Source organism: Ipomoea nil, unplaced genomic scaffold (genome assembly GCF_001879475.1).
Source record: "Ipomoea nil cultivar Tokyo-kokei standard unplaced genomic scaffold, Asagao_1.1 scaffold2921, whole genome shotgun sequence".
NCBI lineage: Eukaryota > Viridiplantae > Streptophyta > Magnoliopsida > Solanales > Convolvulaceae > Ipomoea > Ipomoea nil.
In genome coordinates this window covers 3975296-4046706 of record NW_017619349.1, presented here as the reverse complement: position 1 = coordinate 4046706, position 71411 = coordinate 3975296, and the positions used below count along the sequence as shown (strand labels likewise).

The 71411-nt window shown below is 32.0% G+C and overlaps 4 protein-coding genes and 5 long non-coding RNA genes across 10 annotated transcripts; 4 read left to right on the top strand and 5 right to left on the bottom strand.

Annotated features, from left to right (window-relative positions):
* The first annotated feature begins 18804 nt into the window (after positions 1-18804).
* LOC109161129 (protein WVD2-like 7) lies at positions 18805-22528 on the top strand. Of its 2 annotated transcripts, XR_002050883.1 has the most exons (10): positions 18805-18972; positions 19203-19279; positions 19756-20568; positions 20657-20688; positions 20787-20837; positions 20918-21014; positions 21103-21174; positions 21288-21395; positions 21771-22295; positions 22331-22528. XR_002050883.1 is itself a non-coding variant. In XM_019309480.1 (9 exons), exons 2-9 carry the CDS (start codon positions 19238-19240, stop codon positions 22188-22190), a joined length of 1635 nt encoding a protein of 544 aa, XP_019165025.1. In that variant the 5' UTR covers positions 18805-18972; positions 19203-19237; the 3' UTR covers positions 22191-22528. The 2 variants fall into 2 exon arrangements, 1 of the variants encoding a protein (XP_019165025.1); XM_019309480.1 differs by having other exon boundaries at positions 21771-22528.
* A 1575-nt stretch (positions 22529-24103) lies between these two features.
* LOC109161130 (leucine-rich repeat extensin-like protein 3) lies at positions 24104-24985 on the bottom strand. The gene is made up of 2 exons (XM_019309481.1): positions 24259-24985; positions 24104-24223 (listed from the first exon to the last, which is right to left on the bottom strand). The coding sequence occupies exons 1-2, from the start codon at positions 24825-24827 to the stop codon at positions 24181-24183; spliced, it is 612 nt and encodes a 203-aa protein (XP_019165026.1). The 5' UTR covers positions 24828-24985; the 3' UTR covers positions 24104-24180.
* A 3371-nt stretch (positions 24986-28356) lies between these two features.
* Positions 28357-29926, top strand: LOC109161131. Its single transcript, XR_002050884.1, has 2 exons — positions 28357-28454; positions 29615-29926. It is a non-coding gene; the product is annotated as an uncharacterized LOC109161131 (long non-coding RNA).
* Positions 29927-31581: 1655 nt separating this feature from the next.
* LOC109160837 lies at positions 31582-33381 on the bottom strand. The gene is made up of 7 exons (XM_019309080.1): positions 33197-33381; positions 33026-33127; positions 32623-32707; positions 32327-32461; positions 32137-32208; positions 31795-31919; positions 31582-31693 (listed from the first exon to the last, which is right to left on the bottom strand). The coding sequence occupies exons 3-7, from the start codon at positions 32689-32691 to the stop codon at positions 31582-31584; spliced, it is 513 nt and encodes a 170-aa protein (XP_019164625.1). The 5' UTR covers positions 32692-32707; positions 33026-33127; positions 33197-33381.
* Positions 33382-33400: 19 nt separating this feature from the next.
* On the bottom strand, positions 33401-35577 carry LOC109161135. Its single transcript, XR_002050888.1, has 5 exons — positions 35459-35577; positions 34932-35027; positions 34314-34414; positions 34007-34068; positions 33401-33491 (listed from the first exon to the last, which is right to left on the bottom strand). It is a non-coding gene; the product is annotated as an uncharacterized LOC109161135 (long non-coding RNA).
* Positions 35578-36069: 492 nt separating this feature from the next.
* On the top strand, positions 36070-37481 carry LOC109161132. The gene is made up of 2 exons (XR_002050885.1): positions 36070-36156; positions 37359-37481. It is a non-coding gene; the product is annotated as an uncharacterized LOC109161132 (long non-coding RNA).
* A 3527-nt stretch (positions 37482-41008) lies between these two features.
* On the top strand, positions 41009-42668 carry LOC109161133. Its single transcript, XR_002050886.1, has 2 exons — positions 41009-41103; positions 42159-42668. It is a non-coding gene; the product is annotated as an uncharacterized LOC109161133 (long non-coding RNA).
* A 3966-nt stretch (positions 42669-46634) lies between these two features.
* On the bottom strand, positions 46635-47574 carry LOC109161134. Its single transcript, XR_002050887.1, has 2 exons — positions 47437-47574; positions 46635-47065 (listed from the first exon to the last, which is right to left on the bottom strand). It is a non-coding gene; the product is annotated as an uncharacterized LOC109161134 (long non-coding RNA).
* Positions 47575-63699: 16125 nt separating this feature from the next.
* On the bottom strand, positions 63700-66106 carry LOC109160836 (zinc finger BED domain-containing protein RICESLEEPER 2-like). Its single transcript, XM_019309079.1, has 4 exons — positions 64529-66106; positions 64021-64471; positions 63890-63936; positions 63700-63795 (listed from the first exon to the last, which is right to left on the bottom strand). The coding sequence occupies exons 1-4, from the start codon at positions 66104-66106 to the stop codon at positions 63700-63702; spliced, it is 2172 nt and encodes a 723-aa protein (XP_019164624.1).
* Positions 66107-71411: the final 5305 nt, after the last annotated feature.

Genomic DNA, 71411 nt, shown 5'->3' with positions numbered 1-71411 from the left:
AGTGGCTTGGTGGGTTAAGGAGTGTGTGGCCTTGTGAAGTCACGGGTTTGATATCCCTAATAGCACCTCCTTTAATATTTTAATCCACCACTGAAACCATGCATGTATGTGGTGTGTAATTGCATTCACCAGCTCCGTCGGTAGGGCACTGGCTGTACGACTGATCTGGCACCACCCTCACCAGCCACGCCCCGCCATCAGTATTCCGACAAGGTCCCACGTCGTCGGTGGTTTCGCCCCGATGACTTTTTTGGGCTATCATACTTCTTTCTTCATCTCCTTGAGCCAAAACTTATCTAATAAAATTCCTAAGTGGAAAATTATACCATAAATCACGATTTATCTTGCATTGTAGATTATATCCAAAATAACATTCAAATTATGTGCATGCAGATAACATATTATACGTATGTAGTTAATAAATTACGCTAACCACATGTACATAATTTATTAATTAATGCACATAATATGTTATTATAATAAAACATAATTTATTAACTAAAAATATATAATATATTAACTGTAAATACATCATTTGAATATCAAGTTTCGATCAGAGTTCATAATCTAAGATGGATCTTGGTCATGATATATACAATGGTTCCCAAGTCGGCCAACAAGCTTAGATTTGGGCTCTTGAAAATGGACCTATATTCATTCACCTAATGATGCACAATTTCCAATGATGGAATATGAATAACTCTTTGTTGTTAATATAATGTTTTAAATAAAAATAGACATTTATGTGACACCCTTTAAGAAAAGGGACACAGAGAATATCACTACTGGAAATTATGAAATTTTCGATCACCTGAAAGTGATCTTAAATCAAGTCGAAAGTCTTGTTCCGACCACTTTTGGTATCCGGAAAAATCTTTGTTGCTATTTCTGATCACTTTTTGGTTTCAATTTGATTTAAGATCACTTTCAAGTGGTCGGAAACTCCATAATTTTCAGTAGTATATTGTTCCATACTTGTTAAGTGATCATTACAATAAAATAAAGCACATCATTTATTTAGAAAATTGATTTAATTTGTCATATGATCATGGATCACTCAATACATTGTTGATGAAACTCTTAGCTGTCTGCAATTCTATATAATTTCAATGGTTATTTCACAGGATATATGTTTGCTCCAATCTGAAGAATTGTCACAAGAACTGTGACTTAATTTGTCAGTGTTCATGTGACATCCCAACTAAACTTAAACAAATCTACAAAATTAATAAATGGGAAATTCAACAACTTTGTACTGCTGTAAAAGAAAATATGAGGTACAAAATAGATACTTTATTTCTTGCCTTACCAGCTGTATTTATTACTACTTTTCTTTTGTACTATCTTTATCCCCGCAATATTAGTCTGTTCGAGTCCAAAGAGTAGGGGTGTCAATTCAATGTTACATGTACATTGTTCCATAACTAAAATCTTATCACAAAAAGTTATAGTTTTAACAAAAATAATGACGAAAAATGCTCTATTAATAGAGTCAATACCACCTCCTCCATTGAGAATCAAACTCATAACCTCTCATTTAAAAAAAATGACTTTGTACCACTAAACCACACAGTTATTGACATTTTTTTCATTATTATATTTGTACTACTTTGGATTCGAAACCGTACCGTCATACTTTAAACACAATTAGCGACGAGTTATTGTTTCTTGTTTAACCACATATATATATATATATATATATATATATATATATATATATATATATATATATATATATATATATATATATATATATATATATATATATATATATATGTTTCTGTTAGTAAATATGATGACAAATTTAATTATATTCCATCACAAAATATTTGGGAATAGTCACAAATTTTTGCTATTAATTAGTGAAATTTTCACATGTATTTTGGATTTTTGTGATAAGTGCAAAATATAGAAAGTAAGACTCAATATACCGGATGTCTTGTGTTTGGAACTTGTGAAGAAAAGAGCAGATGGAATCTGCACATTTCATCTTTAGGACTTTAATAATCATCTCTCTTTTGTTCTTTTCCTTTTTCTTTATTATTATTATTATTATTATTATTATTATTATTATTATTATTATTATTATTATTATTATTATTATTATTATTATTATTATTATTATTATTATTATTACGCCTTCGGTCCCATTTTACATATCCTGTTTACTATTCATTGGTTAAATCAACTCTTTCTTCATTACTTATTTTTTTAGTAATTTTTAGTTATTTTTTAATTTGATTTTGGATAGTAGTTTTAATGTAGTTTCTAAATATATAAATTTTATATACTAATACTAAATTTAATATTATGAAAAATTGAATTAAAAATAATTTTTATTAAGCCTCGTTAATCGAATTAGACAAACAAAATGAAAGCGAGGGTGTATTATTTTATGGGCTTTGTTCAGTTCAGAGGTACGTTAGTACAAAAGCTAGTAAATAAAATAAGTTAAGGGTACACATGCTGCACATGAATGTGAAATCCTTATTTTATTAAGCCTCCTTTCACATGGCGTACCAATGTGACATCAACTATGTATGCTAATTAAATGGCATCTTATTGTAGCAATCTATACTAGGATGTCCATATATATATATATATATATATATATATATATATATATATATATGATATATCATTATTCAGGTGAGTTTACTATTTTTCATGAGTTCGTGTGAACAGATATGAACAATTAAAAGCTAGAAATCAATGACATAAATTTTATCAACTATGCAAACTGTGCAACTGTGGACTCATTTGCAGTGGACATGCCACGTCCCGGGCTCTAAGGTGGGCTATTAAAGCCACATAAATGGTTAAGCATCTTGTTGGGTGCTATGTGATAGTGCACTAGACAACTATCGGTGACCAATGACTAGATGTCTCGTAAGTCTAAGTTGACAAATTTACTAGTCACCTGACCTAATTTGCTCGAGCCTACGAAGTTTAAAAAAATTTTAATTATAAATTAAGACAAATTATATCGAATTAAAATAAAATCTCAAATAAAATTAAAATCTTCATCCACATATATTAAAATAAACAAAATTTTATTTCTCATCATATCCTTGGACATTAGTGGGGAGATGCATCACATGGGGTAGGGGTCTACTTTAGTGGGCAGCATTTCTATTGTTGTGCTAAGGTTATGTACATGTCAATTGCTTTGTTCCTTCCTTACTATTTTTCCTTTATGTCATAGTTAAACTTATCCACTTAATTAGAAAAAAAAAAAAAGTGTACAAAATACAGTCCAAGCAGAGTAGTTAGAAAGTCATTGCAATCAACAGTCTATAAGATTCCCAAAATCCTATTGCCTTGAAGAGTATATATAGATTATATGATTTTTCATAGGTATGCATGTGTTTGTGTCCCTTTGCTTCCTATCCTTTGGACCCTTGAAATGTATGTGTTATGACAGTTGATAATAGATCAAATTTGATGCATATTTATATTTCTCATTGAACTTATGTTTGTATAGTATAATATAATGCAAGTGTTTATAGAAAACTTTTACCATGTTTTATCTTCTTCTTTTTTTTTTTTTTTTAAAAAAAAAATCACACATGAAATTAAAGTCACATCGACATAAGTTATAATTGCAGGTAATTTATAGGTAAAAAATTTTAATTGTACTTTTTCTTTTAAGAATTCAATGACCAATAATCCAATATAAAACTTTTTGTAGTTCAATAGTGCACTTGACATTTTCTAAATAATTCAGGGGTTTTTTTTTTGAAAACATTCTGGAGCTTATTTAATTTGACTCTTATATATTATATTTTCTTTATTAATATGAGAATGACATTTTAGTAATATTAATTGGGTATTGAAAACAAGAAAATTGTAAAATTACTAAAATACCCTTCTCGTTTAAAAAATTGTAAAAATGTAATTTTGGTCATTGAATTACTATATGTCCTTTATGAAATTTGATCATTATCTTTCAATTTCAAAAAGGACAATGTCACATACCCTTTACCAGTCATAAATCGCCACTTGTTGATGTTTAGAATGTTGTTAATTTAATCCTATATAGTATTGGACTCCTAAATTCGGTCAATATTCAACTTTATATTTATATATAATATATAATATATAATAAAACCCAAATCTAAAAATTTGTATACTAAGGGAATTTGAAAGTATTATATTGTAAATAATGGAATTATTAACAACACTATAGTAATAATTAATAATAGTTTGGTTATCTATCAATTTCAAACACCTAAAATGTATCTAAGGGGGTGTATTCAATCATGACTTTTGTAGAGTTTTAAAGACTTTTAAAATGATAGATTTTAATAAACTTTGATTGACTTTCATAGAATCGTTCAAAACTTTTTAAAACTTTATAAGACTCTATAAAAGTCTATATAAAAAACATTCATAGACTTTTATCAACTTTTTATTTTAAAAAGTCTACAAAAGTCATTGAAATTCTAAATTGAATACATCCTTACAAACTTTCAATAATTTTGATTCTTATCATTTATATAATTTTCTTACAAAACATTTATAATATATCATAAAATTTTCTTATTATATAGTTCTTCACCCACATCAACATTATTATTTATCTCCATAGTATGTAGGTTGAGACTTATATGCTAATTACTTATATATATTATTAATAAACATAAAAAAATTTATTTCATTAGAAATTCATAACAATATTGAATAATAAAAGTTATAATAAAAGAATTGATCAAATAAAATATTTAAAAATATAATTACAAGTTGCATAAAATAAAAAAGTTAATATATATATATATATATTTATACTTGATATTTTGCTAGGCATCACGCAAAGAACTATTATTTGCAATAAGAGACTCCGAACAACAAGAAGGTTCTACTGTTTGCAACCCTAAATTGTTGTTGCGAACAGTAGTTCGGTATTCGTAGTAACTTGTTAAAAATAGGAAAAATATATATTACAAATATAAACATAAAAAGAATAAAAATCAAAATATATAAGTATTTATATGAATATTATGAAACATATACTAAAATTTGATGATGAAAAATTTGCTTTGTTCATGTATTTAGGGAGAATTAGAGAAAGTTATGGATAAAAAATTAATTGAAAAAATAAAAATCAATATAAACAAGCAATAATGAAGTAAAAATAATATTATTTCGAATTTTTAGTGGAAGATTGTAAAGTTTAGGAGAGAGAAAAAAATTGGTAGAGTTTTAGGTATGAGGAAAATATGGGATAATGAAGAAAAAATTAATTTTATTAAATTTAGATAGGTTTATAAAGTTTAAATAGGGAGAAAAGTGGAGTTTGAATAGAGGGAGAAAACATTCAAAGTTGTTAGAAAGAAAATTTTGAAATCTTGGGGTTGATGGTTGGATTTCAACTATTTATATTTGAGAAGGAAAAGTCTACAAAAGTCTTAAAATTAAAAAGTCTACAAAAATTCATAACTTTTTGAATACCACATGACTTTTAAAGACTCTCTAAAAGTCTTAATCGAATACCACACGACTTTTAAAGACTCTTTAAAAATCTTGATTGAATACCGCCTGACTTTTAAAGACTCTCTAAAAGTTTGAATTGAATACCCCCAAACTTTTAAAGTTCATAAAAGTCTTTAAAACTCTATGAAAGTCATGATTGAATACACCCCCCTAAATGTGTGGTCAATCCTATGTTCCAATAAATGAGAAGAGATACCATATATGTACCCGAGTACAACTAATATTAACATTTAAGCATGTACGCGTTAGTAAGAAATGTTGCAATATCCTAAAACAAGAAGTCCTAATAAAAAAATCCACAAATAAATGATATTTTTGATACTATATATATGTGTGTATATATATATATATATATATATATATATATATATATATATATATATATATATATATATAGTGGCGGAGCCACAATGGGGGCAGTGGGGGCCACTGCCCCCCCCCCCCCCCCCTATCGATCCTCTTTTATAATGGCCAATGGCCTATTCTGTTGATGGACACCCATGCAGTTGCTCGTCAAACAAAACAGACATTCATGACCAGATTTTGGAACCTCTCAATGAAAGAGGCCATGGTTTCATAACTATCTTTTTGAAGGTAGTCATAATGTTCTGAATTCAATTCTCAGTGTTGGTGGCTTGTATTAGTCTTTTTAGTTTGAATCAGTCACTTATGGATAATCTAGATTATTTTTTCTTGTGGTCCTTTGTAAGCTAGAGTCACAAGGTGAAATTCACTCAATGTACACCTTCAAATACTGGCTACGCGATTCCTTTGTTTAAAAAATAAAAAAATAAAAACTATATCCAACAAATAGTACTCCAATATCCATAGAATACATACTTGGTTGAAACACTTAACTTTTGGTCAATATCTCTTTCTTAACAGAGTTCATTGGCCCAATGCCCCATTTGACATGAACCTAAGATCATGCCCCTAAAATTCTACATGCATACATGTCGGCTCTAGTGAGACACATACATGTTCCTTGTACAAAGATACAAAACCTTGTCTTTGGCTAATTTTTTTTTTTTTTTTTTTTTTAAATTCAAGTTGTTTGCTATCTCTTCTTACTTGTTTCACTCACATTCATATCCTTCATGTTTCATTGTTTTCTCCTCTTTTCCTTTCTTGTTCTTTGTCATGGGATACCCTCTCAATTATTGTGCTTTGGAAAGGTCAACACAATCTTTAGATCTAAAAGCATATAATAATAAATATATAAGAACTAACTTGGTCAAATGCATGTACCTTTCAAATGTGAACTAAGAGGTGATTTATATTAGTACTTAGCTTTATGATCAATTGAATTATGGAAAAAATGTATTTGCTAAATATAATTTTGTTGAGAAAATTAATAAACATGTTGGTGTTACTGTAGAAATATAATAATAATTAAATTTCTTGAAAAGTTATTTTTTTCAAAAGTTTAATTCGTTTAAAAATTTTGATGAATTTTTTTTTTTTTTTGATATACCCATGTTAGTATTTTTTTTTTTGAAAGGAAAGACGAAATTCTTATTAAATCAAATGATCAATACACGAGGGAATAGTAGAAATCAAACTAGAACTACTAAAACTAATTAATTAATTTTGAAATCAAAGATCAAAAGGCAAAGGGATCCTTTCAAAAAAAAAAAAAAAATGGCTAAGGGATAAACCCAATAATCAAAGAACTATAAACTAGTTTCGAAAGGGGTGGTCAAGTGGATGATGCATCATGATTCTCATACTTGAAAATTAAGAGTTCGATTCTTACCAATAGTCTCTTGGTTGAGCCTATCCTCCATCTCTCTCTCTCGCACACACACAAATAGAACTATAAACTATGGACTCTTATTTGTGAGACAAGTTAGGTCATAATGGAAATGTAAATACTTATGTTAAAAAATTAGAGAATTATAATACTTTTAAATCAAAATATAATATTTAGGTTGAATACTTACTTATAATTAAAAAATGTAATACTAATCATGGATATATAAATTGCTTAATTGTTACTTATGTGAATAAATGTAATATTTAATTTATAACAAAAAATGTGATACTTTTGATGAAAAATGTAATAATTTTAAATAAAAATATAATATTAAGAGTTAAAAGAATTACTTATAATAAAAATTGTAATAAAAAATTGTCTCATAGATCTTCCATAGGAGAATTTGCCAACTTTTTTTATGATACATATTTTTTAGTGCTAGGTACTTTTCCAATAGATGATTTGAGTATATCTATAATATACTTGCGCACATTTTAATGAAATTATGTAATCCGTATGAAAATACTATATGTATTCACATTCTCTACTCTCTACTTTTACTTCGCATTTAAAATTTTGATGTATAAACACATTAGTGGCCCAAATGAAGAAAATCTAGGCTATCAATGTCCGCCACATCAGTGAGTAAATTTGAGGGAATAAGATTTAGGAGTACATGTACTAAAACTCATACTCCGTATAAAATAGTAGGAGTAAATACCAATTTTGGTCCCACGAGTATTACTAAAATGACAGTTTTGGTTCACATGTTTTAATTCCTACCAATTTTCATCCACGACTATTATTTTAGTACCAATTTTCATCCACGACTATTGTTTTAGTACTAAAATTCATCACGCCAGTCACCCATTCGTTTAAGACATGTCAAAGTCTAAAAATTTTAAGGGTATTTTCGTCCATTTCAACTTAAGATCCAATTTAAACATGAATAAGAAGTTTAAACCCTAAGATCGATCCTAATTCACATTTCTCCTAGTCATCCTACCTTACAGCATTGGAATTTATCAAAAAATAAGGACAATTTTTTTATCTGTATATTTAAAACATAATAACCAAACATTTGACAATTTGACATTGATCATCTAAATAGGACAAGAATCTTGTCAATGGAGACTTAAATGATAAGTTATTTAAGATTGATTGAGACTACTAGGTGAAAGACAAAACCTTTGTATCGTTGCATGGTAAGGATTTACTCTCAAGTCTCAACCCTTAAAAAAAAAAAACAGAAAAAAAAAAAAAAGAAGAAGAGAAAACACCCCAATCAAACATTTAACTACTGTAAATAGCAATCCTTCTGGTCAAAGGGACACCAATCCTATCATTGGAAAAGGAAAAAATTATAATTTATGTCCCTTTATAATATATCAATTATCAATGTCACTTCTGAATTATTATTATTATTATTATTATTATTATTATTATTATTATTATTATTATTATTATTATTATTATTTTTGAGAAGACACTCCTGAATTATTAATAAGGTAAATGTTGTTCCTCAATTTTTAAAATGGCACATGTAGTACCATTCCGTAGTGTAAATGTTGTCTCTCATTATTTTCAAAATGGTACATATATTGCACCCCCCCGGGTACTATACGGGAGGGGCAATATATGTACCATTTTGAAAAATGAGGGACAACATTTACACCACTAATAATTCAGAGATGATATTGATAATTGACATATTATGAAGAGGCATAAATTACAATTTTCCTTTAAAAAAAAATGTCTCGCAACTCTCATTTTAAAAGTACTGTATTTAGAGTGTTAAAGTAGGCCAAAACCTGCGTGTCAGCCTAAATCGTCCCGCTGTGAGACGGGTTAGTGCCTAAAAGTTTTGGCCCTAAAACACTAAAATATTAAAATATTTTAATTTTTAAAAAATCTAATATTATTTAGATTAAATTATTAAAATACAAAATAATATTATAAAATTTTGTTTTAATTCTTGAAGTTGGCCTTCGGGGCTTGTGAACCAGCAAATTATTGTATGGACCATGGTCCACACAATGTTATGTGCACCATAACAAAAAGTACATTTTTATTATACTAAATGTACATTATTTTTGTACTGAATGTACATTATACAATATAATGTACACTCAGAACAAAAATAATGTACATCCCCTAAATACAATGTACATTATTTTTGTATTGAATGTACATTATTGTTGTATTAAATGTACATTATTTTACAGTAGACAAAATATGATCTACACAACTTGTGTAGACCATGGTCCATACAATAATGATTGTTGTGAACCAGCATGAGGTGGATTAAGCTTGAAGAATTTTAACCTGCGGGCTAATTACAACCCACTATGGGACAGACCAGTCCACGTTGATATTCCTAATTGTATTTATTATTTTAATACATATATTTTAAAAGAGTATATTTCATGTATTAATTAATGATTTACGTACATTTTTGGGTGGAAGCCGGTGAAGGGTCAACTGGTCAAGTCCAATAGCAGGTCATTACGCCGGGGGATTGTTGGGGTTATTTTGTGTAAGTTTTTATCCATATTTTGAAGGGTATATATTTTGCTAATAAAGTTATAAATATTGTTTTATTTACAGGAATTTATAATCTTTTTATTTATTTATTTATTTATTTATTTATTTATTTTGTAAGGAGAACAATTTTTTTACAAACAGAAGAAGCAAGCAAGAGGCTAATAGCTAAAATATAAAAATAAAAATTAATGTTAATATTCTTTTAACCCTATTTTTCCTTGTCTAGCTTAATTAGTTAGCATTTTAGTCTCACTTAGCTTTGTTTAAAACTTTAATACAAAGAGTACTACTTGTGGTTTTTTTTTTTTTTTTTTTTTTTTTTTTTTGGTGTGTTCGAAATTTTTAGATTTTAAGTTTTGAAATAAATATTATTTTTCATATATTATTATAATATCTAATAATTCTTATTTTCAAATATGTACTTCTCAATATCAAAACATAATTCAAAATCTAGTGAAACTATATTTATTATAGTAAGGATAAAGAACATATAACATTATAGCATGCGACAAAAGGATATCAATTATTTGGAAAATACTATTTACACAATTTTTTTTTCAAGTACTTTCTTCCCTGCAGTAACATGTGATAAGTATCACAATAAAATTATATTCATTGAGTATTTTTTTTTTAAATCAAAATCGAGCTTTTATTTAAGGCTTGTAGCCCGGTGGGTCGCAAAACCCCGAAGGTCATACAAGAGAGCCAGCTTTACATTTAGAGGCAAAGAGCTAATGGAGCAATAAATAGAAGCTGAGCGAGAGTTAAGACCGGCTGTCGCAAGGGCATCAGCAACCTGATTTGCCTCCCTATAAACATGCCGAACCGAAGAGCCGCACGACGAGAGGCAAGCACGTGTGCAGAGGATGGCGTCCCTAAACTTCCATAGAATTGCCGTCGTTGAAGAGGATGCCAGATGGACTAGAGCAAGAGAATCCACCTCCACGAGAGCAGGAATCATCACCATAGTGTCGCACCATTGAAGAGCAAAGTGCAAAGCCAAAGCCTCAGCTTCAAGGGCGGAAGAAGCCGATAGATTAAATGAGAGTCCGGCTACCATGTGACCACGATAGTCCCTCACGCATGCCCCGCCTGCCGCACCTCCAGGCGAAAAGAGGGCATCCGTGTTGAACTTCAACCTCCCTGATGGCGGCGCTAGCCATTTAACCCAAACAGACAATCTTCTCGAAGGTGCATCAAATTTAGCAACCAGACCTGCAAGAAGGAAGCTGGCCGACGCACCATGAATGCGAAATGAACGAGTGAGGGAGATTAGCAGCGACTCGTGCTTTATTCGTTTGATTAGCCCCGTCGGCGAGAAAGGAGATCCCTTATAGATGCTTTCATTGTATGCTAGCTAGCCATAGGAACCAAGTGAAAAAAGTCCATATCATTCTTGAGCTCTAATTTTTTAAATTATTATAGTAAATATTACTTTAATTTGTGTTTTCAACATAATAGAATTTTTCATATTGGAACTAAGTACAATATAATATTCCAAACAAAAAGTGACTAATTATCCCCTAATCCCCTATACATATCCAACCAAAACTTATATATCCTTCCTTAATAATTGATAATTATTTGATATGTTGTTTCCCTCCTTTAATAATGTTAAAATATAAAATCAGATTGCTAAAAGGACATCCCACCTCTTTTAGCAGAATTTCTTTATTACAATATGATTATCCAAAAATCATTATCAACTTTTTTTTTGTTATGATGGTTTAATATCAATTTTTTAAATCAAGTATGGTGTCATTTCCAATATTAAAAAGATGACTTTAAAATTTTTTTTTATTTAAAGCTTCATTGGTATAAGGTTATGTCCAACATTGTGGCTCCACCAAATAGTTATAGGGCCACTAATCACCAATTCATTCATTTATTCATCACTTCACACCCAAAACTTTAATCAAATTCACCAATCGCCACACTTAAATATTTTATATTCTATTTTATTTTAAAATTTCGATTTAAACTTTCCTCTTAATTAGTTTATATTGTGTGTATTTTTTTTTTCTTTTTAACGAGAAACATCAACATACGAACTCGATAAGAAGAATGTAAACAATAATTATACTTTTGATAATTTAAATACAAAAATCATACTCTACGTACTCACTCGCTCCCTTTTTTTGGGGTGGATTATTGCTTTTTATATTGATATGTAATGTGTAAGTTGACCAACCTTATTACAATTCAAGTAGATATATTTATATTATTTAGAATACTTCCTTTGTCTTGTCCCTTAAAAATTATTACATATTATATTAGGATGCCCAACAAAATCATTTCATTCAATGCATTTATAATTTTATTACCCAAAATTTTCTTGAAACAGAATTTTAAAATAATTAAATATTAAATGTTTATACATTTTTTTTAGTAACTACTATACAGTCGAACCCTATCTATAATATCTGATCAACATGATTATATCGCAATATTCTTGATAACAGTAATGCCATCAGACCACAACTCCACAAGGTACTTGGTATTGTAGTAATGATGGGAGTGGTAGAAAAAATTTCAATTAGAGGGATGAAAAGTCCTTCGACTATTTTAATTGTATTGTTATTGTTTTAAACGCTCTAACTTTTTTTTTTTTGGGTGCTCTAATACCATCAAGTATTGATTGTACTTGGTATAATAAGCACTAGTGCCGACCCAACAAGAAAAACTTGAGAAAAAATAGTGAAAATCAGTAAAAAATTATTCTTAAATACATGTTGGTGATAATGAACCACAATCGATTTAATATCGTAAAATAATATTTATATATACACAGACGAAGTATATAAAATATTATTCGATATATATATATATATATATATATATATATATATATATATATATATATATATATATATATATATATATATATATAATAAGAATCATATAGGAACCATTCAATAGGTAGGAACTTAAGAACGAATCTAAACCCTTTATTTTATTAAATCTAGGGTGCATGTTTAATATGATGTAATTAATATTGTAACGGTGGTTGAGTTTTATTTTTGGGCGTCCAGGGGTATTTTAGTAACTCAAAGCAGTGCATACGTGAAAGGGTAGGATTTGTCGCTCATTCTTCGCATTCTGGCTTGAGTTGTTCACCATAGCTTTGACTGTGTCGTAGACTCCATCCTCCTCACGCTTGTTGTCTCTCGCTTCTCCATTCTTTACGCCAGTAATCACTTCATCGTCTGTGCTTGAGTTTCCATCTGAGATGACCGGCGGTGATGATCAGAACCTTAAGCGCCTCCGTCCGGCGACGACCTCGTCCGCTGCTTAAGGTGGGTTTGCTTTTTTTTTTTTTTTTTTTTGTTTTTGTTTTTTAAGGTTTGAATTGCTGCACGATTTATGTGCATATTTAATCTTATATTAGTTGTAGATTTGTTGGGTTTCTTTTTAACTTTTTTTGTTATTAGACATAGCTAATCCTTAAACTGGACGGATCTTGAATTGCTATGAATTCTTTTGGTGATATTTTCTAGCCTGGGTTGCACTGCATATTATCTAGAAAGCTACTGTTGTATATATATGCTTACAGAATTTTGGGAGTTGAACCAATTTTGCTATGCCCTTCTGTGGACAAGTTTGAGACTTGGGTGTTTCTTGAAATGCTTAATTAACTAATTTTTATCCACTTCACTGCTATAAAGATTCGATTTTAATGGTATCCTCAATCTAATTATAGGTCTTGAGTTTTGGTTAGTGTTATATGCCTTGCATTTCCATATGTTCTTTGCAAGTTTAGTGTAGTGAGAACTCAATTTTCCAGGTCGTGTGTACCGCAAATAATTAATTTGGTGTTCTTCTACGTTGTTTATTTATCAGTGGTATCTAATTTCTTATGTTGTGTGCATTTTTGTTGGATTGTCTGTGCAGTTATATATGCTCTATTTTTTCTTTTGTATTTTTGTGGATTCTTGGGGTTTGATGGGAGTATCATTTGTTATGTTTTTTTGTTTATGTTAGTAGTTTTGATGCTTGATATTTTTCTGTGTTTGAATCTGGAACTGTGTTTTCATTTTTCATACACAAATTAATTATGCACGTTATGGCACACACAGAGTAACATATGTGTACACCCTAGTTTATCACATCAACCTGGCTTTCGTCTATTCTTTCAAACAGTATTGTTACACATTATGGAACACACAGTTCTACCTAAGTACACACACAATTGATTTACGTCTGTTTATACACATATACTTTTCCTTTATGTTTGATTTTGTTGGTCATTCGATTTCTAATATTTTCTATCGTTGTACGCCCTTTGTTAGAAAGATTTGACGTCTATGTTCCTTGATGATGTGGTTGATGAATGGTATGGGGTTGTTGTACCCGGAGGATTATCCCTAGAAGGATGCAGATGCGTTGGCGTGATGCACATAACAAAGTGGATTGCAGAGTCTTTGCGATGTGGCACATGTAGACCTTTTTGGGGCAATCAGTGAATGCAGGAGATTGTGTGTTGCACAAGGGTGATAGTAGGTGCCTTGATTTGTTGAGGGCGAGTTATATGTGTCAAATTTTGCTTGCTGAGTTAAACATACACCATTCCAAGAACATTCGAATCGCGGTAGAATACCGTGACACCGGGGTCAAAGACAAATACGATTAATCATTTGTAGCTAGTTCATCAGTATTTTAATTTTGTTCATTTGGGTACAGACTTGTATTCTTATTATGATATTACGTACCTAATCTTTTGTTTGATTTGGCACATTTTGTCTTAATCAATAGTGCTTGTGGTCATCCATCAATGGTGCTGGAGGGTGTGGTTGAGTGGAAGGGACTCATCCATCCTCAACCAAAGGTTAAAGGTTCGATCCTTGACTTTGGGAATGGAGCAGCCTAAAATCTCCAGGCCAGTTGTCCCACCCAAAAGATGTGCCTACAATTTAGCGAGGGGATTAGTCACTGTGTCCGACGGTGAAAACCTTGGGTATACCCAAAAAAAAAAATGGTGCTTGTGGTCGTTTGGTGGAAGGTTTTGGCCTATATGCTTACTCAGATGTTATATATATATATATAATTAAACGTGCACACACACCAATAATTACGTGCTCACGCTGATGTCAGCCGTCTTTGGCACGCTCAGATCACCCAGGTGCACAATGCGCTGTACTATATCTTCTGGAAAAACTCAATCTCCAGAAGTTTGTTTTTCTAGAATTGGCCCCAACCCGTATGTGGCTATGTTAAATCATGTTGTTAGTCTATATTCATACTCGAATAGAATAATAAATAATTTTTTTAAAACTAGTGTAGTAACACTGTCATGCACACACTATTGTTCACAAGTGCACAATGGCAGCCAATGCATTCTGTATGTCCCCACGCGAAAATCATACATTGCGGCACACTCAGATTCCCACAGGTGCACACTCCCATCTTCTATATCTTCTAGAAACACATAATCTCTAGAAGTTTGTTTTCCAACAATTCACCTCAACATGTATCTGTCTCCGTAAGTCGATTATTCATACATAACTATAATAATAAAGAATGTGTAAAAAACTGTAGTGCAGTAACTCTGTCAGGCACACACTATTGTTCTCAGGTGCACAATTGCAGCACATGGGTTCATTCAATTAGTCACGCTTTTCGGCGTGTGGGTTTTTGTTTTTGGACGAAGTAGCCAATGACGGCTATCATGGTGTCTGTATAGTATATGACTTTGTTAAATCAAGTTGTTTGAGATTGTGTGTTTCAAGAAGATATAGTACAACGCCTAGGAGAGATATTCATCAAACACCCTGTTGAACTCCCTATTGAGACGTCTTCACCTGTGGAGCGTTGAGAAATTATTAGTTCAATATGTAGTTAACCAGTATGGCACTAAGATTATAACCGATGTGCAGTCGCACTGTGTTACGCAAGCCTGTTTGGCACATTCATCAACGCGTAGGTGCACACATGCTCATCACGGCTACGGATATTAGGGTTTGTAAAAGGTCCCAGGTATGCTCCACTATTGTGATTCAGTATGTGCACTTACGTTCGGATGTCTGTGCACACGTGGTTTCCGTAGGTGCACTCTCATTTATTTGTGACAGATAACCTGGCGTGTCTGTGCACTTCAACGTCAGAGAGGGTGCCATAACCGCAAAATTTGCCTGTGTTAATCAAGATGGCAGACCCAGTTGGCATGCACACAACTGGGGATATGTACATTAAAATTTGCACCAGATATGTACTTTAAAATTTGCCTGCACACAACTGGGGATGCCAAGTTCTGTCTGTGCACTTTAGTGCGAGAGGGTGTGCCGTTGCCCACCATTACATTGTGCGACACAGGTGAAGGCAAAGTCATCATGTTCCGTATGCAATTGCAAACAACATGGGTTTTAATATTCTTCTTGGTTGCATGACAGAACCCAGCATTCCAAATTCAATTGAATTCTAAAATCGAATGACAAACACGGTCGGACATTGGTTCAGTGGACTTACTTTCGTGGTTTTTGGTTGCCGTCATTCTCTCCGGGGAGTTTCTTGTTCGTTTCACGAAGTTTGCGGTTGCCGGATGCACGCAACTGTCATAATTCGCAGGCGTTGTTCGAGGAGAGCCTTGGAGCGGATTTGGCGATCTTAGAATTGGAGTCCTTCTTGTTTTCCTAAATTCTAGGGATGAAATCTAATTTATTATTTAATTAGTAATTATTGGGGGCTAAAATTACCCTAATATCCTTTTTAATTTTTTTATATTAATAATTAATTGACTTAGATCCAAAGGTTGGGATGGGTTCTTATGTTCTGACCTATTGAGTGGTTCCTACTTGAAGGCCACCCTATATATATATATATATATATATATATATCAAACCACCAAGGTTATATGCATGAATATCTACAGAAAAAGATATATACATATCAACCAAAAGGAATTTATAATTCACAAATTATAATTCCAACAAAACTAAATCAGAAAAGGAGGATTTTTGCTTAGAAGCATAATCCAAAACCGAAAGAAGGAAAAGATGGCTCGTGTATGGGTATAGGGTTTTTAGCATGAGTCAAGAGACCACTCTTTCCTTAAAACCTTATTTGCCACCTCCCACAAGTGCTAGGAGCGCCGTGGCCTAGGTTTCCCAGGATAAAACGCGCTACGGTTCGACGTTTGAGCACCCAAACGAACGAACCCGGCGAACTAGAGCAACAGCCTTGAACACAGTTAGGCTTAAGAAGGGAGTAGAAGCAGAAGTGTTTTGAAGCTTGAAAACAAAATTTCGTGTAGAGCTCTTGCTCATCAATTTCGGTCGGGCTGACCGAAACCAAGTGGCCCAAGCCTTTCTGAAGTCATCTCTAGTTGATGAGGAATTTGATTTGCACCCCCACCCCCTCGCAGGAGAGCCTCTATGCTATATAATTCTACAAGCTCTAAAAAAGCTCTTGTATAAAAGGGGGGTCAAATCCTCTTTCCAAACCAATGTGGGACAAAAGCTCACTTTTTCCCTTCATTTTTCCAACTCAATGGGTCTACTTTGAGAATCAATATCTCATTCACCCATTATCCTTTTTGAGCGTACAATATATCAATCTCTTCGTCTTACTACGAAGAACCCGAATCCACTTTGACCCGACCCAAATCGAAAGTGGACCCCACCAATAATTGTACCACAAAATAGCCACTTAAACTGCCATTTTTCCAACAATACATTGCGTTAATAAATGTTTAAAAAAAAAAGGAGTGATGCTTTAAGAACCAAATTTTCTTTTTTTTTTTTTTATTACAATCTTTCCCTATTGACAATATAAGTATATTCCTATTTTAAAATTTACTAAATTGATCAAATTCATATTTCATAGTAACTAATAAATAAAAATGTTTTTACTATATGTACTCTCAAATTCTACTTCATCATCACTTTTGCTTTATAATTGTGGCAAATAATGATTAGATATTTTCATCATGTGAGTCCCATGAAAAGTATTATTTACATCAAGAATTTGTGAGAAGGAGTAGAAGTTAGAGAAAAATTATTTAGTGGACTCGGGTAACAAAATACACAATTTATATATTGAATGTTCACAATTTACATACTAAATGTTCACAATTTACATACTGAATGTTCACAATTTACATATTAAATGTTCACAATTTTATATACTAAATGTTCACAATTTACATATTGAATGTTCATAATTTGATTCGGATCCACCTTGCAAGATGGACCTGAGTCCATGTCATAACTAGGGGTGTAAACGAGTCAAGACGAGCTCGAGCCTGGGTTGGCTAGAGCTTGAGCTTGACAATTTTCGAACAGCTCGAGCTCGGCTCGATTTTGAGCTCGATGGGAATCTGTGTAGCTTCGTCCGTTCGTCGGCACCAGCTTCGTCCGGTCTCGATTAGTCGACTATCGGGCAGCACTGCAGCAACTTCGTCAGTTCGTCATCGGCAAAGGTGGAGACCGGAGACAAGGGTTGATCGGCAGTCTTCCGATGTCTCTGTATCTCGTCTTCGTGTCGTCGTCATCGACAATCTTCCAGACTCCAGAGTTAGGGCTTGGGGGAACGGGGGCGGGGTGCGGGACTGCGAGAGTACTGGAGTAGGGTAAGCCTTAGAAGGGAGTAAATTTTTAATTTTTAATAATAATAATAATAATAATAATAATAATAATAATAATAATAATAATAATAATAATAATAAGGTTTGCGAGCGGCTCGTCGAGCCACGAAAATAGGATATGTGAGCTCGATAAGTAAACGAGCTGTTTGAGTTCAGCTCTAGCTCGATTTTGACCGAGTTCGAGCCGAGATTTAACCGAGCCGTTCATTTACACCTCCTAGTCATAACTATTAGGAGTAGAAAATGGGAGTTTATATAATATTTTCCTAAATAGAAAGAGGGTTTATTGTCACTTCTCATTTTAACTGTGTTTTACATCTTGTTTAAGGAAAGTATAACACTGCGAAACTGCAAGGTGGATTGCAAGCCGCCAAGCTGGGTAAAATTATTCTCTTTGTATATATAATTTTTGGTCATTTTCATTCATACATTTCCCAGAAGGAGCCACTCTCACAGGTCACCATGAGTCCCTCTCAGTCCTCCACTCCTCCTTCACTTTCTTCTTAAAATCTCTTTGAAAAAAAGGTCTCAATCTTCAAAGCATACAGCTTACTCTCTTGATATCTGCCTTTTGTCTATCTCACCCAATGTCTTCAACCATGTAATTCTCTCTCTCTCTCTCTCTCTCTCTCTCTCTCTGTTGTTTTATATAGTCCATTTAAGTTGATGGTTTTCATCTTTTTTTCCGATTGTTTGCTCACACATTTTTGGCAGTGGATTTCTTCTTTGGATATTGTGTGTGCTTGTAATTTATTTATTTAATTTTAAAAAATTTAGTATCTATAATTTGTGGGTTGAGTTTTAATTATTGTCGGTTACTGAAAAATGCAGAAAAAGGGTGTGAATTGGGGGGTTATCAGTTGAAAATGGCGGGTGAGATTGAAGAGCCTTTCAGGCATAATTTCCAGGTAAGAGTGTTTGATTATGAGGTTCTTTTTGTTTTAGTGATGAATTTTTGTCTGTAAAGATTTGTTCTTTTTGGATCTCACTTTTTCTTGGTCTATGGTGTGATCTGCATTTGGTGATTGATTGGGTTCTTCTTTATTCACTTTCCCATCACCCTTCTCCCCTTTTTCCAGATTGGGATTTGCTAATTTTCAATTTTGTGTATGGGCTCTGTAAAAAAAAGTGTTTTTTCCCCCTCTTTTTGGTGTGGGGTTTGTAGGGCACTCAAGAATGGATCAATTATTTGGTATTGATTAGTATAAAAGAAGTTTAGTTTTCAATCTAAATTAGGGTATGGTTATTTCTGAATTGATTTTGTTGGAAAATTGAAATTTGTGGGAAGCCAAAAAGATATAATCTTTTTGTTCTTGCCATGTATTAAGATCTGCATTCTTGAATCTTGATTGATGTTGTATGTCGATTTGGTTAAATCTTGCAGGCGGATTCTCTTCACTCGGGTTCGATCTCATTTGGGCGGTTTAAGAATGAGGATTTGTGTTGGGAGAGGAGGTCTTCTTTCTCGCATAACAGGTACCTTGAAGAGGTGGAGAGATATTCGAAGCCGGGTTCTGTAATTGAGAAAAAGGCGATACTCGAGGCTCATTTTAAACGGAGGGCGCTTTTAAGCCAGAGTTCTTGCGAGTCTCGTAATAGTGGTGGAGCGGAGTGCCAAACTAGCGGGAATGATCTATCTGAGAATAATGCTCATAGTGAGCGGGACGATGAGAATGTTAATAGCACGGGGCAATCTGCACACTTTAGTGTGACCGAGAGTACAGGGTACGAGGGGGATTTCGAGCATTTCAATGATTGTGGTTATTCTGCACAGAGTCGTGATGGATCAGTGTTTGATGGCGAGAATGAATTGACTGAAGGTGAACGAGAAGAGGGTTGTTCTCGGGTTACCGGGACAGTCAATCCCGAGTCAGAAATTCACGCCACCGAAGAGAATTTTGGCGGTGAAAACGTGACATCGAGTACTGCTGCTCCGATTCCTACTTCTCCCGAGATTGACAAGGACGAGAGCACAAATTCAGAGCCTCGACCCGAAATTAAACAATCGAATTCTAGATTGTCTCTAGTTAATCCTGCTAAGGTAACTGCAATTATAGTCTCAAAAGATGCTACAAAAGACCCGGTAAAAGACGTTACGAGAAAACCTAGAAGGCCGAGTGGCATTTCATCATCAGTGAGAGAAAAACCGGTTTCTGCTCCTGTTTATTGTTCAGTGTCGAGAACACCAAAACATGAGGTCTTTTTTAATTAAACTCTTTTGCAATAATGAATAAATTCAATCCCATTATTACTCCTCTGATTCTCGGTTGGTTTGTTTTGAACAGGTTTCATCTAGCTATAGCTCGAAAAGTAAAAGGTATAATGTCGTATTGTTTTTATATCTCTAAATATTCACGTTTGCTAGTTTAAGTCTCGGGGTGATGACTATATTTCAATATCGGTTTCAATTTGTAGCGCTGAGAAGGAAATGAGAACGAAAGAGAAGGCTCATCAAGGCGTGGACAGGTCTAAGTGATGTGAAAGGAATGAACTTTCTGTGCAATTTTTCGTATATTTTCGTCTGACGTAATTTCGATGTTATTCAGGCGTAAAAGGGCGGTTGCTTCAGCTACACCGAGCGTGAAACAAAACGGTTCTGCTTTCAGTTTCAAAAGCGAAGAACGTGCCGAGAGGAGGAAGGAGGCGAGTACTTATACCCCCGATTTTGTGTAGAAAGTTTGCTTAAAAGATTTCGAAATAATCTAACTGAGATGTTTAAAATTTGTTTCAGTTCTCGATGAAGCTGGAGGAGAAAATGCATGCAAAGGAAGCCGAGATGAATCAACTCCAAACGAGAAAGCAGGTAATAAGATACCCGAGCATTTAGATATATACCCTTGTGATATAAGTATTGTCGTTTTTTTCTGTTTCTGATGTTTATAGGACTATAAATCGGTCTACTTCTCATTCGTACAGGAAAAGTCGGAAGCTGAGATACGAAGGCTGAGAAGAAGCCTGAATTTCAAAGCAACTCCCATGCCGTCTTTTTACCATGAAGCCGGACAACAATCAGATCGAAACAAGGTATTTTTACCATATCCGAAGTTCGAACTAGTTATTGTAGAACCATGTTTCGTGCAACTTTATTTCATTATATACCGCCACTACATTTTCGAGAGGCAGGGTGCTGGACCTGGCCCCACTTCCCCTCCCAGCACTTGAACCCGTGACTTGGCTCTGATACCACTTGTTAGGATCAAACGGTTATAACTACGCCAAAAGCTATAGCTTATAGCGAAGACGCAACTTTATTTCCTTATAGACCGCCACCACATTCTCGAGAGGCAGGGTGCTGGACTTGACCCTTACTTCACCGACCTTCATCGATATTGTAGCTATTCTTGTAATTAATTAACCCCCGAAAACGATCTGATGTTGTTTACTTATGTTCGGTTACAGAACATGGCGAATAGATCCAACTCGAGTAAGCCACAAAGAAAGCAATCATCTTCAAGCACAGTAGGTGCCGAAAACGACACATCTTCTTCGGGGGCGACAAATAACGGATCCCATTTCGCCCGCAAACATTTGGACTTCGGGGGCGCCTCGTCAACAATCAAGCACCGGAAAACAATCTCCTCCGATGGCAGCGTGTCGTCTCCACTTCCCACTCCGGTAGTGAAGAACGAGCAAGAGACAACGAAGCAGATTCCGAGCTCGAGAAAACCAAAAACACCAGACGCCAATTCCAACAAGGTAAACAAAGGCCCCAAGGGTGAGAGGAAACCGAAGATTAGTAGTGCAATGAGAACTAGCAACAATGTTATCAAGAAGGACATCAAAGGCATTCACTTCTTCGCTGTGGGCGTTGCTTCCTAAACTCCCGAGCTTCCTCGAGTTCAAGTTTACAACCGTGCCTTGCTCGAACAACGCCTATTATATATACACATCTCAGGTCAGATCGATCAATCCATATGCATTCTCGCCTTCTCTTGATGACAATGCAATATCGTATCAATGTTTCTTGGTTCCAATAGGTTACTACTGCACATATGCATCATGTATGTAACTATATCTAGTTTGTTAGACTATATTTCGAGCATTCGTTTCGTTGTGTTAGGTTCTTGCAATTTCAAGAATGCTATGTTACTGGAAACCCCAAAACCAAAGAAATGAGAGGCCACTGAATTAATGACATATGCTTTAATTTGCTAATACTTATCAGCTTTTATTATCAACATCTCAATTATTTCTTCTCCCAAATATTGCTTACTGAACCATTGAGCTAAACTCGTGGGCGGTTACATGTAAATTATTTCTTCTTCCAAAAGGTTGAATCACTAATCCCAAGGGCCCCACACCATTGCCCGACAGAGCATTTGGGAGGATGTAAATCACAGTGACTCAATGGCTCAGACAGGGTCAAATGAACATCTCTCAATTATTTGAGGCAGTGGTTTGTTGATTTGTATGGTTATGAGATTTTGAAATGCAGGCAAGTTTATTACAAGAGGCAATTATATTCCTTGGTATACTATAAGGGGGCTAGTTTGGTCTAGGAAATGTTTTTTGGGTAATGTGCTATTTTTTTTTTTTAAATTACTTAAATATAGAGACAGCTGAGACAAAATTAAAAGAAATGTACAAAAACATATGTGACTTATCATTTTCTTCTCAAGCTATAGCTTTGCAACGTGTCAAAAGAAGCTAAGGCTAATCTCTATCTCCTTGAATGGCTAAAACTAATGAGGACATGCCTGCCATCAAAATCTTGATGCCCAAAGTTTTGGAACCTCTCTTTTGTTTCACTTTCATACCCCCACATAACAAAAAACATGATTAAAATGTATTTTTGAACTATATATATGCAATTTAGTCTTCGATGAAGATTAGCCATCCAAAGTTCAATAATTGTAATAAGTCTTAGACTAGTTTTTTCTTGCCAAAAGAAGTAATTGGGCAATCTAATCAATGAAAATGATATGTTGATGTATAATTATGCACAAGATGATGTCATTAACTTACGTAAATATCATGACTATTAACTCACTTATAAAGTTGTGACGCACAACAAGAATTTTAATAACGTACAAAAAAAATTATTTCATTTTTAGATTGATATATATTATCTTTAAAAAAATGTTGTATTTTTAATTAAAATACACGAAATACTCCCACTTTATAAAACTTTAACTAGATTAACTTTATTGTATTTAAGGGTATTCTTAAAAAAACACATTCAAAGTAATACTAATTTCCAAACTTTGAGTAGAGTCTTAACATTGCATTAATATAGAAATACATTTATTTATGGCCATTTCAATTCCCCATGCATGGTGGAATATCTACCTAGATGTATAACTCCCTTCTCCAAAAGTTGAATCTCCAACTCTAAGGGCTCATCTGATCATTTGAGAGGATGTAAATCAGCAGACAATGTCAAATGTCGGTGCACACAAGGGATCTGCCCACGTCGCTGTTGAAGTTCAAACCTTGGTATCTTCTCACAAATACTGTTTATAAACCAGTGAACTAAGCCCGTGCGAGCACACATGTATAACTCTCATAATTAAAGATGACCAATATGAGTATTAAAAATTTAAAAGTATATCAATGCATCTAATCCATCTATTATTAAATACAAAAATTTAAATAAACATGACATAGAATATGAAACAAGAATTCATTATGAACATTAGATTATTCAGTAATGAATATTTATTTATAAAATGAAATTTATTCACTTTAAACCACCAAGAACAAATGATATAAATACACAGAACATATTAAGCTGAAAAAAAAGTATTGGAATTATTACAAAAACTAAACACTAATACAACATAATTAAGGGTATAAAACGTGTACCAACCTAAGGATCAGTGATCAATTTTCTGCACAATATTGAAAGCTTATAAAAAATAATTTCTGGAATTTCCCCAGAAATTATTAAGTCATAAATAACCCCAAGAATAATAAACCGCCGGTCAACAGTGGTAATATTCCCACGGCGAACCGGTTTTCCGCGCCGGAAAGAGGGTGGTAGACCGGGTACAATTGCCCATCCGGGCTGGTTATGTATAGGGATTGACCGCCGGAACCCCTTGGAGGTGGTGGAATGAAAATGGGCGGTGGCGGCGGCGCCGGCAGAACTGGCGGCGGTGGTGGTGAGGGTAGAATAGGCGGTGGAGGTGAGAGTGGAATAGGGGGTGGAGGTGGGAGTGGAATAGGCGGTGGTGGTGAGAGTACAATAGGCGGTGGTGGTGAGGGTAGAATAGGCGGTGGAGGGGACGGTAGAGGAGGCGGCGGTGGGGACGGCGGTAGAGGAGGACAATAAGGAGGTAGAGGAGGAGGAGATGGCGGCGGTAGGGGTGGACATTCGGGTAGAGGAGGAGGCGGAGGAGGATGCAGGCATTCGGCACACTTATTCTGAATGATTTCTCCGAGATTTCTTGGACGGAATCCATTGATAGCAGGGAGTGCGAGCAGGAAGAAGAAGAAGACGGCGAGGCGCGGCATTTCGAGGGTGGCGACGGTGGCCGGAGATTTGGTTATTGGCCGGAGAGAGAGTGGTGGCTTAGGTTGTATGAGAGTGAAGTATGATAAAGTATATGAGTTTAAGTGTATGTGGTGGTATGACTTATGGTGGAAAAAGGTTGAACAAAATGAGTGAATGAGAAGCAACTTTTCTTTTTAAGATATGAATTTCTCATGTCTTGAAATTGCATGCATGATACGTACTAACAAGATAGGAAGAAGTTGGAGTCACTTAGGGTGTGTTTGGTTCGCAGGAATTGGAATGGGTATCAAATACTTGGTAATGGTAATGAGTTTTGGTGAAAGTATTTTGCATGTTTGGTACTAGGGGTGAAATGTGAATGATTAGGTTAATGATGAATAATGAGATGAAACTCTTATAAAATAAGGTTCTATAGTGGAGGGTTCCAATGAGAACGTACACTTGCATAGGTGAGAACGTGAGAACAAATTGTGTGCTTCCATCTAATATTTTTTAATTGTCTAGATTAGATTAAGTGTGTGCGAACGCGAAGTAAATGAGAACAAATCGCTTTTACACACATTTAATTTGCGTTCGCACACACTTAATCTAATCTAAACCATTAACTTTTTTTCATCTTTATCCTCACCTAAGCAAGTGTTCTCATATGATCCTAAATCAGGTTCTATATATATATATATATATATATATATATATATATATATATATGTCCACGTAGCTACATTAATTTGATTTAACTTTTTCTTTAGATTTTAAGTGAATATATTAGCTAGGTGGTGACTGTATAGCTTTCAAAGATGATATGGATGGGCATCGGAAATCACAAAGCACGTTGTAATAACGACGAAACTAGAATCACCAAATGAAACATATGGCATAAAATACATATTGTTTTATTGGCAAAAATGACTTACGGAGTATATTATCGCTGTGTTTGACAATGTTTATTTAGAAGCTTAAAGTTTATTTTAAACTACTAATAAGCTATAATTTCTTTTTAGTGATGTTCTCAAGATAAGCTAGTAGCTTAAAATAAGAGCTTATTAGTAGCGTTTCAAAAATAAACTTTAGGTAGCGTTTCAAAAATAAACTAGGAACTTCATAACTTTTTTTCATCTTTATCCTTATTATTTTAAATAAATAACATCTTTTACCCTTTCGAATTAAAACCTTTTTGGCCTTTTCTTTTCTCCTTAACTTTATCATCATCTTCCGCAACTCTTCACCATCCAGCACGAGGGTGCCTAATATGCAGACGGATGTGGCACGATGGTGCCTAAGTTGTGGACGGATGTGGCACGATGGTGCCTAAGTTGTGGACGGATGTGGCACGGGAGTGCCTAAGTAGCGGACGGATGCGGCACGAGGGTGCCTAAGTTGCGAACGGATGCGGCACGAGGGTGCCTAAGTTGCGAACGGATGCGGCACGAGGGTGCCTAAGTTGCGGACGGATACGACACGAGGGTTCCTAATATGCGGACGGATGCGGCACAAGGGTGCCTAAACATAATCAACTAGTTAACAGCTCCTAACTTATACCTTTTCAACTAGGTTTGCCAAACATAGCCTATATATAAAAAAAAAGCAAAATTTTCTATTATAAGAATTATTTATCTTTTTCAATTACTTTACAGGAAAGCAAACTTGATATAATATCCACAAATTTTTGTTAAAATGATATTTTAGTGTTGATACTATTATTGATGGGATCTTGGGACCCGTACCAACTTTATTGGCAAAGTCTTGACCAAAGAAGAGTAAAGGATGGATTGACAAATTATATTGTGGATCATAAATAAATGTATATTTTTAATATACTGAATGTATATTATTTGAGTACTGAATATACTTTGTGTACCCAAATAATATGCCTTAAAAAATGAACTGTTGAAATATTAAAAATGTACCTTTAATATAATAAAAATATACTGTATATTAGTAGTATTGACTATGGTCCATGTATTATGATTGCGTGGGATTTAGCTTGTTGGATTTAAAGGACGGAAATAGGCAAAGGAGGCACTGAACTTGGAAAGCAAGGCAAGGGGGTGAGGGAAGCATGGCGGCCCACAAGAAAAGTTTTAAACAACTTCTCTATCTGAATGAAGAACCACTCTGTTGAATCGAAGAAACTTTCTTTATTAAAAATAAAATTAATTATAATTATAAATTAAAATTCCATCCACGGAACATTTCACGAAATAAAAATAAAAATGGATTTCGTAAACCAACTAATTTGGTGGACGGAAAGTTTGGACGCATTTTTGTTTTTTCACGCACTCATAAGTGGTCAAAAACTTAAATGAAAATATTCTTTTCGACAAAGAAAATGAAGTTTTGTCGATGATAATTGGAAATCCTTGCATTATTATTATTATTTTTTTATAAGAACCCATTTACTAAAGCAAGGTATGGGTAGTGTAAGAGTTTGATTTAAAGATATAAAAATAGTTTTAGAAAACATGAAATTCATGTTCGACAAAGTTGTAAATTGGACCCAAAATGTGGCGTTGACGCGGTTGTCGGAGGCTTATAAAAGTTGACAAAAATGTTGGACTCAAGAAATTGCACCCATTCAATCGGAGATCGAATAAATCGGTTACCAAGTTGCTTTCCTGGATTTTCTATTATTATTATTATTATTATTTTTTCCACTCAACACCCACTACTGGAAATTATAAAATTTTCGACCACCTGAAAGTGATCTTAAATCAAGTCGAAAGCCTTGTTCTGACCACTTTTGGTATTCGGAAAAACTTTTGTTGCTATTTCCGACCACTCTTTGGTATCAACTTGATTTAAGATCACTTTCAGGTGGTCGAAAATTTCATAATTTTCAGTAGTGACCAAACAGTATATTTTTGCGCACAAAAAACTAGCTTACCCCAAACCCAAGCCTCCAATGTTTGTAGACAGACCGAACCTCGACATTGTGAGTTGAAGCAAGTTTTAAGTGAGACTTTTCATCCACTAAACTAATGTCTTTGTAAGATTTTCCTAGATTTTTGTTTGCATACAACATTCACTAGTACAAAAAAATTAATTTTGAAAACAATCCAATCAAATTAATTAGACTGTTGACTTATTAGTACTACTACTAATATTATATAAGGCGATAAGAAAAATCAGTAATCAATATCTGAAAGCGTACACTAAATAAGGGTAGATCTTGCTTTGTGCTAAAATGTAATAGTTTTCTATTTTGTATTAAAGAAAAAAATATGCTAAAATGCATCCAAACAATAACTGGATTAACTCTAGTAGGGAACATTACATATTTGATTGTATTAAATATGCACATAAACTTACGGAATAATTTGGGAAATATATTGCACCAGAATAACATTAAAAAAAAAAACTAATTTAATTACATCTAATAACTATATATTTTTTCCGTGAAAGCATCATAAGCATGTTTGTTACATGCTTGGCTAGGATGTTGTGTTTCAAGTTCAAACGTATTCATAAGCAAACCAACAATAAACATACCATATATATAGAGTTACATGCTTTTAGAAAACCAAAAAATAAAAAAAACTTAAATTTCAATTCAAGCTTCCTAGTAATGGAACGAAAATTGAAGTTATTTGGTGCTATGATCCTGTTATTGGTGCTCTTTTCTACTGGTAATTTCTTTTGAAATATTCTTTATTTATTATTTTAATTTGTTAAAACGAGAGATATGTATACATAGGTGCTGCTGCACTAGCGAAAATGTAGTGCACAAAACTACAAACTAAATTATGTAAAAGTGTACTTAAAAAACATGTAAACTCTAAAATTATACACGTTATTCATATTAAATGTTGCACACATTCTTGAATGTACTTTTATATAGAGATGTCAATCTTAGTCCGAATTGAAATCGATAGGTTAACCTAATAAGCCTGAAAAAGTTTAGGATTAGGGTTAAGAAATTTTAAACCCATAAAAAATCCAACTCGATAAGTCATAAGCCTAATGACTCGAACAGGGTAGTCTGAAATTTAGTGGGCTAGCCAAATAGTCCGAACCACTTAAGACTATTTTTTGTTTTACAAATGATGTGGAATAAAATTTACACGAAATCTATATGTAAGCTCATCTTTAGTAATTTTTATTAAATTTGAAAAAAAAAAAGTTTTACAAAATAAAATATTTTTATGAAAATAAATAATGCAAATTTTTAAAAAATTATTATGATCACATTATATTATAGTGTAAATATATTAATTATTTTTAGTTAGAATTTAGAAATGGAGGTTTATATTGATTGGATGATATATAAGTTTATATTTATTAGCATAATAAATCACACTAGTTTATTAAAATTGAAAAGTTTAAAATGTTATTTTGAAAATGTCCAAACTTCTAGTTGAGTTTGCCCGATAAACCTGACTACCCTGTTAGTATTATTTCATCTTATTATCTTTGTATAATATATAGTCTTGTATTATGTGGTAGACATTTTGATAGTTAGTCTTGTTCTATTTGTCAGAGTTTGTTAGAGTTGATATACTTTGTAATCTCTTCTGATTCAGTTACTGAATAAAATGCATTATCTAATCTGGTATCAGTCGGGATATCGGTCTTTCTATCTACACCGGGTTAGGGTTAGGGCCAAAAATTTTAAATAAACCCCACCAAAAAAGAAAAGAAAAAAAAAACAGTGCTAATAAGTCCGACGACTTGATAGGACTAGTCCGAAACTGAATGAACCGTCCCGATTGACATCCTTACTTTCACATACACTTTATACATATGTATTTAAGTGCGCGTTTTCATTTGATCTGTCTCCTATTAGCAGAGTTGAGTCCAAAAGTGGTCGGAGAAGCCGAGGTGAGCGTTAGCTTGAAATGCTTTGGCGAGTTTACGACCCTTGATGATTGCAAAGCCACTTGCAAGAAAGAGGACTCTGGTTTAGCGACTCAAAGCAAACTCCATCCGGGGAAATGCTGCTGCTTCAAACTCTTCCATATATAAGTAAAAATAAAATAAAATAATATTATGGATTTTAAAAATATCATGATTTAATGATTGTCAGCAACGTATTGTATTATATGATTCTCATGAGGGTCGAACATATATATAAATAAATAAATAATATTTCTTGGTTTAATGATTATAAAGTTCGTAATTGGTTCTCTCCATACATTTGAAAATGGAAAAAGAAAATCGTATGTAATGGGATTTTTACTTTTTTTTTTTTTCAAGTGAGGGAAAATGGTTTTTTTTTTTTTTTTTTTTTCATCCATCTTTAACATTTAATTTGATTAAATAACTGTGATAAAAACTTTATTACAATGTAGTATCCATTCATAACTACTTTCTCAACCTACTGAAACACTGAGGCTCGAATTCATAGATTTGTTTTTATACGTTAATTAATAAAATAAAATTTAATAAAATTAATTTTGAGAACAATCGTCCAACCAAGTTAATTAAACTGTTGACTTATTATTACTACTACTATTACTCGTATTATATAAGGTGACAGAAAAATCAATAATCAATATCTGAAAGCGTGCACTAAATAAGGTAGATCTCGCTTTGTGCTAAAATGTAATAGTTTTCTATTTTGTATTAATGGAAAAAAAATGCTAAAATACATTCCAACAATAACTGGATTAACTCTAGTTGGGAACATTACATATTTACATGTATTAAATATGCACATAAACTTACAGAATTATTTGGGAAATATATTGCAACAGAATAACATTAAAAAAAAAAATACTAATTTAATTACATTTAATAACTAATGATTGTATTAGTTATAGTTGAAATTATGATGATTACAATATATATTGTAAAAAATTTAATACCAATTTGAATTACTAATGGTGCTGTTACAGGAAGGTGAAGGGGTTCCCTTAAGTGCCTAATTAAAAGCTATTAAATCCTTCACCCCTATAAAAAGAGGAGTTGGGCAGTAGAGTTTTACACAGAAAATATAGAACACGAAAGTTCATCTTTTAGCCTCAAAACCTCTCTGCTTCTACTCTTTCTTTAAGCCATACTGTGTTCATAGCCATTGTCTTGCTCGCCGGATCCTTTGTTTGAATGCTCAAACATTGGATCATAGCAAGTTTTATCCTGGGAAGCCTAGGCCACAACGCTCCTAGCATCTACGGGAGGTGGCAAATAAGGTTTTAAGGAAAGAGTGCACACTTGACTCTTGCAAAAACCCAACACCAAACACTAGCCAATTTTCTTCAAATTTTTCTTCCCTTCTTTCCAGAAAATAATAGTCAATTTTTTATTTGATTATTATTTGTTTTCTACCAACGGTTCCTACAAAATATTCCACACTAGTTTTTCTAAAAGAAAATGCATGCTACACTCACTGCTGGAAATCTGCCGATTTCCGACCACCTGAAAGTGGTCGGAAATGGCCTTAATTAGGTCGGAAACGCCTGTTCCGACCAATTTTGGTATTCGGAAAAATCACCCTCGCTATATCCGACCACCGAAGAAGTGGTCGGAAATAGCCATCACTTTTCTAAGGCCGTCGAAAAAAATGACCAGGAAAATAGTCGGGCGGGTTCAGATTTCCCGACCACCGGTGGTCGGAAATATCGACCACTTTGGTGGTCGGAAAAGTGGACGTAGTCAACAAAAAAAATTCATTTCACCACAGAGAACCCCCTGTAGTGAAATGAATATATATTGTTGGAAGCTGGTAAGATATTTGCTACAAAACATATAGACATTTCATACACTTGAAAAGAATCCATTCATGAATATATAGTTGAAAATTTAACACAAGTCAATCTAGAAAGAAAAGGACAAACTATGATACACAGATGCAGTTCTTACAGCTTCTTCATCAATTTCATGTATGTTTGATGTCAGCTTCTTACAGCTATAAGTTATTGCATGAGGGCTGCAAGAATTGCAGACAGACGCTTAGGATGACATGTATGTTTGATGGATTCGATGAAAATAAGCTAAGGTTAACTTAATATGAGGAAATTACTTAATTACCTTTCCAAGATGGGTTTGTCTGAAGTGAGCAAAGAAGTTATCCCTCCAGTAGCTCCAAGAGCAAAGAAGAAGAACATTCCAGCAAGGAGTTTGGGATGCAAGTCTTTGGCTTTTGCTCTTTCCTCCTACACATTCATTGTACACCAATTTGAATGAATACTATATATGTACCACTATGTTGTGTCATGGTAATAACTATCTTAGAAACGATTTCATTAAGTTGCCTCTATATGATATTCGTATACCCAATTTAGAGACAGGCCGGAACTATAAATATAAACAGATGGACATTCAAGAACCCATCCAATTTTGAATACAAAAGATAGATTGCATAGTTGTTACCACATCATCAGAAAACCGGATTATGAATCCCAGGTAAGTTCCATAACCACCCATGGCAAAGAGCACAACATCCTATAAAGTGGAACAGCAACAATAACAACATTTAGGGAATACTAAATAAATAAATGACAGTAGATGCAATCTTAATTGGATCAATGGAATGGAATTTCCTTCAAACAGACAAGTGTACCATGTTGGCGGGATGGCCCCAATGCATGAGCCAGTCAGGAAGGTTCCATGATTTAACGAGCTCAACGAACAGTCCAAACACAGACCTCACAGCTCCAGCTGACTTCAAATCATCAGTTTCATTGTGTGGAATCACACAAGTACCCTAAAATGATACCAACATGGAAAACATTTAACTATCCTTGCTTGTTTACTGAAAAAGAGAAGTAGAAAAGGTATTTCATGTCAAGCAAACTCTCATATTTTCTTTCTCTTCCAGTCTTGGTAGAGACCAATGGACCATCCAATAGAACTCACCCCAATAACAACAAAGCAATGATGCATTACTAAAACTGACCTTACAAACTTCTCTTGCCGGTGATTCATATCTTCAGTTCATCCACTAAAATGTCCATTTACAAGATCAATTTCAAAACTCCTTTATATAAAAGAAATTCTTCACTTAAACACCTTGCAATGGAGCAAGAAATAGGCAACTAAGATTTCCTACAAAAACTATGAAGCATGCTGAGTGTACAGCATAATAAGATTACTTACAGGTAAATTAGCTAATAATCAAGTGCTTTCAGAGAAATAACTCAAATTACTAGAGCAAGAAACTACATTAAGAATTAAACTACATGGCAATTCATCATAATATTAGTATTATATATAAAATATGGATAGTAATTAGAATCAAAGAAAGGCTTGCTTCACCAACATGGAAGGCCGAGCATCGTTCACCTCCGGCTTCCTCCATGTCTTCACTGTCTTTTCCTCAAGAGAGCGGGAATGGCCATTGCTGGCTTGCTGCTTCCAGCCCCTATATGGAAGAATACTCACAGTCATTTCAGTCTGATGCATAAATTGCTTTGTTTGGTCAATTGGTTACCTTGTAGAAAGACGAAGTATCATCTGTTTGTGCATCAGGCCATTTCTTTGCATCAAGATCCATCACTAAGCCAGGTTCCAGATTTGTTATAACCACCCGATATTAAACCCAAGTAAAATAAGAATCAATCTAGCATACACGATTTGTTATGAACACAAGCATGGCTATGCATTTTATGTTTACCTAGATACACACCTTAAGTGGATTAAATACAACCATCACTTGAGGTGCTGTTTTATTTAGTTCTTCTCTAATATGATACTCAAGACAGTCTATTTATATCATAGTCTGGTCACTGCATGTGTCGGTCCACTTAATCAGAAGATACAGAATGAAGTTCACATTTTCCATATATGAATATGCAGATACACTGCTTTCATGTTTACCGGCTCCATGCAAATTAGGAGAGTAGATTGGAACGACTGCGGATTTGCACCACTATGTGCAGCAATTTGACATTTTGTCTCACTGTTTTCAAAGGGGGAGGATATCAGTACTAGCACCAAATGATGCATGTAATGTGACAGATTACAGTATAGAATAGAATGTTAGGCAAAGGAAGTTTTACACCCAAATGTTTGCTTTAATTCTAAACATTCAAAATGTTGGAGTGTGAAGCTTATTCAATTTATAATAGCTTTGGTAAGATGAAAGTGAAAATAACCAGTCCAGTAAATACATTTGATCTATTTTATACAAGGAATTTACAAGGAAGAAGAATAAAAATGCAATTTTTAGCACAAAAGTTTCAGACTTTACATATAATTAAAAGAAAGGGAAGTGAAAAGGGCTGAGGGTATATAGTATTACCCGTATTAATTCTTTATATATGCCTTTAACCCCCAAGATCTAGATATCTGTTGGGATGCCACCTTGTGTAGCATAATTAAAAAGTTGTATTCAAATAATTTACATCTTATAATTATAATTATAACTAATTAACAAAATAAAATAAAAATTAAGTAAATGACATTGCATTCTTCAAAATAAGGAACAAATTAAAAGATAAGTCACTTTCATATGATGTATAGGTAGATGTAGATTAAGTAAAAGATTCACCCGATAAACATAAATAAATACGAAAAATATAGATTAATTATTTATGCAGTGTACTTACCTTCACAATGTCTCCAACCTGAAGCTTCTTCCAAGGAATACTCAACCATTTTTGATCTCCATAGATGTCTACACGGTCTAGATTTCAAACAATATGCACTCCTAACAATAAAATCAAACTAAACAGCATTCAATTAAAGAGCTAATGGTAACAGAACATTATGATATATACAAAAAAAAAAAAAAAAAAAAAAAAAACCAACACCAACAACAAATGTATGAGAGAATTACGTTGGAAATCTTATGCAATAGAAAAGCTATATACATAATTCAATATACCAGGTAGCTGATCTAACTCCAAATTTAAGTTTAATGTTTTTTTTCTTAATCAAAATGCTAAGCAAAATGCTAAGTTAAATTTAACAAATCAAAATGCTAAGCAAGTCGAATCTTAATCAAACACAGGTAATTAACGAACACAAGTTCAATATACCAGGTAGCTGATCTAACTGCAATAAGAGGGAGTATTATATATATTTCATAATATCTAAACCTACAAATCCATCTATATCTAATCAGAAATGTCAAAGCAAAAATGCAGGAAAAAAAAAGAGAAGAAAATGCAGTTGAAATAAGATTTCTAAGCCTAAACCCTAGACAGAGACTAAAACAGTGATACCTTTTGGTTGAGGATGACGATGTGCGACTCCATAGCTTTTGAAGATGGCGATGACTCCGTAGCATTAGCTTGAGGTGCGACCGGTTGGGGACGAAGCTGAGAGAACATTTGTTGGCCGGTGCCGCCGTGTTGTGAAGAGAAATGACGCGACCTTTGGAGTTCGTCAATTTATTTATTGGAGGCCGGTATCGCCGTATCGTCAAGAGAGAACATTTAGAGATTTGCTGTATATTACCAGTAATTATTAAATAGAATAAATATTTAATTTCTTATGTCAAAGGAATATTAAAATTTACATTAATTTTAAATTTTGTATTAAATTATTAACTTTAAAATATTTGGTTATAGTTTTAGTATGACAAATCTATGTATTTAGGAGGTTGTAACTTGTAACAGAATATAGTGACAAATTTATTAGTGGACATTGTGGGCTCCCAGATATAATCTGACTTCAGACCACCAAAGGTGGTCGGAACTCATCAAAGCTAACCAATTAAAAAAACAACGGTGATAACGTTCTCAATCACCTTTCTAGTGGTATGCCTTTCCGACCACCATTTGAGAGTGGTCGGTAATATTGTCCATATTCCGACCACTTAACAGGGTGGTCAATAATTTAGAAAAAACACTAATTTACCGTCCACTTTTCTTGTTGGTCGAAAAAGTGGACGGAAAATGTCATTTTTCCAGCAGTGACTAAAACTAATAAATAAATAAATAATGTATATGATCAAATTACACTAAAATATTGATTTCAATTAGTTAGATAATCTACCCTATAACTTTTATTAATGTGTGATGACTCTTAACATGACCAACTTCAATTTGGAAATTTATTCAAAAAGGACTAAACATAACTTACTGAATTATTTGGGAAATATATTGCAACAGAATAACATTAAAAAAAAAAAAACTAATTTAATTACATCTAATAACTATATATTTTTCCGTGAAAGCATCATAAGCATGTTTGTTACATTTTTTTTTTTTTTTTTTTTTTTTGGTAAAGGCATGTTTGTTACATGCCTAGCTAGGATCTTGTGTTTCAAGTTCAAACGTATTCATAAGCAAACCAACAATAAACATACCCTATATATAGAGTTAATTACATACTTTCAGAAAACTAAAAAATAATAAACTTAAATTTCAAGCTTCCTATTAATGGAAGAAAAAATGAAGTTATTTGGCGCTATGATTCTATTATTGGTGCTCTTTTCCTCTACTGGTAATTTCTTTTTAAAAAAAATTTTATTTATGATTTTAATTTGTTAAAAAGAGATATGTATATATAGGTGCTGCATTATGTAATAAAAGTGCACTTAAAAAAATATGCAAACTCTTAAATTATACACGCTATTCATATCATATGATGCACACATTCTTGAATGTATACTTTTACTTAGAGATGCCAATGTTAATCCGAAATTGATGGGTTGAGTCAATAAGCCTGCAAAAGTTTAGGGTTAGGGCTAATAAATTTTAAATCCATAAAAAATTCAGCACGGTAGGTCATAAGCCTGATGGCTCGAACAGGTAGCCTGAAATTTAGTGGGCTAGCCCGATAGTTCGAGCCACTTAAGACTTTTTTTTTTTTTTTTTTTTTTTTTTTTTACAAATGATGTGGAACAAAATGATATACACGTAATTTATATGTAAGCTCAATCTATAGTAATTTTTATTAAATTTGAAAATAAAATTCAAAAAAATTTATTACAGAATGAAATATTTTTATGAAAATAAATAATGAAAAATTTTAAAAATTATTATGAGCATTACATTATAGTGTAAGTACTAAGTATATTAATTAATTTTTAGTCAGAATTTAAAAATAGAAGTTTATATTGATTGAATGATGTATAAACTTATATTTATTAGCATAAATTGCATTAGTTTATTAAAATTGAAAGTTTAGAATTACTTTGAAATATCCAAAGTTTTAATTAAATTATTTCAAGGTTCCTAGTAATGGAACGAAAGTTGGAAGTTATTTGGCGCTATGATCCTCTTATTGGTGTTCTTTTTTACTGGTAATTTCTTTTGAAAAATTCTTTATTATTTGCTAAAAATTATGGAATTTCCGACCACCTGAAAGTGATCTTAAATCAAATTGAAAACCTTATTTTCGATCACTTTTTACTTTCGACTTGATTTAAGATAAATTTCAGGTGGTATGAAATTTTATAATTTTCAACAATGATTTATGATTTTAATTTGTTAAAACGAAATATGTATATATAGGTGCTGCACTAGCGAAAAAATAGTGCATTCTCAAAACTACAAAGTGCACTTAAAAAGCATGCAAACTCTAAAATTAGACACGTTAGTCATATCATATGATGCACACATTCTTTTATTGATAGTTTAGTATGGTACACTTTACACATACGTATCTAAGTGCGCGTTTTTATTTGATCTGTCTCCTATTAGGAGAGTTGAGTCCAAAAGTGGTCGGAGAAGTCGAGAAGGGCGATACCATGAAATGCTTTAGCAATATTACGAACCTTAGTGAATGCGAAGCCACCTGCAAGAAAGAGGACTCTGGTAAAGCTGGTAGAAGCAAAATCATACGGGGGAAATGCTGCTGCATCAAGATAGACCCTTCCAAATATAATTAAAAATAAAATAAAATAATATTATGCATTTTAGAAATATCATGATTTAATAATATTATATGATTTTCATGAGAGTCGAACATATAAATAAATAAATAAGGCACAAGTGTCAAAGAGACCCATTTACTACTGCAAAGTGCTCAATTCCTCACCACGAATTAAATTAAGTGTCTCATCGACTCATCCATATCTGGACCTCATTGTTGACAGTAGTTGCTGATATTTTTTTAATTTTTATTTATTTATTTAAAAATAAATAAATAGGCAACCTGTAAAAAATGTCGATCGAAAAAATTTAACTGGTAGATGGGCCTGTTTGACACTTAATTTAGTTTGTGGTGGAAATTAAGTAATTCACAATAGTAGATAGGTCTATTTGACAACTTGCCAAAATATAATTACTGTTTCTTGGTTTAATGATTATAAAGTTCATAATTGATTCTCTCCATATTTTTGAAAATGGAAATAGAAAATCGACTGATGGGCAGGCATTAATGGGGAGCAAAACTCCTTTTTAAAGTGCCAAAATGGCTCATGGTATTTACTATTTAGTGCCAGTTTTAAGGTTTTTATTTTTTATTTAATTTCTTTAAAGGGAGAAAGATGAATCATTTTTCAAAATGTCAAATTAAAATGGTGCAATATGTGGTGTTTTAATTTTTCTTGGCGTTTTGACCAAGGACAAAACATCAAAATGGTGGATTCATCATTTACCAAATAAGTCCTTAAGTGGGAGGACCAGTGTTTAATATCTACAAGAACCCATAATATGAGATGTAACTCACACATTGCGACTACCCAAGTTCAATTCAGTGTCTTTATCCACAATTTATCACCAGGAACCAACTGACACTGCTGGAAATTATGAAATTTCCGACCACCTGATTTATCACCAGGAACCAACTGACACTGCTGGAAATTATGAAATTTCCGACCACCTGAAAGTGATCTCAAATCAAGCCGAAAGCCTTGTTCCGACCACTTTTGGTATCCGGAAAAACCTTTGTTGCTATTTCCGATCACTTTTTGCTTTCAAATTGATTTAAGATCACTTTCAAGTGTCGAAAATTTCATAATTTCCAGCAGTGTGAATGCATTTCACATATTATCGAGTGCTCTTGTATATGTCACAATTAACATACATTTGGTAGTATTGAAAAGTGCACATTTAACCAATTGAATCCACTTCACATATATATTGTGCTCAATCACAATACTCTTTACTTAAAATACATAAAGTTATAATATAATGTTAAAAAGCAAGAAAAATTTTGTAATAGAACAACAAATTAAATACTAATCCCCTTCAGAGGAGCCATTTGAAGCATGATTGTAAAACCCAAAACTTGCCACAATCACCACCACCATTGTATTACTCCCCTGAATGATAGCAGACGCAATTTAATTCCATGCATCTACCACCACCATCATAGCCCCGTCCACGGCACATTTTTTTGCAATATTTTTTGGTCACGCAAAACTTGTCAGTATGAATAGTTTTTGATTCTCCAAGCATCATTGGACCCATCTCTGCTCATGTTTAAAAAAAAAAAAAAAAAAGAATGAACAATCATGCATCCTCAAACAGTTATGATGTCCCGGACCTATACAATGATATATAGAATCAGGCATTCAGGCCTGTCTTTAAAGAGATTTGCATGTTTGAGAATATGTACATGTCTGATCTAACAAACTATATCACAATATTAATGAAGATTTTTGTCAAAGAAATTACCAGTAGAACAAAAGAGCACAAACAGGAGGCAGATTGTCGCTGTAGTCTTTAATGAATTTGCCATTGCCATCAATAATTTTGAGATTTCTTACTTTATTTTTATTATTTTATGTTACTATAATAATAATAATAAAATATTACTATTATTATTATTATTTTATTTTATTTTATTTTAACAGGAGTATATGTAAACGAATTGAACATGCTCTATATATAGGGGTTAGTTGGTAATGAATATGTTTTGTTATTTATCCTACTTTTTAGGTGAGCCAGATAACATGTTAGTGATAAAACCTAGTATTTAGGATTCAGGTATAAGGTATTGCTATTGTTCAAATTATGCCTCAGCAATATTTGTGATGCAAATTAATGCAATCATGATCGAGTTTTTAAATAGTGATTATAATCTGGATCTAAACTTATTGGAATGGTTCAGGATTATATAAAAATAGTAATACTTAAATAATTAATAGAATGGCCATAAAAAGTTAAGATCAATAAAATATTTTTTGGGTATATATGTCCTTAGTCGTAGCCAATGACCATGTGGTCTAGTGACATAAAGTGTCTTTCCCAAATGGGGAGTCATGGGTTTGAGTTACTTGTGATATATATTGTAATAATTGTGAAATTGTAATACTGTTTAGGATATATATAATTGATTGTTACTAATGATAAATATTGTAATACTTATAACTGAAATTGTACGGAATACTTACGCACCCCATTACCTACAGCCCTACCCGTCTCACAGACAAAGATTAGTGAAATAGTCCTGCACAAGTTTTTCTAAAATAAAATGCTACACTAAAACTAATAAATAAATAAATACTGCATATGATCAAATTACACTAAAATATATATTGAATTAAATTAGTTACCTAATCTAACCTATAACTTTTATTAATGTGTAACTCTTAACATGACCAACTTTAACTAAACTACTCTTTGGAAATTTATTTAAAAGGACTAAACATAACTTACTGAATTATTTGGGAAATATATTGCAACGAATAACATTAAAAAAAAAAAAAGAATTAGATTTAGATTGACCACCCTACCTGAAAGTGGAATTAGCAATAGGTAATTAGCTAAAATTTAAAAAAGGAAAAAAAAAAAAGAAAAGAAAGAAGCAAGATCTACGACCGAGATGGTCGGAGACCACCAGATGACCAGATCCATGAATGGATGAAGGCAGCGGCCATAGCTGCCTTGCTTCATCCCTTCAAAGCTTAAAAAAATGAAGGGATGAAGGCAGCCATGGGCCATGGCTGCTGCCTTCATCCCTTCAAGGATCGTGGTCTTCAACCATTTCGGTTGGAGATCCTGTTTTTTTTTTTTTTTTTTTTCTTTTTCTTTTTAATTTTTTTTAAAATTTTAGCTAATTACTTGTTGGTAACTTGCCACGACAGATCACTTGGATAAATTGCATGATTTTATAGTGTTCAGTGCCTTAATTGTATTTTTTTCTTTGTTCGGTAGCCTAATTACACTTTTAAATTACGTTCACTGTCCAATTTGAACGTTATTCCAAAAAAAAAAAAAAAAACTAATTTAGTTACATCTAATAACTATTTTTTTTTTTTTCCATGAAAGCATCATAAGCATGTTTGTTACATGTTTAGCTAGGATGTTGTGTTTCAAGTTCAAACGTATTCATAAGCAAACCAACAATAATAAACATACCCAATATATAGAGTCAATTACATGCTTTCAGAAAACTAAAAAAATAAAAGAACTTAAATTTCAAGCTTCCTATTAATGGAACAAAAATTGAAGTTATACGGCGCTATGATCGTGTTATTGGTGCTCTTGTCTTTTACTGGTAATTTCTTTTGAAAAATGTTTTATTTATGATTTTAATTTGTTAAAACAGGATATATGTATATATAGGTGATGCATGTCAAGGACCTTGTAATCTAGTGGTACCAAGTTGTTTTTCCATATAGGAGGGTGTGGGTTCAAGTCTTAGTTGGGGCAGTATGGTATTAAGTATTTGTGCTTCCGTATTAGTACCAAAAAAAAAGGTGACACGTTATTCATATCATATGATGCACATATTCTTGAATGTACTTTTACTTAGAGATGTCAATCTTAATTCGAAATTGTTAGGTTGACCTAATAATCCTGAAAGAGTTTAGGGCTAAGAAATTTTAAACTCATAAAAAATTCAGCTCGATAAGTCACAAGCCTGACCGCTTGAACGGGGTAGCCTAAAATTTAGTGGGTTAACCCGATAGTCCGAGCCACTTAAGATTATTTTTTGTTTTACAAATGATGTGGAACAAATTAAATATACACGGAATCTGTATGTAACTTCACCTTTAGTAATTTTTATTAATATTGAAAATAAAATATAAATAAATTTATTACAAAATAAAATATCTTTATGAAAATAAATAATGAAAAATTAAAATAATTATTATGATCATTATATTATAGTGTAAATATATTAATTATTTTTAGTCAGAATTTAAAAATGGAGGATTATATTGATTGAATGCTGTATAAATTTATAGGTATTAGCATAAATTGCACTAGTTTATTAAAATTGAAAAGTTTAGAATGTATGTTACCTTGAAAATATCCAAAGTTTTAGTTGAGTTTGCCTAATAAACCTGACTAGCCGAGGTTTTATGGTTAGGGCAAAAACTTTTAAACCCGGCCATAAAATAAAACAAATGGAAAAAAAAAACTAATAAGTCCGACGACCTGATAAAGCCAACACGAAATAGAATGAACTGTCCTGATTGACATCCCTACTTTTACATTCCATCAATGTATTTAATAGTTTAATATGGTACACATTACACGTATATATGTACCTGTTTTTATTTGACTTGTCTCCTATATATATATATATATATATTATATTAGCAGAGTTGAGTCCAAAAATGGTCGGAGGAATCGAGCCTAGCATTGCCATGAAATGCATTGGCAAGTTTACGACCCCTACTCAATGTGACACCACTTGCAAGAAACAAGGCTTTGTTAAAGGTGGTAAGAGCAAACTCGAACCAGGGAAATGCTGTTGCACCAAGCCGGCGACTGCCAAATATAATTAAAAATAAAAGAAAATAATATTATGCATTTTAAAAATATCATGATTTAAAGATTGTCAGCAACGTATTATATGATTTTTATGAGAGTCGAATGTTTTTTTTTTTTTTAAATAAAGATAAAGAAGCTAATTCATTAATCATAGGCTGAAATATTTACAATAAAGATCGATGCAATGGTTAAACATTCCTTATAGTCAGACATAGAAACAACTTTCGTAGCAATGCTAAAGAAAATTTGATTCGCAGACTGTTTCACAAATTTGAAGCTGGATTCTTTAGAACTTAAAGCTTCTTTAATGATTTGATCAAATGTACCCAAAACTGACAATGGTTGGATAATTTTGCACACCACCTGAGTATCTATTTCCATTCTTATATCCATTGACAATATCTTTTATCGGGTTGAACTGCATATCATAGTTCAGAGGAGTCTCTTTTTCATTGTCATGTTTGTCACCCAAGATGAGATTCACATATGCCATGACCAGTTATATTGTTTCACGCTTTATGAAAAAAAACTCGCCAAGTAAATGAGAGGAAGTAACTCGTTAAACAACTAGAGGAAAACATAGAAACGACAAACAAAATTAAACTAAAACAAGTAAAGGGAAATAACCGTGCGAAGGCAGAGAATAAAAGAAAAAACGGTGAAGGCAGAGAAGACAATGAAGGCTGACGCTGTCTACGGTGGAGATAGCAGTATGGGAAGACGATCGGATGCAGTCTCTGATCCGCTTGCTTCACGGAGGCGACAACTGTGTAGAAGTTTGAGTAGTCGAAAAGCAAAGACAAAGAGAATGAGTGTTATGTTATTACAACAAAATAACATAACAAAACTAATTTACATGTTTTCAAAAAAAAAAAAAAACTAATTTACATGTAACTATTTTTTTCCGTGAAAGCATCATATATAAGCATGTTTGTTACATGCTTAGGCGGGATGTTGTGTTCCAATTTCAAACGTATTAATAAGCAAACCAACAAACATACCCCATATATATAGATTTGCATACTTTATTTTAGAAAAATAAATAATAAAAATCTTAAATTTCATGCTTCCGAGTAATGGAACGTGTTGAAAAAGTAGTATAAAAATTGCATTGTAAGTAACTATTTTGTGGTACAAATATATGTAGATATCCATTTGGGTCAGGTCAAAGTGGATTCAGATTCTTTGTAGTGAGATAAAAATTAATATATTGTACGCTCAAATTGAGTAATGTGTGACTGATATATTCTTAGTAGCATTTGTCCTACATTGAAAAAACAATGTGTTAGGAACCTTGTATTAGGATTTTGATGATACCAATGTAATGTAGAAAGTAGACCCCTAACTCCTTCATTTGTATTGTATCGCTACTTTCGTTCTAGACGAAAGTTGCCATAACTCATATGTAATTCGTGTTAAGCTAGAACAAACACACGAAAAGAGTTATGAATAGAAGATAGGCTGATCAAGGCGAAAGAAGACTCCACAGCAACGAAAGAAGGAGTTGTCATTAAAAAGACAGTTCTTTTCAAGACTATCTCAACAAGTATTCTTCTTCTCATCAACTAGAAGAATGTTCTACCTGTCTGATTTGACAACATCCTAGGACAATAAGGACCTCAACTCATGGGACACGCTATCCAAAGAGCATTTAATGAAGTCGTACTATCTCTGGAGCTAAAAGACAAAAGTCATCAGATCCTCCATACCTTCAACGGCTACATAGTACAAACCCATTAATGGAGCATTAAATGCATGAGGCTCCATGGTCCTTGTCCAACAGATAAAAGGTTTAAAAATTCATCTCCCTCCAACGGATGAATTTTCATCACCTATATAAACCAACCTTCATCAACTAAGAAGGTGCTGGTTCATTTTATCACTCTACTCACTCTCTTGCAAAAAGCTCTTAAAAAGTGAACAAATCTCAAAGCTCTTTGCGAACCAGCTATTTAAGGTGTTAAGGCATTTGAAGTAGATCAACCATCACTGCCCTACATCTTGTAAGAAGTCTTGCACTCTTGAAGCAATCATCCCACACCAACAAGACTTCACAGTTGGAGGAATCAAGAAATACTTTCTCACCAACCTCAACTTAGAACAAGAAGTTGATAGAGGCGGAGTAAACTCTCGGAGTTGAAAAACCTTCAAAGGCTGTCTGGCTTAGTGATCAAGGAAGTCTTTGTGTAATTGTACTAAAGAGTGATAGTGCAATCCTTCCAGCAGTTGTGGAAGAAGAGTGGAAGTAGGCAAAGTTTGGCCGAACCACTATAAAATCTCGTCTCGCTCTTCTCTTTACTTACTGCTTTAGTTTACTGCTTGCATATCATCTCTTTCATCACTCATCTTATCTTTTTATCAAACTCGTGCAACCCTCTCTTAATAACCTTTCCGCTGTGCTTATCTTACTCAAAAGTGTTGTCAGGGTTTTTCTTTTAAAGAATCTAAAGAAAAACGAGAGTCTATTCACCCCCCCCCCCCCCCCCCCCCCCCTCTAGACTCACCACTCAATCTATCGGGACCAACACAATGTGATTTGCACCACTATATATACAAGAGCTTTTTAAAAACATGTTAAATTGTATAACATAGAGGCTCTCTTGCGTGCAAAGGATGTAAATTTTAGATAACTAATAAAATTTTAAAGAGAGTCTTTCGCTTGAAATATTATTTTCGTAGTAATATTTCATAACAAAATGATCATTGAAGTTATTCGTCATTATGGTGATGTTGTTAGTGCTCTTATCTTTTAATGGTAATTTCTTTTGAAAAATTCTTTATTTATGATTTTAATTTGTTAAAACAAGATACGTATATATAGCGGCAGCATCAAGTACTAACAGAAAAAGTACATTCTTGTGGTCCTTTGTCGGTTAGGAATACAAGGCGGAATTTTCTTAGAGCACATTCTCAAATAGTGGCTATGTTTGGCAAATTTAGCTGTTGCTAAATTAGCTTTTTGATAAGTTGATAAATGTAAAAAGACTAAAAATGACATCTTCATAAAATTTAAATAGTTTTAAATTTAAATAAATGTGTTTACATATTAAAATTTAACATTTTAAAATGAAACTATTTGTATAATCATAATCTAGCATCCATGAAATAGCAATATTGTTGTGAATCTCCTTCATCTCAATATGGTTGGAACTGAGTTGTTGGACGGTGAAAAGTTGCAAAAGAGGATGAATAAAAATATACAAAGAAAAAAAGTCCAAAAGGAGAGGTAAATTAAGGATGTCATTTATTTAAAATAATAAGGATAAATTAAAGATGAAAAAAAAAAAAAAAAAGTTAGGGAGCTCCTAACTTATTTTTGAAACTCACCTAAGGTAGTGTTTGGAACATTACCAAACAAAGCTTATAGCTTATTAGTAGCTTAAAATAAACTATAAGCTCTTAAATAAGCTTTGTCCCTTGTCACCCAAAAAGAAAAAAAAAATATAACGCATAAAAATTCTAAAATTACTGTTCCTCGGTTACACTTTACATATCATAAGATACACATGTTCTTAAGTTACTTTCACATATTATTGGATGCATTTAGTAGTTATGTCTCGTATACATTTTCTTGTCTGTACTTGAGCTCACGCTTTTATTTGATCTGTCCCCTATGAAGCCGAGACGCACATCCGCGAGAGGATGAAATGCATTATGAAGTATAAGTACGCTACAGATTGTAAATCACGGCGACTCAGGGGCTCATTGACCTTGTTTGATAATCAACGATTAGCAAATTGTGTTAGTGATTAGCATATAATGAATTGTGTTCACAAATTTGAAAAAACAAATTATAGAAGTGGTTTGTGCAGTTCTCCTTTATTTTTACCATTTTTTTCAGGTCGATTTTCATTTATCGGTGGAAAAAGTAGGATTGGAGAAGTGAAGAAGTTCAAGCTTTTGAAGATTCAAAAGCAAGTGTAAAGAGCCTCTTTGATGCTGGGCTGACAAAAATCCCACGGATATTTCTTAACAAACACTCCATCCTGGAAAACAACTCAGCTGCTAATGCTGCTACACCTTTTTAAGGGGCCAAAATGGCTCATGGTAATATGGTATTTAGTGCAAGTTTTAAGGTTTCATTTTTTTATTTAATTTCTTTAAAGGGAGAAAGATAATTTTTTTTTAAAATGTCAAAGTAAAATGCTGCAATATGCCGTGTTTTAATTTTTCTTGGTGTTTTGACCAAGGACAAAACATCAAATTAAAATCTCTCATCTATAAAACAAGTCCTTAGTATAGGTGAGAGAACCAGTATTTAATGTCCACAAAAATCGTAATATTGAGTGTAACTCACACATTGGCGACTATCCAAATTCAATTCAGTATCTTTACCCACAATTTATCACTAGGAACCAACTGAATGCACTTCACATATATGTTGTACTCAATCACGATACTTTTACTTAAAATTCATAAGGCCGGCTATAATATAATGTTAAAAAGTGAAAAAAAAAAATTGTAATAGAACAACAAATACTAATCTCCTGAGTTTTATTTTCAATCACTTTAGAGGAGCCATTTGAAGCATGATTGTAAAACCCCAAACTTGCCACAATCACCACCACCATTGTATTACGGCTTTGCATCAAAGCAGACGCAATATAATAAAATGCATTTACCACCACCAGCATGTGGACGGCACACTTTGTTGCAATTACTCTTTTTAACGCAAACCTGGTCAGTAGGATGAGATTTTGGTTCTCCAACCACTCCAAGCATCATTGGACCCATCTCTACCCATGTTTAAACAAAAAATTAAAAAATTAACAACCATACATCCTCACAACCTCACATAGTTATGATGTTAACTTCATGTATGACATATTTTTATTGTTATGTCCAGGGCCTACACTGCTGGAAATTATGGAATTTCAAATCATCTGAAATCGATCTTAAATCAGATGGAAAGCAAAAATGGTCGGAAATAGCAACAAAGGTTTTTTCAGATACCAAAAGTGGTCGAAACAAGTCAGATCACTTTCAGGTGATCGAAAATTCCATAATTTCCAGTAGTGCTATAAAATGATAGAATTAGGCATTCAGACCTGTTCTTAAAGAGATTTGCATCTCACTATTAATAAAGATTTTTTGTAAAAGAAATTACCAGTAGAAAAAAAGAGCGCAAACAGGAGGCATATTGTTGCTGTAGTCTTTAATGAACTTGTCATTGCCATCAATAACAATAATAATAATAATAATAATAATAATAATAATAATAATAATAATAATAATAATAATAATTTATTTTATTTTAACAGGAGTATTTGTAAACGAATTGAACATGCTCTATATATAGGGGTTAGTTGGTAATGAATATGTTTTGTTATTTATCCTACATTTTAGGTGAGTCAGAAAACATGTTAGTGATAAAACCTAGTATTTAGGATTCACGTATTGCTATTTCGTTGTGTTAACACTAGCTAGCTATTGTTAAAATTATGTCTCAGCAATATTTGTGATGTATATTAATGCAATCATGAGTTTTTAAAATATTGATTATAATCAGGATCTAAACTTATTGAAATGGTTCAGGATTATATAAAACTATTAATACTCAAATAATTAATAAAATGTCCATAAAAATAAAAATGTTTTTGGGTATATATATATATATATATATATATATATATATATATATATATATATATATATATATATATATATATATATATGTCCCGAGTCCTAGCGAATGATCTTGTGGTCTAGTGACATGAAATATTTCTCCGAATTGGAGATCATGAGTTTGAACTCCCGTAGAGGCGGTATTGACTATTTGTGCTTAATTCAGTAGGTTGAGAAAGTAGCTATTAACAGATACTGCATTCTAATATAGTTTGTAGTACTCATAAAAATATCCGGAGTCCTAACAAATCAGAAATACACTCAAAATAATTTTACGCGGAATGAATATATATCCAAATTATTATTTGGTTTGGATATACAATTTTTGGAAAATAGCACGTGTCACCAAACGATACCCGATAGCTAACAATTTGGGACGATATTAGGTCACCAAAGTCGTTTAAAATAAAATTTCCAAACAGAACTAAAGCTCACCCTTAGTAATAACTTATATGAAAAATAGCACGTTTTCCCTCTGAGTTATATACTTGTAGCACTTTTTCCTCTAAATTATTCAAGTGACTGTTTTTCCACATGAAATGTTAAATGGTCACATTTACCCTTAAAATAAATATTTCATTTATTTTTCTTCTTCAACAAATTATGACCACGATTTGATTCAAACCATATAGACAACAACCAAACCGAAATATTCCAATTACAATTTAGAAACGAAACCCGATATTTAGATTTTATTAAAATCGCGAATCGAACTTGAACAACAGGCGGACACTTATATATTTTATCGGAAGTGTTGGCAAAGTTTTTCCTAAGAAAAGATTTTGAGAAAGCAAGAGTAAAACAACAAAGTTTTTGAGTGTTCAAAATCAAGTAGCTAACAATTTGCCCAGCGCTAAGGCTATTTATAGGAGAAGAAAGAATAAATAGTATTAACAATGGCATTTACATCTTAAATAAATTAAGATTTTTAACATTAATAACCGCCAACTTAATTCGGAGATTAATTATAAGAATTAAGATTGAAATTAATCCCTAAGAATCATAATTAATACTTAGATTTAAATCAAAACGTAAAAGTATTAATTACATTTTTTCTTCAAAAGTAGTACAGTTTTCCATATAAATAATAAACACTTTAATTTTTTTTTTTTTTTCTGATTAGTATTACATTTTCATCTTGACCCGACGCGTCTCACAAATGAAGACCCGTGAGACAGTCTCACACAAGTGTTTGCCGAAACCAAAATATATAACTAACTACCAACAATTTCGGTATCATGCTTGTTACATGTATGACTGGGGACATATTTAAGGTATACTAATTGTAAAAGTAAGACAAATAACATACGTATACATAAACAAACCAATAAACATACTCTATATATATTGAGCTACATATTCTTTGATATCTTTAATGTACACTAACATACACTTTTGACTAATGGCACATTCATCAAAGTTATTCATCACTATATTCATCTTGCTAATCCTATCATTTACTGGTAACACTTTCTTTTGATAGTTTAATATGGTACACTTTGCACGTATGTATCTAAGTGCGCGTTTTTATTTGATTTGTCTCCTATTAGCAGAGTTGAGTCCAAAAGTGGTCGGAGAAGCCAAGATTAGCGCTAGCATGAAATGCTATGGCAGCTTTACGAGCCTTAGTTATTGCCAATCCATTTGCAACAAAGAGGGCTCTGGTAAACCGGCTCATAGCAAACGCCAACCGGGGAAATGCTGCTGCATCAAGGCAGGCCCTTCCAAATATAATTAAAAATAAAATAAAATAATATTATGCATTTTAAAAATATCATGATTTAATGATTGTCCGTAATGTATTATATGTTTCTCATGAGACTCGAACATAAATAAATAAATAATGTTTCTTAGTTTAATGATTATAAAGTTTGTAATTGATTCTTTCCATATTTTTGAAAATGGAAAAAGAAAATTGTACGTAATGGGATTTTTACTATTTTTTCAAGTGAGGAAAAATAGTTTTCTCGACCTATCTTTTATCAGCCAACTTCAACATAAAAATTAACTCAATATGAAAAAATCACAAGCCTTTTACGGTAGCCCTATAGGCATGACCGGTTACTTTTTATTCTGTCTATTTTGTATTAAAGAAAAAAAAATGCTAAAATGCATCCAAACAATAACTGGATTAACTCTAGTAGGGAACATTACATGCATGTATTAAATATATATGCACATAAACATAACTTACAGAATTATTTGGGAAATATATTGCAACAGACTAACATTATAAAAATAATAATAATAATAATTTTTTTTTTAAAATAATAATAATAATAATTTAATTACATCTAATAACTATTTTTTCCGTGACAGCATCATAAGCATGTTTGTTACACGCTTAGCTAGGATGTTGTGTTTCAAGTTCAAACGTATTCATAAGCAAACCAACAATAGACTCTAACTAACCACTGAAACAGGAAACAAATAAAGACTAAGCCAATAGACTCTAACTAACCAAGAGAATCTAACTACTAAATACAATAAACATACCCTATATATAGAGTTAATTACATGCTTTCATAAAACTAAAAAAATAAAAAAAAAATAAAAAAAAATAAAAAAAAAATAAAACTTAAATTTCAAGCTTCCTATTAATGGAACAAAAATTGAAGTTATATGGCGCTATGATCCTGTTATTGGTGCTCTTGTCTTCTCCTGGTAATTTCGTTTGAAAAATGTTTTATTTATGATTTTAATTTGTTAAAACGAGATACCTATATATATAGGTGCTGCAGGCCAAGAACTTTGTAGTCTAGTGATACTAAGTTGCTCTCCTATATGAGAGCTTGTAGGTTCAAGCTTTAGTGGAGGCAGTACGGTATTAACTCTTTGTAGTTCAGTAGGTTGAGAAAGGTGTTGCACTAGTTAAAAAGTAGTGCACTAAACTACAAACTGCATTATGTAATAAAAGTGCACTTAAAAACATGCAACTCTAAAATTATACACGTTATTCATATCATATCATATGATGCACACATTCTTGAATATAGACTTTTACTTAGAGATGTCAATCTTAATCCGAAATAGATTGGTTGACTCAATAAGCCTGAAAAAGTTCAAGGTTAGGCCTAAGAAATTTTAAACCCATAAAAAATTCAGCTCAATATGTCATAAGCCTGATGGCTCGAACAAGGTAGCCTGAAATTTATCGGAATCTATATGTAAGTTCATCTTTATTAATTTTTTAATAATTTAATATGATGCACATTGTACGTATGTACCTGTTTTTATTTGATCTATCTCCTATTAGCAGAATTGAGTCCAAAAATGGTCCAAGGAGTTGATGAGCAGAACATTGCCATGACATGCAAAGGCAAGTTTACGACCTCTACTGAATGTCAAGCCTCTTGCAAGAAAGAAGGGTTTGTTAAAGGTGGTAAGAGCAAACTCGAACCGGGGAAATGCTGTTGCACCAAGCCGGCGACTCAGCAAATATAATTAAAAATAAAATAAAACAATATTATGCATTTTTAAAATATCATGATTTAAAGATTGTCACTCATGAGATAAAGATTGTCAACAACGTATAAATGATATTTTATGGTTTATAATTGTGATTTGGATTTTGATCATGTAGTTAATTGATTCTCTTTATATTTTTTAAAATGGAAAAAGAAAATCGTACGTAATGGAGTTTTTACTTTTTTTTTTTTTCAAGTGAGGGAAAATGATTTTCTTGACTTATCTTTTACCGGCCAACTTCAATAATATGAAAAATTAACTCGATATGAAAAAATCAGGGACCTTTTATATGGATGTCAAATCAGAATTCACTATATTTGATTAATGTGTACTTGTACACTATGTATTTGCTGCACTAATTAAAAAAGATTACATATAGCATATTTATCATATCATTCGTGTTATGTAAAACTATCATATACAAGAATAACCATTATTCAAATACTCTATAGGCTCTTGATTAAACAACTGTGATAAATTTCAAGAATGGTTTATTGATTATTGATATATATATTTACAAATTTTTATCTTTCAATTGAACCATAAATAGTCTGACTATTAACATTTACCAATTTTATCTTTGACTTTCAATTTGACCATAAACGATTTTAACTATTGATTTTGTTTCAAATTTGAAGTTAAATATCTATTTAGTAAACATAAGAGTAATAACATAAAAATTAGCTAGAAAATTTGTCTATCCAGATTTGCATATTTAAATGTGATGAAACAAATAATATAATCGACTCAAATTTGTTGCAGAAACTTCATCAACATGTTCTTTGCGTTCCCACTATTGATGAACCCAATGTATTAAGCTTATGAACTAAATTTTGCCATCTGAACAAGTCAATTTTTACATTATTATCCTTGAATTTAATGCTTACTAAGTGAGTATTTAATCGAATGACTAAATTTGGTTCAAAATCAATAGTCAAATTTAGCCAAAGATTGTTACGAAACTAAAATTTATTTATATAAAATAAATAAATAACAAAAATAGGATTTCATAAATTTGATTATAGAGAAGAAACAATGAAAGATCCAAGTCGTGTTTAGCATCAGTTTCCTTAAAAAATCGATCCATTACCTGTCGAAGGTACTAGGAGCGTTGTAACATCAGTTTTACAGGATAAAGTGAATCACAATTTAATGTTTGAATACTCAAACAACAAATCCAACGAACTTGAATAACAGGCGAACACTTCTATATTTTATCGGAAGTGTTGGCAAAGTTTTTCCTAAGAAAAAATTTTTGAGGGAGTAGAGAGTAAAACAACAAAGTTTTTGAGTGTTCAAAATCAAGTAGCTAACAATTTGCCCAACGCTAAAGCTATTTAGAGGAGAAGAAGGAATAAATAGTATTAACAATGGCGCTAACATCTTAAATAAATTCAGATTTTTAACATTAATAACCGACAACTTAATTCGGAGATTAATTATAAGAATTAAGATTGAAATTAATTCCTAAGAATCATAATTAATACTTAACTTTTAAATCAAAACATAAAAGAATTAATTACATATTTTCTTCAAAAGTATTACACTTTTCCATATAAGTAATAAACACTTCAAATGGAAAGACAATCTCACAAGTGTTTGCTGAAACCGAAATATATAACTAACTATCAACCACTTCAAATGGAAAGACAATCTCACAAGTGTTTGCTGAAACCGAAATATATAACTAACTATCAACCATTTCGGTATCATGCTTGTTACATGTATGCTTGGGGACATATATATTTAAGGTATATTAATTGTAAAAGTAAGACAAATAACATACGTATACATAAACAAACCAATAAACATACCCTATATTTATTGAGCTACATATACTTTGATATCTTTAATGTACACTAACATACACTTTTGACTAATGGCACAATCATTCAAGTTGTTCATCACTATATTCATCTTGCTGATCCTATCATTTACTGGTAACACTTTATTTTGATTTTTATTTTTTTTTAGGTTTATGGTTTTAGTTTGTTAAATCGAGTGTATTAGTGAACTTAAATATATGTGAATGAATACAATGGCTTTTGTGATACCAGAGAAGCCCTCTTTTGTACACCGCTGTGGTGAATGGTTCAACGAACCACGCTTCTGAGTCAATTGGCGCTTTCATTATTATTATTATTACTAATTTTTTCACATTGCGCAAATAAGATAATGCATATTCAATAATTATTTTTAAATAAGTACTTTAAATATATTGGTCCTGCTTGATAAAATAGTTAGCCTATCAGTCAATTTTGGTTTATTTAATCACTATTAATTATTTGACTTGTGGTTAAAAAATCAATATAAATGTTTGGTAAATTAGGTTTTTGTAACTCGTCTACTAAAAAAAAAAAAAGCTTTTTATAACTCCAAAATGTTAAAATTCAAAAAGCTGCTCAAAACAGCATTTTCAATTATCTTTTTGGGAAAAGAAATTATACCAAACAGACAAACAACTATCAGCTAACAACTAATTTACCAAACACTTTTTTTACAATCAACTAATTATACCATCTAATTAACTCAATCAGCTAATAGCTAACATCCATTTACCAAACATAGCCATTATATAGGAGATGTTCATACATAGGTAATTGAATATTGAATTTGTTTATTTAAATCAGTAATTCAAAGTATATAACTGCAAGATAATATATGAGAGATTGATATATTTGTAACTTTGTAATAACGCTATTCTAAATACTTAGTCTAAAAATTATAGTCTAAATAAATACTACTTTTGGTTTAAATTACTCTAAATCTTATTAATATTTTTTTGGGTAGTATTGTCATTGTCTTCATCTTTAGTACTTGTCATCTTCTTCTTCTTCTTCTTCTTCTTTTTTATTGGTAGTGTGTCATGTGCAATTGGGTTACTGGTTGTAACATAGAGGGCAGCATTATGATATTATGGTGTATAAAGTTTTAGATTTGTCTTGCTGTATATATAACCGGGATCTTAGTTGTACTATTAACTTTTTATCTTGCAAGCGCCTGTTGATATTTGGCCGTGGTAATTTTTTCCCAAACATGTTTTATGTGTTGTGAGATAAGATAGGTGTCGTAGATTATCATGTGAAAGTATTGAATAAAATATTAATATTTATTATATTTGTATAAAATATTTGGTAAATAAATATATAACATATTTTGTATTATAACTTTAATATTTAATTACAAGATAGTGTAAAAATAAGACAATAATATAATTAATTAATGAATTTGAAGGTAAGGAATCTTTGAATTGTATAAAATAAATATAATATAACTAATTAAATTATATCTCTTTTTAAAAAAAAAAATAAAATTATAATGAATAAATTTTGTTTGAATAAAGGCATATAGACATCTAATTCTAAATTAATTAAATATATATGTATATTTTTTTTAGCTACTAATTTATTTAATTTAAAATAGTAATAAAATGAGATACTCACTTTTCATCCACAACAATGAAGTCATTGATTTTTTTTTCTTTCGTTGTTGAGACAAATTGTTTTGGGAGTTTTTCAATAATAATTGCTACAATTGCTGTCAATAGAGAATGATATAAATAATTTGAAATATATGATTACAATAGATATTGTTATAATAATATAGTAAAAATTAACTTACAAATTTCTTTAGAAGTTTTCATGAATTGATAAAATTGTGAGGGAGAAGTGTCAAATAGGCCCATGTACTATTGTCAAGTGCTCAATTCCCACCATGAACTAAATTAAAGGCTAATTAACTACACTTACCTACTAAATTTGTTCAATTAGTTTTTTTTGCAGGTAATTGACTTTTTTTTACAGGTTACCAATTCAATTATTAAAAAAATAATTTAAAAATTATTAAAAAAAAAAAAAGAATACAACCACGGTTGTCTTTGAAATAATTAAATAGGTAACCTGTTATTTTATTTTATTTATTTATTTTAATAATTAAATAGGTAACCTGTTATTAACCTGTAAAAAAAGTCAATTGAACAAATTTAACTCGTAAATGGATCTATTTGACAATTAATTTAGTTCGTGGTGAAAATTGAGCACTTCGCAGTAATAGATGGGCCTATTTGACACTTGTGCCAAATTGTGAGAATGATGACAGTGGGACGTCAACATTGGTTAATTCTTTGGAAAATGATCATACCGCTTTAGAGTCTAGGTGTAGTTGTATTTCTAATCAACAACTTTGTAGTTAGGTCGTGCAGGTCTGACAATGATGTAAGAATAATTTTGTCGGATAAAAAAATAAATAATAATAGTACAATATTTATAAAATAATGTACAATTGTATCATTATTGAAATACATACAAAAATATTAATATCATAATGACCTAAATCATTCCAATAATGCAAAAACATAATTGAAATATTGAGTCTTGTTCTAAATAATCAAAAGAAGATTAATTAAACGAAAAAAAAAAAAATTACCTAAACTTCACCGACGTGCCTTAGATTGTTGGAACATGATTTTCAAGGTTCTTGATTCATAATCTTTGATGCTCAACTTTGAATGTTATATATTTAGTTGGGCTAATTATTTGACCAAAATTTATGTTAAATTTTATATTCTATCTTTTAATACATTTTGACATATTAGTAGTATATGTTTAACAATTATGCCAACTCTAATTGAGATAGCTCGGAACCTATGACCTTTCTTATAGATCGAAATTAATTTTTAAGTTAAGAATAATAAATAGTTAACGGAATATTCCGTTACTAAAGTTTATACTAAAGGAATGCATGGTTATTTAGGGATAGAAAATAATATAATAGCGGGTAAATAAGAAAAATGATAAAAAGAAAATCAAATCAAAATAATATGAACTATTCATTTCAACAAATCATTATATCAACATTTTTTTTTTCAAATTAAGGACGTAACTTTATTGGCTCTTATTTGTTGATTATTATTATTATTCTTATTATTATTATTATTATTATTATTATTATTAATGTCTTGTTTTAAATATGAGTAGAGATGGGTCCAATCATGGTTGGAGCAGACTACGAAAAGACGTGTTTTGGCAAGCCGGCATTTGGAAAATGTTTGAACATGTTCAAATGATTTGCGGATTGCCGGAAAAAAGGCTTTGAGGACGGTATATGTCCAAACAAAGGTCCCGACAAGTGGAGATGCTGCTGCGACAATCATTAATATTTCATAAATACTTTTAATTTTAATTAAATCAACTTTATGTATGTGGTCCTAAAGTATTAATTCAAGAAAAGTAAATCTTCTCTTAAAACATTTTTCATTTTTTTTTTTTGAAAGGAGCCTGTGCGGCATTTATTGAAAATATGTTAAAATAGAGTCTGACGGGCCAGAGTTCAAATACATAGTAATTGACTGAATAAAAACAGTAGATAAATGCTAAAGTATGAGCTAAGTAATTATCTGATCTAGAAACAAATCGAAGCCAACAATAATTAAAAGAAACCATACGAACACTGCAAAACATTTTTGTAATCCCTATCAATTAATTAATCAATTCAAATAATTATTATTATACATTACGATTTTCGCATTATATATCTCTCAATTAATATAAAACTAAAAATGAAAAAATAACTCACAAATAAAAATTACAATTAAAGTGTATTCAACAAATTCTGATCCTTAAATCTCTTAAGACAATATGATGCTTATTATCTATTTTTTAAAAAAAAAAAATATTCACATATATATATATATATATATATATATATATATATATATATATATATATATATACATATATATATATATATATCTTGAAAACTAAAAAAGATACTTACATTTTCGTGAGTGCAACACCAATCCATTGTATTTATTGAGTAGTGAAAGAAGAGAATGAGAGAGCGAGTTACCAAGATATGATTTCATAGAGAACAGGAAAGAATATAGATGCACTGTAAAATGAAGAATCGTGATTTCCTAAATTACCAATCCATTGTATTTATAAGTGAAAAATGTGAGAATTATAAATTTGTATGATTTTTTAAAAGGAAAGTGTAATTATTTATTTTATGTCCTTAATTACTAATGGGAAATGATAATTTTGTCCAATAATATTGATATTACTATTTTTTTTTTTAAGTTTGTGCGCTGAAAAATTTGACAATCACTTCTATTATTATACTAGTTCTTTTTACGCGCATTGCGCGTACAGGATAATGCTCAATAATTATTTTCAATAAGTATTTCAAATTATATCAATGCAATATTATATAGGAGATATTCATGCACATGTAATTGAATGTTGAATTTGTTTATTTAAATCGGTAATTCAAAGTATATAAATGCAATATAATATATGAGAGAATGATTATAATTGTCACTAAAATAAATATTTATAACTTTTGAATAACGATAGTCTAAATATTTAGTTTAAAAGTGATAGTCTTTTTTTTTTTTTGAATGCAGTGATAGTCTAAATTAATACTACTTTTGATTTAAATTTCTCTAAGTGTTTTTAATTCTCTTTTTGGTAGCATTGTCATTGTCTTCATCTTCAGTACATCATTTTTTTTTTTTTTTTGGTAATATATCATGTGCAATTGGATTACTGGTAGTTACATAGAGGACATCATCAACAATGAGATTATGGTATAAGAAGTTTTGGATTTGCCTTGCAGTGTATATGACTGAGATCTTAATTGAACTATGAACTCTTATCTTACAAGCGCCTATGATATTTGGTAGTGGTAGTTTTTCTCCTACATGTTTCCTTATAAGTAATGTTGGCAAATTCTTACAACTTATAAGAGAAATGTAATACTTTTAAATTAAAATGTAAAAGTATTAATTACATTTTTCTTCAAAAGTATTACATTTTTCCATATAAGTAATAAACACTTTAAATTTTTTTTTATTAGTATTACATTTTCATCTTGATCCGACACATCTCAGAAATGAACATCCGTGAGGCAGTCTCACACAAGTGTTTGCCGAAATCAAAATATATAACTACCAACAATTTCGGTATCATGCTTGTTATATGTATGCTTGGGGACATATTTAAGGTATATTAATTATAAAAGTAAGGCAAATAACTTACGTATACATAATAAGCAAACCAATAAACATACCCTATATATATTGAGCTACATTTACTTTGATATCTTTAATGTACACTACCATAAACTTCTGACTAATGGCACAATCATTCAAATTGTTCATCACTATATTCATCTTACTGATCCTATCATTTACTGGTAACACTTTATTTTGATTTATTTTTTTTTTGGTTTATGGTTTTAGTTTGTCAAATCGAGTGTATTAGTGAACTTAAATATATGTGAATTAATGGCTTTTGTGATATCAAATTAAAGTATGTGTTATGTCTTAATTAAAAACTTAAATTGATACCTACAAAACATTGGCCTAGTGGATGAGAACTGAGAAGTCTCACTTAAAACTTATTTCCAAGGGCTCGTTTACTAACAGAAAATTGTTCTCTGATCTATTTTCTATTTTCTAATTTTTCAGTTCATTCTCTGTTTAGAAAACTTGTTTACAAACACATATTTAAAAAAAAAAATTTATTATTAACGTTACAAAATTAACACAAGTTTAATTTCTAGTGATTTTTAAATCTTATATTTAAAATATTTTTACATATATTCATTTCAATGACATATATATAAATATATAATTTTTACTTTGAATTCTAATATATGTGATATTTCAATATCTGATATCCGGAGCGAACTTGTATTACGATATAATGTAACTAAAAATATTCGAACTAATAATCTATTGAGTTCAACCAAAATCTAAAATATTGTATAGAGTTTAATTATATTCTTAATTTTGATAATGTGAAAAATGTCTAACTTTAAAATGTAAGCAAATTAAATAAGTTATGTTTAAATATCTAAAGTAGAAATGATAGAAAATGGTGATAAGTAAAAGAAGATGATGCTGAATGTAATCATAGTAATGTAGTTATATTGACATATAATCAAATAAATGATAGATGCTTCTGTTTTCCTTTTAGAAAGCAATTTTTAAGAGTGTTCCAAAAAATTATTTTCAATTTTAATTTCAAAATGGAAAACTGTGTTAGTAAATATTTTTTTTGTTTTCAATTATCTAGTTTTCCAGTTTTCCAGAAAATTGGAAAAAAAATTTCGGTTAGTAAACAGGCCCTAGGGGTTTGGATTTGGGATGTGTTCCTTGTGTAGACAGAAGTGTGTGTATATATATATATATATATATATATATATATATATATATATATATATAGTTCAACTAAATCGAAAAATCTTTACAATTGTACTACACATTTATTATTTTCAAAAAAAAGTACTACGCATTTATTATTTTGAGTTAATTCTTTTTTTGGTCCTAGACTTATTAGGGTGGACACGTTTAGTCCACGATAAAAAAAAAAAAAAAAAAAAATTGTCACATTTTGACCACACTTATTAGATGAGTTTTTGTCTTCTCGGTCGTCAGGTTCACCAACTTTTTCGAGAAGCCCTCTTCTGTACGCCGTTGTGGTGAACGGATTGATATTTTGGCTTTTCTGAGAAGCCCTCTTCCTACCCCGTTGTGGTGAACAGATTGATATTTTTTTTTACTAAAATAGAACAACTGACAAGTGGCTCTGTTTATATATACTTTCTCAACCTAGTGAAGCACAAAGAGTCAATACCGCCCCAACTGATGAGGCTCGAACCCATGATCTCTTATTTAAAAAAGTCACTTCATGTCGCTTGAAAACGACATCATTGACATTATTATTATTATTATTATTATTATTATTATTATTATTATTATTATTATTATTATTATTATTATTATGTCTTGTTTTAAATATGAGTAGAGATGGGTCCTGATGAATATATTAGGAGAAGGGACTCGGGACAACCCGACCCGGGGGTCGCGGCGTGATGCGAAGGGCCTGGGAGACCCCAACTGGGTCCCCGGCGTAAACCTCGGCTGAGGTCTACTACGTGGACCCCAATTGGGGATGACCTCAGCGCCGGCCAAGGTCGGAGTCAACCTCGGCCTCGGCCAGCTGAGGTTAGGCGGCGCGTGACTCGGTCAACTAAGATCCAACCACCCGTCCTATTCTCTTGGGGTCGGTTGGGAGGATTATTTAGTATAAAAAGACATCTCCTTGTCTCGTTAGGACATCTACACTTTACCTCACTATTACATGCCTTGTAATTCCTCTACAAAAGATTATTAATACAACAATTGTCCCCGCGGCATATACATTCATTGCCTTTTCCTATTTATTATTTATCGGGTTTAGTGATTCCAGTCTACCCCGGGCAATTAAATCTATCAGGTCCAATCATGCATGGAGAAGCCTACGGCGCCACGTGTGCTTACGACTATGGACAATGCATTCACCCTTTGAAATGCAGTAAGTGGTGCAGGAAGAAATGCTTTCCGGACGGTGTATGTAACATCAGACAGATATGCTGCTGCATAGGTTTTCAAAGAAAAAAGAAGATATGCTGATGCATACGCTAATAACATCTCCAAGCGGATCCAAGAATGCCATTAATAAATGGGGTAAAAAACTGCAAAAATTTTAAAACTTTGGTTGGAATAAATTGTATATCATCTGTATTAATATAATATTCACAAATATTATTTTATTTTAATCGAATCCATTTTATGTGTTCCTAGATTATTAATTTGAAAGGGATGATGTGCAATTGATATTTCTAGATTATATTGACTAAATAGTTCATGAAATGTAAATCTTCTTTCAAAATATTTTTTCATAATTGAACTACAAAACATATTTTGTAATCCATATCAAATAATTAATCAATTCAAATAATTATTATTACACATTACGATTTACGCATTATAAATCGCACAATTAATATAAAATTAAAAATGAGAAAATAACTCACAAATAAAAATTACAATTAAAGTGTATTCAACAAGTTTTGATCCCTGGATCTCTTAAGACAATAGATGCTTATTATCTAATTTTTTAAAATACTCATAATTATGAATACTACAACCCCATATTACAGGCGAATAAACGGAATTCAATTAATTGTAAACACCACTACCCTTGCTCCAGAATTTCGACGATGTCTCTGAACCTTAGGGTGACATTGCAACGACGGAGAATGTCAATAGGCAATGGGTAGTATGTGAAACGCGTATGTTACAGTAGATGTAATTGTGCAACCTAGAAGACAAAATCCTATCTAAAGAACCAATTCCTAAATTAAGCCCTAAAAATTTAGACGAAATTTACTATTCAAATCCTTAAAATACACATAATTTAATTAGTCTCTCCAAATCCACGGTCAAAAATATATAATTAAAAAAAATTATATTTTATATAGATCTCAAGATTTTAATGGTCCAGATTTGTCCACGATCAAATGCATTTGTAATTTTTCAAAATGTACTTGTGTGAAGTACACTACTTGTACATGTTTAAAATGCATTTGGATTGTTGAAAAGTGTGCATTCGTATACATAAACATAACTTATTGAATTATATATTTGGGAAATATATTGAAACGAAATAGCTTAACCAAACTAATTTAGTTCTAATTATGATTTTTTTTCCGTGAAAGAATCATAAACATGTTTTGTTACATGTTTAATGTTTTTCAAATTCAAACGTATTCTTAACCAAACCAACAAACCTATACCTTATATATAGAGTTATATGCTTGAGTTATGTTCTTTCATGTTCACTTATATATATACATGCATGTAGAAATTAAAAAAAGCCCAGAATTGAGAGCAATATAATGACAAGTTCTTTGAAGTCAATTACAATAACCTTCCTTTTACTCGTCCTCCTTTCTTTTTCTGGTAATTTAATTCTTTTTACAAAAATTTTTATTAATATTATGATGGTGTCATTGTTATCTTTTATAAAGAGACTTTTAGGTTCGAATCTCATCCGAATCGAGCTTGGCATTATACTGAGTACATTTTAATTTGAAAATATATGTGTGCTCACTGTTGTAATTAAAAATCAGACTAAGCGGTCGCCTAGGTCGATCATCTAGGCACCCGAATCGGACAAGTCAGCGCATGACTCAACAACACTCGACTCCTGACTAGGCGGCCTAGACGCCTGAGTCAACTAGGGCTGTGCAGTCGGACGGATCGGACGGTTCGGATGGCGGACTGAGCCCCCCGGTCGGATATCGGATTTCTAATTTGACCACCCTAACCGTTTTTTTTGGTTGACTTATCCAATCGGTTAATTTTGATTTCGGATTGGATCGGATCGGTCGGATATCCGTGTGGTAAATCGGTTTTATCAGAATGTAAAAATCAAATATTCAATTCATAGATGATGGAACACCTAACTAATGAACTACTTAACTAACTTAAGTACTAAAAGCCACTAACTAGTAAGTACTAACTACTTAACAGCAAAAATAACATAAGTAAACTTATAAAAGTGTAAACATATAATCAGCAAAATACAAATTAGCTTACATATAATCAGCAGATTAGCTTACAAATTACAAGTTACAAATTAGCAAAAATATAACAATCTTCTCCAAACTCCCAAGGCAAGTAGGCAGTGAGGCAACTAGGCAAGCATGCAAGTGGCAACAGCATCAGTCTCCATTCTCCAATCAGCACATTAGCCTTCAGCTTTCATGTTTCATCCATTGAGCAAAAGAAAGCCAGATATCCAAAACTCCAAAAGTAATATATGAATATATGATTAATATAATATAGAGTACTCTATGTCTCTATTAGTCTATTCTTCTTCCTGATAAGTGAACACATAAAAACACAATAAGTTCAAAACATTTGAAGATAGGATTGACACAATCACACAAACTGAAACTGTAAAAGACTAAAAGAGTGCTCAGATAGCTTTTTTTCCATATCAAGTTAGGATTGGGGGCACACTACTCAATGAGTATGGCATAAACACCACACTTCATAGGCAACATACCAAACCCAATTCTATATATTCAGAGAACATGGTGGAAGCATCATCATAGCACAATAATACTTATACTGGAACAACTAATGAATTATATTTAAATAGCAAAGACTCAAAGAGTGCTCAGATACTTTTTTTTTTCCATATCAATTTAGGATTGGGGGAACACTACTCAATGAGTATGACATACACCACACTTCATAGGCAACAGACCAAACCCAATTCTATATATTCAGAGAACATGGTGGAAGCATCATCATAGCACAATAATGAATAGTTATACAGTTATAAGAGTAGTGAGTCAGAAGTCAGAAGTCACATTTAGACATTTAGTCAGTACTTATACTGATACCTGAGCTCAATGGCAGCAACATTTAAAATGTTACCTAGCCATGAGCACTTTCCAGTTCCAGTTCCAACTTCCCAGCCTCTGAGGGACATTGATTTGAATCATTGATACACATACATGAATACATGATACACTGATACAGAGGCATAAATTTATCATGAAATCAAATCAAATAAGTAATCACAAATTCAGATTTCAAAATAAATTAATGGAAACTGTAAACATACAACAATTGTAGGCATTCCAGTTCCAGTGCTGGATGTGCTGCACAACTCTGCAGTACAAAAACAAACTGGAAATTAGAACTTAAACAATTAAACATTTAAACAGATCATTGCTGGAAGTTAGAAGTATATACCTTTCTCAATCCTTTCAACATCTTCAATATTTTCTTCAATTGAGATTGGTTGATTGCTTAATCTTAGCCAATCCTGTGCACACACCAATGCCTCAACAATTCTAGGAGTTAGGGAACTCCTAAAGGCATCAAGTACCCTTCCACTTGTACTGAATGCTGATTCTGAAGCAACAGTTGATATTGGAACAGCTAGGATATCCCTTGCCATTTTAGATAAGACAGGGAACCTTTCAGATTGTTGCTTCCACCATCTTAGAAGGTCAAATGAATCATCCTCATCCACAATAACCTCAGAGAGATACACTTCCAACTCAGTTTTTTTCCTAGACAAATCCCCACTCACCAATTTTTGCTTCTTAATCTGAGATTTCAGTAATGATTGAGGTCTCCCAACAGAAACAGAATCAGATATTGTTATTGATGGAGAAAATTTTTCAGATTGTTCAACAGACTAGACAGGGAAGCATGCAACATAATCTTCAAACAACTCCTTAAGGCCAACAATCACCTTATCAAACATTGTTTTACCCTTTTCCTCACCATATAACTGGTTAAACTGAATGGGCATATACTCAATTTTGTCCCTGGGGTCTAAGATATTTGCATAGAATATCAAAAAATTCATTTTTTCAGGCTCACCCCAATACTTATCAAATTTTGCCCTCATATTTTTACCCATCAGTTTAACACTATCTTCTGTAGCTTCCTCCATATTTTTCAACAAGCAAGACAAATCGGAAATCTCAGAGAAGAAGGTATTAGAAGTCACATACAATGATCCAGAAATCCTAACAGTCATTTCATAAAAAGATTTCAGAATCATAACCAAAGATTGAATGGATTCCCAATCTAAGAAATCAGGTACACTTCCACCCAAATCAGATTTAAATGAACTGTCATGATCATCATAGGCTTCAAATACCTTCTGAAACAATAATGCAGTATTAAGCATCATATATGTGGAATTCCACCTTGTAGGGACATCTAGACACAGAGAATTCTTAGCTTCCACCCCAATTAGATCAGCTAGTGATTTAAACTTCTGCAACCTAGCAGGTGAGCTCCTCACATACCTAACAGCATCCCTGACTTTCTTAACAGAACTGTCACATTCTTTCAACCCATCCTGTACCACCAAGTTAAGAATGTGAGCAATGCACCTCATGTGCAAATACTTACACCTAACAGCAGTACAACCCCAAGAGCCCAACTTCTTCTTCAAGAATCCTAGGGCAGTATCATTGCTGGAAGCATTATCTACTGTCACACTAAACACTGATTTTAGACCCCAGTCCAAAAGGCAACTCTCTAAAGCCTTTGCAATACTTTCCCCCTTGTGGGAATATATAGGAACAAATGAAATAATCTTCTTTTGCAGCTTCCACTCACTATCAATGAAATGTGCAGTTATGCACATGTAGTTTATTCTCTGGACTGAGGTCCAAGTATCAGTTGTGATACTTACCCTCTGACTGCTAGTCCTAAAAAACTTCTTCAAGTTGACCCTCTCATCAGAAAATATCTTGAAAATGTCCCTACTGATAGTCCATCTTGAAGGGATTTTAAACCTAGGACAGCAAACTAAAACAAACTTTCTAAAACCCTGTCCCTCAACAATCCTAAAAGGAAGTTCATCTAAAATAATCATCTCAGCTAAGGCTCTCCTTATCAAGTCTTGATCAAACACCCAAGTACCCAACACCCCTTCAGTTCCTTCACTACTTTGAGTTCCAGCAGAAGAAGGTGCAGGTTGGAATGTGAGTAGGGACTGCCTTGTCTCCTTAGAGTGAGGATTTTTAAGGCAGTTTACCACATGAAGTCTGAGAGAAGAAGTCCCATGTTTCTTGCTCTCACAGCAATACACTTTTGCACAATATATACATTTTCCTTTGATGACAATGCCCTCACTGTCTTTGATCTTTTCAAAGTGATCCCAACATGGAGCCCTGGATTCAACCTCTTTCCTTTTCTTTGGAACAGGTGGAGGCAAAGGCTGCTGAGACTGAGGAGTAACAGTCTCTACAGCAGGTGCTTCCAACTCAGGTTGGGTTCCAGATACACCAGTAACACCACTAACACTTTCCATCTAAAAAGGGGAAAGTATCAGTGACACAGAATGGGAAATCACTCATTGAAAATCATCAACAGAGAATGGGCTTTGTCACATACACACATGTATCAATTAATTAAAGTGTTAAACACTTAATCAGGCAGAATTCAGTGAATTAAACATTTCATCATGTATGCAGAATTGCACATAAATGATTTAAGGGTCACATATCCATAAACTTACAATTTCACATTTTCACAGTTACAACTTACAACTAAGTAACTAACAACTTACAAATTACAATTTACAATGAAATCCATAATCAGGCATTCAAGCTAAGTAGATGTATGCTACTTTATATGCTCATCATTTATATGGATTTCAGTCACACATGAGTACAAGACACACTCCCACATTTATATGGCTTCCACAAGAATACCATCATGCTTAACATTTATAAGGATTTCAGTATTTCACACACAGTTCCTGAGTTCCACACTTCCACAGTGGCAAGGGGCTAGGGCAGTATGGCTTCCACCACAGATTAGGTTACAAATTAGAAACCCTAATCACACAATTCACAAATTCAAACTCAAAGGACTAGTGACATGCAATCCGGAACTTCTCAACGGATTTACAAGTATCATAGTCCAGTGAGTCCACAGATTAGGTTACAAATTAGAAACCCTAATCACACAATTCACAAATTCAAACTCAAAGGACTAGTGACATGCAATCCGGAACTTCTCAACGGATTTACAAGTATCACAGTCCACAACTCCACATAATCATAAAAATTAGAAACCCTAATCAAGAAGACAAATACACAATAATCTATAACGGAAATGAAAATAGGGTTTAGTAATTACTTCGTTTCTCAAATTTAATCCCTCGAGAACAAAGGGCTTCGGATCCACTATTCCACCGTTCCACAGTTCCACCGGAGTCCGGTGACCGGACTAGGGTCTAGGGCTTCCACCACTCCACCAGAGTCCAGACTAGTCGCTACTCCGAGTCTCCGAATAGGGCTTCCACCATACTACAACTGAGAGAATTAGACTGAGAGAACTGAGATTTGAGAAGTGAGAACTCAGAGTCTTAGAGAGTAAGACTCAAAGACCAGAGCGAAAGAGAGAACGAGAGATGAGAGATGAGAGATTGAGACTTGAGAGAAGACTGAAATGGGAGCTCGGCTGCCGCTGACCGGAATGGATAGTATATATACATATAACACACGACGTCGTATTACATAAGGGTAAAAAAACCCTAGGCTTCCTCGGTTTCTCGGACGGGTTCGGGTGGCGTTTAATGCCTCCCACCCGAACCCTCTTCATCCGGCTAAAAACGGCCACTCGGTTCGGGTTTTGTCTTCGGATACGGGCCGCTCAACGGGCTCACCCGTCGGTTGTCGGGTCGGGCGGGTGGGTCGGGTTTCTCGGATTCTGCACACCCCTAGAGTCAACCATACTCGGCGCGCAACTCAACGCAGTGTTAATTCGACACTTAAAAATACCATTTACCACAAAAAAAAAAAAATCGAAAAAATTATACTTTTAGTCCATCATTGTTCCTGATTTATAAATGTGTCTTTAAATTACTATATTTAGTCCTTAAATTATTGATCAAGCTTTATATTTACTTTTTGTCTTTCAACTGTTATAAATCAAGCCTTTCAATTGTTTATTCAATTGTATATATAGTACCTTAAATAAAATTTAGATTTGCAATCAGGTCAATATATAATTGTATGATTAAATATACAATATATTTAAAAGAAAAAACACTAAATTTACAATTAAGTCAATAATTGAAAAACTATATTTATACTTATTGAAAGGCATGAATTTCACTTGTAATTCATAAACAATTGAACGATAGAAAAAATGCGATTTTCTCAAAAGCAAATGGTGCATGGTTGTTCATTCGTTTATTATTATTATTATTATTATTATTATTATTATTATTATTATTATTATTATTATTATTATTATTATTGTTGTTGTTGTTGTTGTTGTTGTTGTTGTTATTGTTATTGTTATTGTTATATTTCTTTCCAGTTATTATTATTTTCTGATTTAAATATAAGCAGAGATGGGTCCAATAATGCTTGGAGAAGCCAAGGACTGCGTTGGATCGAAGTGGTTATGTGTCACTAACCATTGCAATAAAAGGTGCTGGCGCCATGGCTATAAAAATGGCAATTGTGGCTCTAATTTATTCAAAAATTCACCATGCTGCTGCTGGTAATTATGGCATGTGTAAAATAATTTAAAATGAATGGAAAAATTACACTTTTAGTTCTTAAGTTATATATCAAGTATATATTTATTCCTTATTTATAAATTTGGTCCTTAATTAGCAATTACAGTGACTATTCTTGTCTTTTGGGGACCAAAACACCACGTGTAAAAATTACAGTCTAACAAATTTTGAAAAAAATTTCACTTATATAGATGCTCTTATGGAGCCTTGATGCCACTTTTGCACGAGCCTAAAGGCTCCAACCCCACTTTTTTTTACTGACAAATTGACAATTGACGTGAAAAAGTGTAGAAATGAAGGGGGGCCGCACAAATCACTTATATAATTCGCTATCCACTAACCATTAACACAATCCGCTAACTGCTGATTGCCAAATAAGGTCAATGAGTCGCTAAGTCACCGTGATTTACTTATTTACTATCATGTCGGGTCTGATGTAGGAGCGAGTGAATTTTGCCTTATGTGGGTAAGATTGCACTATAAATATCAAATAATATATTTTATAGTGTTGCACAATACACTCCAAGGTTGAGATAATTATTAAAATGTCACAACATTTTTTTCTTGCTTCAGAATTGTAACCAATGAATAAGAATGATTCTCAATTTTCTCTTGAGGACGAGTTGTCACTTGAGTATGCTCATGTGTGTGTTATTATAATAAAAATAAATATATAAATTGATAAATATAATTTTGAATTACAGAAATTGAAGAAAAAAATTCTTTTTGGAGAGAATGTAGGCCAGGTCAAATCAAGATTTTTATTGTTTGACTTGGCCTACTGCGTGAACAATGACTGTGTTCCTGATTCTATTTCATATACTTGTTCTTTAATTTATTATTTCACCATTTGATCAACAATATAAATTAAAGATAAGTTAATTATTGATAAAAAAAAATAAATAGAACGTGCATTCAAGACTCACAGTTCAATTTCAGACACCACTTAGAAGAAGAGAGAGAGAAAGAAAGAAAGAACTATGTGTAAGACATAAATTTGAAAAATACTTTTGGAACAAAAATCTAAGAATATAATTTTCGTCAGAATGGGTCTTTTTTCTTTAACCAAAAAAAAAAACTAATTTACATCTAATAATGATTTGTTCCGTGTAAGCATCATTAAAATGTTTGTTACATGCATGGTGTCATGCTTGTGGTGTTTCATGTTTGAAAATAGGACAAGTAATTATACGTATTTATATTAAAATCATCAAACATACACTATATACGTAAAGAGTAATATATATACAAGAGATCTTTCTTGTACATTTGTACACAAAAATAAGTCTCAAATAGAAAATTACATTAATGGCTCGATCCTTTAAACTGTTTGTCACTATGTCCCTTTTGTTGGTCCTCCTTATTTCTCCTGGTAATTCCTTCTGAATAAATATTCATTTATAATTTCTTTTCTAGTACTATTGATTCTGTTATAATATAGTATATGTCCATACATATTTTTTCAACCTAATAAAAGTTTCACTGACTCTATTACAATGTAGTATCTGTTCATAGCTACTAGCTACTTTCTCAACCTACTGAAACACAAAAAGCCAATAACGCCTCCACTGAGGCTCGAAATCACAACCACTACTGGAAATTATGGAATTTCCGACCACCTGAAAGTGATCTTAAATCAAATCGAAAGCCTCGTTCCGACCACTTTTGGTATCCGGAAAAACCTTTGTTGCTATTTCCGACCATTTTTTGGTTACACTTTTAGTTCTTAAGTTATATATCAAGTATATATTTATTCCTTATTTATAAATTTGGTCCTTAATTAGCAATGACAGTGACTATTCTTGTCTTTTGGGGACCAAAACACCACGTGTAAAAATTACAGTCTGCTACGTAAGCAGGTAACATGCTATCTGGTGAAATTGTATACATTTAGAGTGTTCAGTGGTCAAGTTGTACTTTTTTTCGTTGAGTGACCTAATTGCATTTTCAAGTTACGTTAAGTGATCAATTTGAACTTTATTCTTACTTTTAAATCAAAATGTAAAAGTATTAATTACATTTTTCTTCAAAACTATTACACTTTTCCGTATAAGTACGTAATAAAAACTTTATTTTTTTTTCCTGATTAGTATTACATTTTTATCTTGGCCCGATCCGTCTACAAACGAAGATCCGTGAGACAGTCTCACACAAGTGTTTGTCGAAACCAAAATATATAACTAACTACCAACAATTTCGGTATCATGCTTGTTACATGTATGCTTGGGGACATATTTAAGGTATATTAATTGTAAAAGTAAGACAAACAACATACTTATACATAAACAAACCAATAAACATACCCTATATATATTGAGCTACATATACTTTGATATCTTTAATGTACACTAACATACACTCTTGACTAATGGCACAATCATTAAAGTTGTTCATCACTATATTCATCTTGCTGATCCTATCATTTACTGGTAACACTTTATTTTGATTTTTTTTTTTTTTTTTTGGTTTATGGTTTTAATTTGTCAAATGAGTGTATTAGTGAACTTAAATATATGCAAATCAATGGCTTTTGTGATATCAAATTAAAGTACGTGTTATGTCTTAATTAAAAACTTAAATTGGTACCTACAAAGCATTGGCCTAGTGGATGAGAGCTGAGAATTCTCACTTAAGACTTATTTCCAAGGGTCCGTTTACTAACAGAAAATTGTTCTCTAATCTATTTTCTGTTTTCTAATTTTCAGTTTTCATTTTATGTTTAGAAAACTTGTTTACAAACACATATTTTTTTAATTTTTTTTTTATTAACGTTACAAAATTAACATAAGTTTAATTTCGAGTGATTTTAAAATCTTATATTTAAAATATTTTTACATATATTCACTTCAATGACATGTATAAATATATAATTTTTACGTTGAATTCTAATATATGTGAGATTTCAATATCTGATATCCGGATCGAACTTGTATTACGATATAATATAACTAAAAATATCCAAATTAATAATCTATTGAGTTCAACCAAAATCTAAAACATTGTATAGAGTTTAATTATTAATTTTGATAATATGAATAATGTCTAACTTTAAAATGTAAGCAAATAAGTTATGTTTAAA

Coding starts and splice junctions, on each gene's coding strand:
- LOC109160837 (XM_019309080.1), bottom strand. CDS start 32,691: ATGAATCACCGGCAAGAGAAGTTTGTAAGGTCAGTTTTAGTAATGCAT. Junction 32,209..32,326: donor GGGGCCATCCCGCCAACATG/GTACACTTGTCT, acceptor TCCACTTTATAG/GATGTTGTGCTCTTTGCCAT. Junction 31,920..32,136: donor TCCGGTTTTCTGATGATGTG/GTAACAACTATG, acceptor ATGAATGTGTAG/GAGGAAAGAGCAAAAGCCAA.
- LOC109161130 (XM_019309481.1), bottom strand. CDS start 24,827: ATGCCGCGCCTCGCCGTCTTCTTCTTCTTCCTGCTCGCACTCCCTGCT. Junction 24,224..24,258: donor TTGGGGTTATTTATGACTTA/ATAATTTCTGGG, acceptor AATTATTTTTTA/TAAGCTTTCAATATTGTGCA.
- LOC109160836 (XM_019309079.1), bottom strand. CDS start 66,106: ATGGAAAGTGTTAGTGGTGTTACTGGTGTATCTGGAACCCAACCTGAG. Junction 63,937..64,020: donor TGTTGAAAGGATTGAGAAAG/GTATATACTTCT, acceptor TTTGTACTGCAG/AGTTGTGCAGCACATCCAGC. Junction 63,796..63,889: donor CTGGAATGCCTACAATTGTT/GTATGTTTACAG, acceptor CCTCTGTATCAG/TGTATCATGTATTCATGTAT.
- LOC109161129 (XM_019309480.1), top strand. CDS start 19,238: ATGGCGGGTGAGATTGAAGAGCCTTTCAGGCATAATTTCCAG. Junction 20,569..20,656: donor CGAGAACACCAAAACATGAG/GTCTTTTTTAAT, acceptor TGTTTTGAACAG/GTTTCATCTAGCTATAGCTC. Junction 21,396..21,770: donor AACAATCAGATCGAAACAAG/GTATTTTTACCA, acceptor GTTCGGTTACAG/AACATGGCGAATAGATCCAA.